At 47.5% G+C, this 72,089-nt stretch overlaps 2 protein-coding genes and 1 pseudogene across 12 annotated transcripts; all 3 read right to left on the bottom strand.

The window, feature by feature from the left end:
* Positions 1-6,491: 6,491 nt before the first annotated feature.
* On the bottom strand, positions 6,492-11,750 carry LOC125510662. The gene is made up of 4 exons (XM_048675905.1): positions 11,266-11,750; positions 10,213-10,431; positions 9,366-10,092; positions 6,492-8,632 (listed from the first exon to the last, which is right to left on the bottom strand). The coding sequence occupies exons 2-4, from the start codon at positions 10,417-10,419 to the stop codon at positions 6,735-6,737; spliced, it is 2,832 nt and encodes a 943-aa protein (XP_048531862.1). The 5' UTR covers positions 10,420-10,431; positions 11,266-11,750; the 3' UTR covers positions 6,492-6,734.
* Positions 11,751-30,035: 18,285 nt separating this feature from the next.
* On the bottom strand, positions 30,036-39,350 carry LOC125510659 (dual specificity protein kinase shkD-like). Of its 11 annotated transcripts, XR_007284687.1 has the most exons (15): positions 38,792-39,350; positions 37,499-37,928; positions 36,741-37,365; positions 35,075-35,115; positions 34,924-34,992; positions 34,461-34,561; positions 32,789-32,867; positions 31,930-32,028; positions 31,800-31,868; positions 31,617-31,666; positions 31,449-31,530; positions 31,280-31,354; positions 31,150-31,184; positions 30,786-30,880; positions 30,663-30,700 (listed from the first exon to the last, which is right to left on the bottom strand). XR_007284687.1 is itself a non-coding variant. In XM_048675901.1 (14 exons), the coding sequence occupies exons 1-13, from the start codon at positions 39,085-39,087 to the stop codon at positions 30,562-30,564; spliced, it is 2,175 nt and encodes a 724-aa protein (XP_048531858.1). In that variant the 5' UTR covers positions 39,088-39,349; the 3' UTR covers positions 30,036-30,454; positions 30,548-30,561. The 11 variants fall into 11 exon arrangements, 4 of the variants coding, with proteins under 4 accessions (XP_048531858.1, XP_048531859.1, XP_048531857.1 ...); XM_048675901.1 differs by lacking the exons at positions 31,150-31,184; positions 31,280-31,354 and adding an exon at positions 30,036-30,454 and having other exon boundaries at positions 30,548-30,700; positions 38,792-39,349; XM_048675902.1 differs by lacking the exons at positions 31,150-31,184; positions 31,280-31,354 and having other exon boundaries at positions 30,036-30,700; positions 37,499-37,657; positions 37,826-37,928; positions 38,792-39,349.
* A 3,193-nt stretch (positions 39,351-42,543) lies between these two features.
* On the bottom strand, positions 42,544-47,380 carry LOC125510658 (annotated as a pseudogene).
* Positions 47,381-72,089: the final 24,709 nt, after the last annotated feature.

Below are 72,089 nucleotides of genomic sequence, written 5' to 3'. Positions count from 1 at the left end.
CTCCTCTTGCCACTGCAGCTTCAGCAGCAGTGGCGGCCAGCCCTGCAGCGGGGGTGCAGAAGCAGCAGCAACGGCGAGGCAGCACAGTAGCAGCATCAGCAGGCGGCGGGAGAGTGCTCCAAATCCAGCGCTACCTCGAGTCGTTCGACCCAAAAACCGCGACTAGTCGTGACTAGTCGAGGCTAGTCGCTCGACTCATCCCAGGAGTCGAGTCGAGAGGCTGAGTCGGCCCTGGAACTGCGACTCGTCGACTAGTCGATGACTAGTCGCGACTAGTCGAGCGACTCGAAGTCCATGCTCCCTCCTCATCGTGGTGGTCGCCGGGATGATGAAGATGGCCACCGAAGATGATTCCCCCCTCCGGCAGGGTGCCGGAACAGGGTCTAGATTGGTTTTTGGTGGCTACAGAGGTCTGCGGCGGCGGAACTTCTGATCTAGGTTAACCCCGAGGGTTTCTGAAATTTTTGGGAATTTATAGGGTAAAGAGGGGGTGCGGGAGGCCACTGAGGTAGGCGCACCCTGGTGGGTTGTGCCCCCCTCGGGGCACCCCTCAGGTGCTGCTCTGGCCTATTGGTGGTCTTCTGGTCCATAAAAGATCCACAAAAAGTTTCGCGGTGTTTGGACTCCGTTTGATATTGATTTTCTGCGATGTAAAAAACATGCAAAAAACAGCAACTGGCACTTGGCACTATGCCAATAGGTTAGTCCCAAAAATGATATAAAATGACTATAAAATGATTATAAAACATCCAAGAATGATAATATAACAGCATGGAACAATCAAAAATTATAGATACGTTGGAGACGTATCACGGGTGAACTGCTTCCATCCGTTCTTCGCGCACGGATGGAAGCAGTTCACCCGCTCTCATGAACTTCAGCTCGGGGACGTCCTCGTTTTAAGCTACGACACCAGTCGTTCAGCACTCGGACCGGAAGATCCTCGACCATCGACCCCTCGACCCTTGACCCCTCGACTCCTTGGCGACCCTCGACCCCTCGGCGATGAGGATTTAAAGCCAAGTTTTGAAACTTCAAACAACTAAACTGACAAAAAATCAGGGCGTATAAAGAGAAACAAAAGACGAAATAGTACATAGTGAGAGGTTGTGCAACTAGGATGATTTTTCTGTACCAGCTTTTTTAATGAATTGGAGACGATGATGGCGAAGAAGTCGAAAGACAACAATGGCTTTCGAGTTCTTCACCATCATCCTCTCAAATTCGTTAAAAAAGCTGTTACAGAATGTCATCCTAGTTGCACAACCTCTCACTACGTATTATTTCGTCTTTGGTTTCTCTTTCTACGCTTTGATTTTTGTCATGAGTCGGTTTGGGTGTTTCAAGTTTCAACACTTGGCTTTTAATCCTCGGCGATCATCGACCCCTCGACTCCTCGGCAACCCTCGACCCCTTGCCCCTTGACCACTCGACCCCTCGGTGACCCTCGACCCTTGACCCCTCGGCGACCCTTGACCCCTGATCCCTCGGCGGCCCTCGACCCCTGACCCCTCGGCAATCCTCGACCATCGACCCTCGACCCCTCGGCGGTCCTGTCGAACACCTTCACTGTGAGCATGGTGCGGCTGTTGTCATAGCTTAAGATGCAGACGTGCCCGAGCTAAAGGTCATCAGCGTGGGCGAACTGCTTCCATCCGTTCTTCGACGGATGGAAGCAGTTCACCCACTCTCATGACCTTCAGCTCGGGGACGTCCTCGTCTTAAGCTACGACACCAATCGGTTAGCACTCGGACCAGAAGATCCTCGACCATCGACCCCTCGCCCCTCAATCCTCGACCCTCTGCCCCGACCCTCGACCCCTTGGCGACCGGCGATCCTCGACCCGGTTCTGTCAGCGCTGACGCACCCCTAACCTCCTCTTCTTCCTCTTCTTCTTCTTGTTCTTCTTGTTCTTCTTCCTCTTCTTCTTCTTATTTTCTTTTTTTCATCTTTCTTCTTAACTAAACCTAAACTAAACTAAACACAAACCTAAACCTAAAAAATAGAAGAAAAAACCTAATCTAAACCTAAGATGCACTAACTAAACCTAAAAAACAGAAAGAAAAAAACCTAATCTAAACCTAAACTACACTAACTACACTAAGTAAACCTAGAAAACAAAAAAACCTAAACTCCTCTTCTTGTTCTTGTTCTTCTTATTCTTCTTCTTCTTCTTTTGTTAAAACTAAACTAAAACTAAAATAAACTAAACTAAACATAAACATAAACTAAACATAAACCTAAACTAAACTTCTATTCCTCCCTCTTTTCTTCTTCTTCTTCTTCTTCTTCTTCTTCTTCTTTTTCTCATCTTCTTCTTTCTTTCTTTCTTCTTCTTCTTCTTCTTCTTCTTCTTCTTCTCCTCCTCCTCCTCCTCCTCTTCCTCCCTCCTCCACCTCTTTTTCTTCTTCTTCTACACTAAAACTAAAACTAAACTAAAATAAACTAAACTAAAACATAAATCTAAAAGTAAAATTAAGAAAACAGAAAAAAAAGGGCGAGGAGCTCATCGCAGGGGAGGGAGCGGCGCAGTGGAGTAGCTCCGCCGCAAGGGAGGGGGCGGCGTCGCGGCCTGCCGGGGCGGCGGGACGGCCACCGCATGGGAGGGGCGTGGTGGCCGCGGGAGGAGGGGCGGCCCGGTGGAGGGGGGTCGGGCAGTCGTAGGGGAGGGGGGCGGGGCGGCAGGGGCGCAGTGGGGGAGGGGCGGGGCAGCGGGATGACCGCGGGGTGGTGGGGCGACGTGGACCGGGAGGCGGAGGTGTGGTGGCCGGCGGTGGTTTGGGTTGGGTGCACGCGGGAGGTCGGGGAGGGAGAGCGAGAGGAGGAGGCGGGACAACCGTTACATACTCAATTCTTTGCCGTCCGCCAGCAAACGACAACTATTTTTTGTCGTCCGCTGGCAGAAGGCAAAGAGGTGGGGCTGGTGGGCCGCTAGGATTTGGGCCTCCACTGTACCCCACCCACCTCTTTGTCGTCTGCTAGCGAACGGCAAAAAATCTTTGTCGTCGGCCAGTTCTTTGTCGTCTGTTTTTTAGAAGCAGACGGCAAAGGCCTTTTTTGCCGTCCGCTAGCAGACGGCAAAGATCTGAGTGATGAAAAATTCTCTGTTTCTAGTAGTGTAACCAGAGAGTCCAATTCTTCCTACGACATCCTTCTTCTATAGGCCAGGCGCCATTATAGAAAAGATTGAACACATTTTTCCACATCCGAAAGCGCCGGCGAAAATTGTCCGCAAATGAGGTATCAGTGGAAAAGTAGTCGTCCATCAACATCAAATGCCCCGTGTGCCCTGTTCTGATAAAGCACTCAACGGCCCTTGATCGATCCCTTAAAATTGAGAACATGCTCTTTCGCACGCTTCGCGTCTGCAAGGGACGCCTGCATCATCCACATAATTCTCGTTGCCAGACGTCTCAACGTAGTTGTCATGCAGGTACTCCAGGACCGAATCCATTGCTTCAAAGAAGGGAGAAAAACATGACGAAAGATCAACATGAGCATTCCACCAAACACTTGCAGGGCGAGGTGACGCCAACAGATGGCATCCACAGGGGCGGATGGTACCTATGTGGCAGGAGGACATGAGGTGAAACGGTGGCATAGACAAAGCGGTGTGGGACGGGGTGAAACGATGGAGGTCGTGGAGGTTTGGCAAGGTCTTGACAGACGGCCGGGGTGGTACAACGTCAGTGTCGGCCAAGGAAAAAGCATATGGAAAGCAAGAAGGAAGGGACGGAGGCACGGCCTCGGGTGTGATTTTGGGTGGGTCAAGGATGTCGGAGTCCTACGTAACGGACGACTGAACTCCTGCAAAGGGCCTCTGATTTGTGCCAGGCTCGTGGGATTTTGGACAACCAAACGATTCCACAGACAATACGGCGTCGAATAGCAAACTATCGTCATATCAGCTGGGCCGCAATTGCAATTTGAACCCTGTTTGGATCCCTAAGTTAGGGTTAGTTTTAGTTAGTTGGGGCTCAAATAACCCAAACGTATCCAAACATGATGGGTTAGTTTGGATTAGTTGGATCTAACCCACCCAAAAAACTAGCCCACACTAGAGGAGCTTATTTGGGTTAGTTCTCCTGGACCCACTAAAAATTAGTAAAAAAAAGTTACCCCTCCCATTCAAACACGGTCCAAAGTAGTCAAATGATTGAGAAAGAATATTTATTATCAATCTAACCCTACCATCCAAACAGCTATTTGGTTAGAGTTAGTTTAGGGTTAGTCAAAGTTTAAAATCGCGGGCGAAATCTAAGCGTTCGCGCCCTATCGCGGATCTGGAACCACCCCGTGATTTGTTGCCTTCCCAAAATCGCGGGAGATCGCGTCGCTATCACGGGCGATTGCGCCGTTTCTTCCTTAACTGTCATGGCAAAAATTCTGGCCGTGATTCGCTCTCGCCCACGATCTTAAACTTTAGGGTAATAGTTAAAATCTAACTCTAACCTTTAACCTCTAACTGAGTTAGAGTATCCAAACAGGGCCGAAGGCTGGCGCGGCTAAACTAAGTGGGCAATCCACGTGAAAGGCACAGCTGCCCTAGAAAGAGATGCGACGTGGTCTTCCTCTTTGAATTTCAATTCAAAAGGAAGGATCCGGTTGTCCCTTCCACGCAGCCGCTGCGCGTTGATGTGAAGGCACTCGCAGTACTTGGGCACGCACCCACTGACACTGACGCTGGTTTATTGACATCTCAGGCATCCATTCATATAACCCCCCAAACGAAGCGAAGGACGGCCATTCTGCAAGGACGACGACACCGTTATACCGCTTACCACGGAGCTGCTCCTCATCACGTCTCCTTAACGCGATTCCGACAGTCAGATTTGAATCCGTGCACGCTACGAGTGCAGAGCTAGGCGAAATGTGGACACGCCTCACGTGCCCGTCATTCCCCACCCTGCAACAGCAGGACACCCCTCACGTGCATCTCATACCGGCGTCCACATTTTATAATAATATATAATAATACAGCTATACGAGACATACACGCGAATACGTATAGTACCAAAGTAGTCCAGTGTACAGTACCGTAGGAGTAGAGCATACAGTGCAGGAGGCCATGCCTGGCACTGTAGAAAGCAGACACGGGCACACGCGGATTTAAATGGCGGCACTGTGCAGGCTGGGCGAGGCCGAGCACAAGGCATTGGTGAGCGCAGTATCAGCAGCAGTGCTACTCATACATACGTGGGTATGGCCACCGCGGCGTCGCAGTCCAACAGAAGAGAGGGCAGGCAGGCAGGAAGGATCCCCCTGTTTATGGCGCGTCCCGATCCCCGGCGGGGCCCGCCCAGCAGTGTCTGAGTCAAGCGTCCGCGCGAGCGAGCGGGTATGTCTGCGGCTGTATTGATATCCACTCCTATAATCTGGCGCTGGCGGGGCAGGGTGGCACTCCACTGCCGCGCGCTGCCTGTGAACGATGAAAGCAACCCACGCTTTCGGTTCGGAACCCCGGCGGGGCCCGCCCCAGATGCTCTCCCTCGCTCCCCCCACGACCGTGGGATCCGGGTTTGTCCTCGTGCTTGGGGTTGGGCCATGGGACAGAGAGAGAACTGAGCACTAAAGATACTCTCCTTTTTTGCTCAAACTAAAGTGGCAATGTTTCATCGCAATAAATAGCGGCAATATCATCTGGCACTGCAATATCATGTGCCTAAGAACAAGTACAATAAAGTGACATGGCAGGCTATAAAAACTAAAATATTATATCTTTACTTAGTTGGAAGAGAGGAGGAAAGCGGGATGTATAATAAGAGCCGCTTGTAACACAAGACCTAAGACATTTTGTGAGATTGTAAATGTGGGCCAGCTGTCAGTAAATCTCCGCTCTTAAATACAAAATGTTTTGGCAGTTTAATTTAAACTATCAAAACATCTTATATTTAAGAACAGAGGGAGTAAGTACATATTTAAAGCTTACTATTGTACAAGCCGACTACTCCCTCCGTCTCAAAGGAGTATAAAAGCGTTTTTGGCACTATAAACACTCTAATATTATAGGACGGAGGGAGTATTATGTTGGCTCTAAATGACATGACAATTCCTTATAGTCGACTGTTGGTTGTATTATTAACCATGCTCTTATTGCGGTTTTCTTTTACAGACATGCTCTTATTGTGTTGGCAGATGCTAGCATACCACATGGTGGTGTTTAAAAGCGCAAAAATAAATAAATAGGCAGTGTTTGCACAGCAACCAGGTCCAGGTGCGCCCATAAAAACAAGCATCCAGGACTTTACTTCAGGCAGCAAGAGCCATGAAAATATTGATATCGGCCGTGTACTCAATGCAGGCAACCACATTATCGTGCAGGTGCAGCCCCACCACATCAGCTCCAGCCTCCGAACCCATCAAACCCATCAGCGCCACGGCGACAATTCGATCTCGCTGCCCACAACACATGAGCGAGCTAACACTAATCACATTTCAGGTAAAAAAAGAAAAACATCTCCTAGCATAACGTACTGAAGAAAAAAGGACAAACAAACCAGAATCCTCGTCTATACCCCTTCAAAGATGAACAAGTTTACGCACCAATGTCTCATCATCAACTACTTCGTCTAAGAATGTATCGATAAATTGTACCCCAACGAATTTCTACCCAAAAGAGCACGGGAGGCCGTCCAAATTGGCCAACCAAGTATGTACACTTTTACACCCAGTCCAGCTACAACACATTTCAGGGTGATCGCCGACTCACCGCAATTGCGCCACCAATGCTTGTTCAGGATGCGGCGGCGATGGTGATACCCGACGGGCATCTCGTCCTGCGACACCGCCTCGTCGTTCTTCCCCACCCGATCATGCCAATGTTGCTTTCACCTTCTATGCCCGCGTCGTCAGGTTTCGCGGGCGGGCTCACCTGGACCTCTTCTTCTTCTACGCTGACCTGGACCTCCTCTTCTACGGCGTCCAGCACCCTTTTCTTGGGTTTCTTGTTACCCCTCGTACGCCTTCGCCTAGTTAAGCTCGACTCCCAGGATCCACCAGTCGTCTGAACCAGCCCCTCCAGGAGCTGAATGTCTTCGATGATCTCAGGCCGGCACAGCGACGAGATGCTAGGCAGGATGTCTTTCTGGAAGTCACGCTTCTGCCGACGCTTCCTTTGCTGGCCTCTCTTCGGCTTCATCAGGAGGTTCACCGGTGAGACAGTATGCTCATCACTTGTTGTTATCGCAGGCGCCGGTGGCCTGCTGCACAACTCATCAGTCTTGATGTCTTCAAGCTTCAGTGTCAGCGATTCGAATGAATCTGGATCATCATCACTGGAATTATTGGCACAGCCTTGGACCTCCCCTTGCCCGGCATGGTAGTCGGTGCTTGATATGGCGACCTCTGCAAACCACTGCAACATATCATCAGGTGTCTCTGCAGTGGCTGGCACATCCCTCGACAACACAAGAATGCTCTCTGCTGCAGCTGTAGCAGCATCATCATCTTCGCAAGCTGGCACTTCTAAATCAATCAGAAACTTAGGCTTTGCATGGTTGTTCTGTAAGGATGTCACATGGCAATCACTTGACACTACAGATGACTCTGAGTTATCTTCATTTGGTGCATCTTCATTCAGATCAATAAAATTCCAGACGGCAGCACCACTCTTATTGGTGACACCCTCAGCAGCTTGCCCATCTCTAGGCATGGGTTTCTGGCATGAAAGGGGTAAACATGCAGCACTCTCTTGAGTTCTAGCGCCGATCTTGTCACAAGACCTATCCTTCTTAGTTCCACAACCTACAGACGTCGAAGCAGAATCTGGCAAATTGCATAGAGCCAGAGCTGCTCCCGTTATATCTTCATTAATGTTAATCAGCGCTGCAGTCCCATAAGAATGTTCAGACACCTTCCTTGGCTCCTCCAAACCTGTGGAATCAGCACATGAAGCTTTCTTACTGAGCCAAGAAATCCCAGATACTGATCCCTCAACTTTGATATGCTGTAAACCACCTACACACACCCCTTCTTGCTCTACAACGATATCTTCTTGACCATCAGACAATGCTTCATTCAAATTAAAGTTCTTTCTGCCCTTGCCATTTGCAAAATCAGGATCTTCATGACAGTGCCGTGTTGGGTGTCCAAACATCAGCTTGTTGTTTTGCTCCAAGTCACTTGGAATTCTTGTCTGATGCCGTGGTTGTGATGCAGACAATGAATCAAGTGGAACGTCAGAATAGCTGCCATCTGAGTTATTGATTTTTTTCAGATTACATGATGGGGTTCCAATGCTTTGGTTCGCAGCAGTGAAGCATGCATATGAATTGACAGTTGAAGATCCATTGAAACTTGGAAATGACTGGACATCAGCACTGATGTTATAGCTCCTTGGGTCTACTATGCAAGAACCAACACGAGAGGCAGCAGAAGGTTGGTCCATGTGCAGAGAAGTGACTGGAGCAACAAGTGTGCTACTTGTATAGCGTAGATGGTCATGTCCAGGAAGATTATTGATAGCATAGGCTTCCAAAGGACTTCCTGAAAACCATCCGGGTGAACTATTCGGACATTGGTAAATAAACTTGTTACTGCTTGCAGATCCCCTGTCAGCAGCACTGAACATTTTTTGTGGATCCATGCCACTGCATCTGGGTGCAAGAAAACCTGTGCTGCTGGCACGTTTCCCTGAAGAATTGGAACAAAATAGAATGATTATTACAATGGATCAAGTCAACTGTAAGTACCTAGCAATAAAATAGAATGCAGCACAATAATAAACAGTATGGTACACCCACCACCCAGAAAAGACATAAACTGCACTTAAACACATAACACACACATCAGTGCTTTACTTTAGATTATTACAGACCAACAGATTGATTCTGTACAATAGTTACAAAACTAATCTGCAACAAAACATAAACCAGGATTATAATGGTACGTCACGCCTTACAGGACACAACACTTATCCATTGGTAACCCCCCACCCACACACACACAAACTCAAAGGCTATGAAAGGGTTCGTGGCTTCACACCACAATTAAGTGCAGCACCAAAAAAAGAAAGAGAATTCAAAAGAATGCGCGGGAAACCTGATAGTCAAACATGCATAGTTAAGTAAATGTAGTTCTGCATGTAACAAATAAAATTAGCACGCACTATTGGGCTAGTTCAAATATATTATCAACTATAGTTAGTATGAATATTGTAAATTCACTTCACCCTACAGGCCTACATGTTATGTTACGTGGCAGCCCCATTTCTTTCAAATTTTCAGCGAACCCGTACCCATAGTGTTGAGTTGATTTGTGGTCCACTAATATGGTAAATATGCCAAGATATTCACAATGCAAATATAGAAAGAACTAGCATAACCAGAAAAAAGAATACTAAAGCACAATGGAGCTAACTGTTTACCTTTGTCGATCAGTGGTTTCTCCTCCTGTTTTATCCTGGAACTTGCATCAAAGAAATTAGAGCTTGTGGCTTCATTAATACGCTTGTCCTTGGAATATTCTTTATTGAAACTGCAGTTAGTTGTGCTTGATCTCCATGGAGACTGCTGCCAAGAGTTCTCCAGGGCATATGAAGGACCTCCCGATACTGTCCCATTTGTTCTGGCCATATATGGGCCCAGAGTTGGCTTATTCAGGTCAGCAACATTGTGATTGTGGCCTACAAGATTACCTGTACTCGGCGGAAAGGAGGTTGCACTATTATGACCGAACCTCCCCAAGCCTTCCGCCCTAGCTAATGCGACACCGGCATCTTTCGGATGTTTTGTATCCGATGATACACCAAGGAAATCTATAGGCTTACTGTCTGATGCATGGTCATCTTCAAAACAATGATCAGCTCGGAGCTCAAGGTCAAACCTGCCTTGTTTGGTGGGTAGAGCAGCATCACTTGAGGGAAATCCATTTGGCGAGGACTGGACACTGCCCTCCCTGGGGAACTTGGACGACTGGCTTTTCTCATTGTTCACAGCAGCAGCACCAATCATGTTTGCACCATGCAGTGGAATTTGTGACGGTGAATCTCTGTGCGATGCATCTTCCAGTGTTGAGCATTCATGCATTTCTCTGCTCTGATGCTGCTTCATCAGGTCTCTCTGTACTCTGTAAACCCGATGCAATTCGTACACCTGGAGACAGCAAGAGGGTTGTTGTCAAGCCAAGCCAAGAAATACAGAAGATATCAAGGGGGAACTGAAATCATCTCTAAGTGTTGCCGCATCGACGTTTACGTCATCGCGGACGCGCACCTGCTGTCTAAACACAGCTTCATGCGCCAGCATTGTGCGCCTGAACATTTCTTTATCATACTCCGAATAACCGACCGCCTCCGCCGTCACGAAGCCATTTGATGTCTCCTCCTCGTATGGAAACCTCCAGCCATTCGCGCTTGCGTGGAGATCCCCCATGGCGCAATGCCCAGGATTGTAGCCTTCAACCTCCACCTTTGCCCCCATTGCTGTTCCAACCTGCTCAACAGGACATTGAATCAAAGGTGAATTACATTACATTACACACATAAAGCAGCAGAAGAAGAAAGAAATGATAACGCCTTTGTCCAGAACCAGCGTCAGTTACGCGAAAAGACAAACACGCATTATTCATCGCTTTGACAAACAAAGAGCAGAAGAAAAGGCGATGACTGATGAGCGACCGGCCCTTTTTTCCTGGTATAAAGTGAGCAATGATGGTGGTCGAGCCTACACGCAGAGGATGACGAAAAGCTCAAGCGAACTGATCATGCAGATTTATTCGTTAGCAAGTGGTGATAATTCAGGGATAATTGGCAGATTTTAAGCGGGTATTATCCCAAGAAACAAGGGAAATAATAATAATAAAGAGAAATAAAGGAGATATTATTATCCCCTGGCTGTTTGGACGTCAACTTGTAGGGAAGGGGGGAAAGAATAAAGGAGACGAGACAAGTCAACCCTCCACAGTCCAGCCATGTCGATTCTAGTACCAAATCCTAGTAGTACTACCAAGAACCGATTCATTCACGAGAAGTACTGTACAAATCATCAGCGGCAGCAGCAGACGCGGATTACGAAGAAAAAGACTAACAATACTGGACAGATGCAATCATCGCTCAACCGCTCGCCGCCGGCGTGTCCGACCGAGGAAATTTCTTCGAGACAAGAAGCAAATCGAAGGGCGACTCAATTACGAGAAGGGAGACCTTTTCTCCACGAGATTTTTACCAAAACAGGCAACGGAGGAAGCCATTAAAGACCCGGGAAATGGACGGCAAAGATGGCATCTTTCCTGCAACAACCCAAGCCGAAATTAACTCGAGACTTTACCTCGGCCTCAGAGATTCTTCCTGGCACCGAACCGCGGCAGACAGGAACCGGCGGCCCGCCGAGCTGCGAGCATGGGCCGGAGACGCGGGGAGCACGGCGGGCTCTCCTCCCACTCCCCGGACTCCCACCGCGCAAGAACCCAGGAGGAGGAGGAGGAAGCGGCGAGCAATGAAGGAATTCTCCGGCGGATTCCACGGCGGAGACGCTCGGAATCGCGGCGTATCTGGGCGGGGCGGGACCCGGATTGGATGGGCCAGGGAGGGAGGGAGGAGGGGGAGAAGGGTCGGAACTGGTGGGTTCTTGTCTTGGGCGAACCCCCGGACGGACCGAATGGCTGCGCTCTGCACTCCTCTCCTCTTCTTCCCCTGATATGTTTGCTTTTGGATGGATCGGAATCGGATGGGCTTTGTTGTGTTCGGTCCGGTCATGTGCGCGCTGCCATGCGGGCCCGACCCCCCCTCTCTCTGGATGGATGGAAATATGGAATGGAACCACCTTCTTCTCCCCTCTAAACTAGTGCAAAGGACAGCAGATTTGTTGACATCTCGGTTGGTCTTTCTCTTTTATTCCCCCTCTCTCTCCTCGTGATGCTGCTTCCTTCATCCCACCTAATCTCTCTCCCTCCCTCTCTCTCCTATCAAAAATATACACTATCTTTCTCTCTCATCTCAGAAAAAGATCTCTCTGTCTCTGTCCCTCTCTCTCTCTCTCGCACTTGCAGTTGCAGTCGAGATGCTCCGGGCTTTTTTTCTCCCTTGCGGCAGAGGGGCGATGTCTCTTTCGGACAAGTGCTTGGGTGCGATCTCGGTTGTCAGGTTATGGAGTGCTTGTTACTCCATTAAGCATTAATTAACAATCTCGTCTCGTCTCGTCTCTCTAAGATAAGAAGATATGGATCGGGGCCGTGAGAGGGAGGGCGTCTGACAAGGTGGCCCACCGCACCCCGGCATGCTTCAAGTACTACTACTAGTGTCAAGTTGAATAAGTAGGACCAGCCAGGCAGTACTCCCAAAACTGCTTTGGTTTCCAGATTTATGGCACGAATCCTCGCAATTGGCCACACCACGGCGATTGATTTCTACTGTTATCTGAGTAACTATAGTGAATACTCCCACTCACTCACTCACTGCGGGCATCTACGAACAATCCCGGGATGCGACGGGACGAGTTGCTGTGGGCGCCCGCGGTGGTGGAGCACGGTACGGGCTACGGTATTCATTCATTGATTCGTGCACATACTTCTGGGGGTACGTACATTGGTTGTTGTGCGAGCCGAGCCGTTCCAACCGAATTGAATGTGGCCGTAGGTTGAATAAGACCATACAAGTGGCCAGTGCCAGATGACCGTCGCCGGCAACGCAGCGGAGCAGAGCAGACCGCTGCTGCTGCTACTGTTGTTGACACGGTGCTGCTGCTGGTACTAGTACTAGGGGGTACCACCGTAAAGCAGAGCACGGGGATCGTCGGCACAATTTTTCTACTCCTACCGTTACTAGTAGTAGTGGTCAGAGGTTTGGAGTTTGAACAAGTCGTCCTGGCGTGGAATCGGGCAGTTCCGATTTGCAGACCGTGCCTCCGTTGTTTTGTGCCCAAGCACAGGCTGGATTTGTTAATTTCGGACGAAGAAAAGTATGCGGTGCTGTGTACGTACTGTGTCGGGTGTGGACTGTGGAGAGAGTTAAGCATTGGCGGGGCGGATCCCCCGTTTGTCTATGGAGCTCCTGCTCCTGCTCCTGGTCCTGGTCCGAGGCGGGTGCCAGCCAGGGAGCGGCGTCATGTACGTACTTGTGTGTGTGTGTGTGGGCGTGACGGGGGAGGACGTCCCGCGATCTACTGCCGGAGTGGGGACCCTATTACTGTCAAAGCACTAGTATCCAACTGCTCGACTGGATCCGAGGTGACAATAAAGACGTATAGTACTAGATTGCCCCCACAAAGTGTTTATATACGTTAAACAAAATTGCACTTGCATTCACCTCCAAAACGATCACAAGGTTTCAACTTTATTTTTGGTTCAAGGCAGGAGTGTTGAATATATGGTTTGTGCATGTATAATGTATAGTCCGGCCCACCTCCTAGTCATTGTATAGTTGAGGTTGTGGCCCATCTTGTACTCCATATATACGTGCGCTATGCACCGATCAATACATCGAGTTGCGTTGCCAAAATATTCGTTTCAAACATGGTATCAGAGCTACGATCCTAACCCTAACTCCTGCCGACGCCGCCGCCGCCACTTCGTGCCGCCGCCGCCTCGCGCTTCCGCCCGCAACCCGCCATGGCCTCCCCCGATTTCACCGGTACCACCCGCAGCCGCCGCACCAACCCCTTCGACGGCCCCGATCCCGTCGTCATCCGTGATCTCAATATCCTCGCTCGGGTTCCCGTCGTCCTCGATCAACTCACCTCCACCTACTATGCCTGGAAGATGTACTTCTCCCTTGTGTTCCGTGAGTACAATCTCCGGGATCACATCGATGGTTCCGTGGACTCCCGCTTCATGGAGGACGATGAGGAGTGGACGTCCATCGACGCCACTCTTATCCGCTGGTTCTACACCACCATCTCGAAGGACCTCTTCCACACGGTGGTCTCCGCCGATGATGACGCTCACACCGTTTGGATTAAGCTCAACGGTCTCTTCACCGACAACGCGCTTCAACGCAAGGTTTTCTTGAGTACCAGCAGCTTGACTCGTCGGTCGACGATTATTGCATGCGCCTTAAGAAGCTTGTCGACGAGCTCCGTGACCTCGGCGAGAAGGTCTCCGACGAGCTCCTCCTCAGCACTCTCATCACCGGCCTGAACGAAGACTTCGGGAACGCCGCCTCCAACATCTCTCTCATCACCAACCCGACCTTCCCCAAGATCGTCGCATACCTGAAGCTGGAGGAGAAGAGGATGCGGATGTCGCGCGCCCGGGCCACCCATACGGCTCTCACCGCCGGAACCCACGGCGGTGCGCCGCCCACCGCTTCGGCTCCCCCGCCGCGGCCCGCCCAGGGGCCCCTCCACGTGCAGCCGCCGCCCGGGTTCCCATATCCCGCGCCGCCGCAGGCTCCTCCGCCGCCCCCCGCCGAGCAGCAGCAGCGCCGGGGCGGGCGTCGCGGCCGAGGTGGCCGCAAGCAGCAGCAGCAGCTGGCGGGGCCCCACGCCAGCCGCAGCACCCGCTCCCGCCGGCGCCCTCGCAGGCCGGCCAGAAACCCCTGGACGGGGGTTGTTCACGCATACTCCATGCCCATACCGCGCGTCCTCGTCCCCGGTGTTTTTGGCGCCCGCCAGGCCCCTCATCAGGCTCTGTACGCGGCCCCTCGGGGGTATCCGCCGGCGCCGCTCTACGGCCCCTCGGCGGCCTATGGGCTGCCTCCGGCCGGTGGGCTAGTGGCGCCGCTGCCACAGCCTCTGCCGTCGGTCTCGGCCCTCCCGCCGGCACCATGGGACCCCGCGCTGCTAGCGGCCCTCCACACCGCTCCCACGCCACAGAAGTACACCGGCGATGGCGACTAGTACATGGACACCGGAGCCACGACTCACATGGCCGCCAACCCCGGTGACCTTCTTACCACTCATCGTGTTCACACTGCTACTCGCATTACCGTGGGCGACGGTTCTTCCATGCCCATCACTCATGTCGGTCATACTGTTTTTCCTTCTAACTCCGTTCCATTACATCTTTCTAACGTACTCGTTTCACCTGACATCATTAAAAATCTTGTTTCTGTTCGTTCTCTTACACGTGAAAATACTGTCATCGTTGAATTTGACATGTTTGGCTTTTCTGTTAAGAATGCCCGTACCCGGATGGTGCTCCACCGATGTGACAACCCCGACGATCTCTACCCGGTCCACTCATCCACATCCTCCGTCGCTGCACCCATGGCGCTTTCCGCCGGAGTGGACCTTTGGCATGCTCATCTTGGTCATCCCAACCCTGCCACCCTTCGTCATATTCTTCGTAGTTTTTCATTCACGTGTAATAAGATCGACGATCACACTTGTCATGCTTGTCGTCTCGGCAAACATACTCGTTTACCCTTTAGCACTTTCTCGCATGTTGCTTCATACCCATTTGAGTTAATTCATAGTGATGTTTGGACCTCTCCTGTTGCAAGTAACACGGGCTATCTCTATTATCTTGTTATCCTTGATGATTTTTCGCACTATGTGTGGACCTTCCCGTTGCGGCGAAAGTCGGATTCTGTTGCCACTCTCACCGCATTCTACTTCTATGTCTCCATGCAGTTTGGTCGCCCCATTCATGCGTTGCAAACAGACAACGGGAAGGAGTTCGATAATCTTGCAATCCGCAACCTTCTCGCCACACACGGCACGATTTTTCGTCTCGCTTTCCCGTACACTTCGCAACAAAATGGCCGCGTTGAGCGCGTGCTTCGCACTCTTAATGACTGCGTTCGCACCCTGCTCTTTCACGCCAACGTGCCACCACGTTTTTGGCCTGACGCGCTCGCCACCGCATCACTACTCCTCAACATCCGTCCCTGTCGCACTCGCGGGAATTTTGCTCCTCATCATCTTTTGCTCGGCACACCACCTTCCTACACCGAGCTTTGCATTTTCGGTTGCTTGTGCTACCGTAGCATCACTTCCACTACTTCTCATAAGCTCGCACCACGGTCCATGGCCTGTATTTTTCTTGGCTATCCCCCCAACACCAAAGGCTACCGCTGCTATGATCCTATCTCACATCGGGTCATCACTTCTCGACATGTTTACTTTGATGAGATGGTTTTTCCGTTTCAGCAGGTACCTTCGGATGTTGCAGCCTTGCCCGCTCCTGGTGATGGCCGCTCGGGCGCTTCTCTCGGGCCGCCTCCTGGCTTTGAGGGTGCCCCCCGTGCCCCGGGTCGAGTTCCTCCCCGGTCGGTTTCCTTAGGGGCTGCATTTCTTAATGGATTTACTAAAGAAGAGTTGTATACGATGCAACTAGAAGGTTTTGTCGATCCTAAAGGTGTTAACTAAATATGCAAACTCCAGCGATCCATCTATGGACTGGTGCAAGAATCTCGGAGTTGGAATATACGCTTTGATAAGTTGATCAAAGCATATAGTTTTATACAGACTTGCGGTGAAGTCTGTATTTACAAGAAAGTGAGTGGGAGCACTACAACATTTCTGATAAGTATATGTGAATGACATATTGTTGATCGGAAATAATGTAGAATTATTCTGCAAAGCATAAATGAGTGTTTGAAAGGAGTTTTTCAAGGAAAGACCTCGGTGAAGCTGCTTACATATTGAGTATCAAGATCTATAGAGATAGATGAAGACACTTGATAAGTTTTTTCAATGAGTACATACCTTGACAAGATTTTGAAGTAGTTCAAAATGGAACAGTCAAAGAAAAGGTTTCTTGCCTGTGTTACAAGGTGTGAAGTTGAGTAAGACTCAAAGCCCGACCACGGCAGAAGATAGAAAGAGAATGAAAGTCATTCCCTATGCCTCAGTCATAGGTTCTATAAAGTATGCCATGGTGTATACCAGATCTATTGTATGCCCTACCACTGAGTTTGGCAAGGGAGTACGATAGTGATCTAGGAGTAGATCACTGGACAGCGGTCAAAATTATCCTTAGTGGAATAAGGATATGTTTCTCGATTATGGAAGTGAAAAAAGGTTCGTCGTAAAGGGTTACGCCGATGCAAGTTTTGACACTAATCTAGATGACTCTAAGTCTCGGTCTAGATACATATTGAAAGTGGGAGCAATTAGCTAGAGTAGCTCCATGCAGAGCATTGTTGACATAGAAATTTGCAAAATACATGCGGATCTGAATGTGGCAGACCCGTTGACTAAGATTCTCTCACAAGCAAAACATGATCACACCTTAGTACTCCTTGGGTGTTAATCACATAGCGATGTGAACTAGATTACTGAATCTAGTAAACCCTTTGGGTGTTGGTGGCGATGTGAACTATCGATGTTAATCACATGGTGATGTGATCTAGATTATTGACTCTAGTGCAAGTGGGAGACTGAAGGAAATATGCCCTAGAGGCAATAATAAAGTTATTATTTATTTCCTTATTTCATGATAAATGTTTATTATTCATGCTAGAATTGTATTAACCGGAAACATAATACATGTGTGAATACATAGACAAACAGAGTGTCACTAGTATGCCTCTACTTGACTAGCTTGTTAATCAAAGATGGTTATGTTTCCTAACCATGGACAAAGAGTTGTTATTTGATTAACGGGGTCACATCATTAGTTGAATGATCTGATTGACATGATCCATTCCATTAGCTTAGCACCCGATCGTTTAGTATGTTGCTATTGCTTTCTTCATGACTTATACATGTTCCTATAACTATGAGATTATGCAACTCCCGTTTGTCGGAGGAACACTTTGTGTGCTACCAAACGTCACAACGTAACTGGGTGATTATAAAGGTGCTCTACAGGTGTCTCCAAAGGTACATGTTGGGTTGGCGTATTTCGAGATTAGGATTTGTCACTCCGATTGTCGGAGAGGTATCTCTGGGCCCTCTCGGTAATGCACATCACTTAAGCCTTGCAAGCATTGCAACTAATGAGTTAGTTGCGAGATGATGTATTACGGAACGAGTAAAGAGACTTGCCAGTAACGAGATTGAACTAGGTATTGAGATACCGACGATCGAATCTCGGGCAAGTAACATACCGATGACAAAGGGAACAACGTATGTTGTTGTGCGGTCTAACCGATAAAGATCTTCGTAGAATATGTAGGAGCCAATATGGGCATCCAGGTCCCGCTATTGGTTATTGACCGGAGACGTGTCTCGGTCATGTCTACATTGTTCTCGAACCCGTAGGGTCCGCACGCTTAAGGTTACGATGATAGTTAAAATATGAGTTTATGCATTTTGATGTACCGAAGGTTGTTCGGAGTCCCGGATGTGATCATGGACATGACGAGGAGTCTCGAAATGGTCGAGACGTAAAGATTGATATATTGGAAGCCTATGTTTGGATATCGGAAGTGTTCCGGGTGAAATCGGGATTTTACCGGAGTACCGGGAGGTTACCGGAACCCCCCGGGAGCCATATGGGCCTTAATGGGCCTTAGTGGAAAGGAGAAAGGGGCAGCCCAAGGTGGCTGCGCACCTCCCCCCTCCCCTAGTCCTATTAGGACTAGGAGAAGGTGGCCGGCCCCCCTCTCCCTCTTTCTCCCTCGGGGAATCCTAGTCCAACTAGGATTGGGGGGGGGGGTCCTACTCCCGGAAGGAGTAGGACTCCTCCTGCGCCCTCCTCCTGGCCGGCGCCCCCTCCCCCTTGGCTCCTTTATATACTGAGGCAGAGGCACCCCAGAAACACACAAGTTGATCCACGTGATCTATTCCTTAGCCGTGTGCGGTGCCCCCAGCCACCATAGTCCTCGATAATACTGTAGCGGAGTTTAGGCGAAGCCCTGCTGCTGTAGTGCATCAAGATCGTCACCACGCCGTCGTGCTGACGGAACTCTTCCCCGACACTTTGCTGGATCGGAGTCCGGGATCGTCATCGAGCTGAACGTGTGCTCGAACTCGAAGGTGCCGTAGTTTCGGTGCTTGATCGTTTGGATCGTGAAGACGTACGACTACTTCCTCTATGTTGCGACATCGCTTCCGCAGTCGGTCTGCGTGGGTACGTAGACAACACTCTCCCCTATCGTTGCTATGCATCACATGATCTTGCGTGTGCGTAGGAATTTTTTTGAAATTACTACGAAACCCAACAGTGGCATCAGAGCCAGGTTATTTATGTTGATGTTATATGCACGAGTAGAACACAAGTGAGTTGTGGGCGATATAAGTCATACTGCCTACCAGCATGTCATACTTTGGTTCAGCGGTATTGTTGGACGAGACGACCCGGACCAACCTTACGCGTACGCTTACGCGAGACCGGTTCCCCCGACGTGCTTTGCACACAGGTGGCTTGCGGGCGACTGTCTCTCCAACATTAGTTGAACCAAGTATGGCTACGCCTGGTCCTTGCGAAGGTTAAAACGGAGTCTATTTGACAAACTATCGTTGTGGTTTTGATGCGTAGGTGAGATTTGTTCTTACTTAAGCCCGTAGCAGCCACGTAAAACTTGCAACAACAAAGTAGAGGACGTCTAACTTGTTTTTGCAGGGCATGTTGTGATGTGATATGGTCAAGGCATGATGCTGAATTTTATTGTATGAGATGATCATGTTTTGTAACCGAGTAATCGGCAACTGGCAGGAGCCATATGGTTGTCGCTTTATTGTATGCAATGAAATCGCGATGTAATGCTTTACTTTATTACTAAGCGGTAGTGATAGTCGTGGAAGCATAAGATTGGCGAGACGACAACGATGCTACGATGGAGATCAAGGTGTCGCGCCGGTGACGATGGTGATCATAACGGTGCTTCGAAGATGGAGATCACAAGCACAAGATGATGATGGCCATATCATATCACTTATATTGATTGCATGTGATGTTTATCCTTTTATGCATCTTATCTTGCTTTGATTGACGGTAGCATTATAAGATGATCTCTCACTAAATTATCAAGATGTGTTCTCCCTGAGTATGCACCGTTGCCAAAGTTCGTCGTGCCCAGACACCACGTGATGATCGGGTGTGATAAGCTCTACGTCCATCTGCAACGGGTGCAAGCCAGTTTTGCACACGCAGAATACTCAGGTTAAACTTGACGAGCCTAGCATATGCAGATATGGCCTCGGAACACGGAGACCGAAAGGTCGAGCGTGAATCATATAGTAGATATGATCAACATAACGATGTTCACCATTGAAAACTACTCCATCTCACGTGATGATCGGTTATGGTTTAGTTGATTTGGATCACGTGATCACTTAGAGGATTAGAGGGATGTCTATCTAAGTGGGAGTTCTTGAGTAATATGATTAATTGAACTTAAAATTTATCATGAACTTAGTCCTGGTAGTATTTTGCAAATTATGTTGTAGATCAATAGCTCGCGTTATTGCTTTCATATGTTTATTTTGATATGTTTCTAGAGAAAAATTGTGTTGAAAGATGTTAGTAGCAATGATGCGGATTGGATCCGTGACCTGAGGTTTATCCTCATTGCTGCGCAGAAGAATTATGTCCTTGATGCACCGCTAGGTGACGGGCCTATTGCAGGAGCAGATGCAGACGTTATGAACATTTGGCTAGCTCAATATGATGACTACTTGATAGTTTAGTGCACCATGCTTAACAGCTTAGAATCGAGACTTCAAAGACGTTTCGAACGTCATGGACCATAGGAGATGTTCCAGGAGTTGAAGTTTCAAGCAAATACCCGAGTTGAGAGATATGAAGTCTCCAACAAGTTCTATAGCTAAAAGATGGAGGAGAATCGCTCAACTAGTGAGCATGTGCTCAGATTGTCTGGGTACTACAATCACTTGAATCAAGTGGGAGTTAATCTTCCAGATAAGATAGTGATTGACAGAATTCTCTAGTCACCATCACCAAGTTAGTAGAACTTCGTGATGAACTATGATATGCAAGGGATAACGGAAACGAATCCCGAGCTTTTCATGATGATGAAACCGACAAAGGTAGAAATCAAGAAAGAGCATCAAGTGTTGATGGTTGACAAGATCACTAGTTTCAAGAAAAGGGCAAAGGGAAGAAGGGGAACTTCAAGAAGAACGGCAAGCAAGTTGCTGCTCAAGTGAAGAAGCCCAAGTCTGGTCCTAAGCCTGAGACTAAGTGCTTCTACTGCAAAGGGACTGGTCACTGGAAGCGGAACTGCCCCAAGTATTTGGCGGATAAGAAGGATGGCAAAGTGAACATAAGTATATTTGATATACATGTTATTGATGTGTACTTTACTAGTGTTTATAGCAACCCCTCAGTATTTGATACTAGTTCAGTTGCTAAGATTAGTAACTCGAAACGGGAGTTGCAGAATAAACAGAGACTAGTTAAAGGTGAAGTGACGATGTGTGTTGGAAGTGGTTCCAAGATTGATATGATCATCATCGCACATTCCCTATACTTTCGGGATTAGTGTTGAACCTGAATAAGTGTTATTTGGTGTTTGCGTTGAGCATGAATATGATTTGATCATGTTTATTGTAATACGGTTATTCATTTAAGTAAGAGAATAAATTGTTGTTCTGTTTACATGAATAAAACCTTATATGGTTACACACCCAATGAAAATAGTTCGTTGGATCTCGATCATAGTGATACACATAATTATAATATTGAAATCAAAAGATGCAAAGTTATAATGATAGTGCAACTTATTTGTGGCACTGCCGTTTAGGTCATATTGGTGTAAAGCGCATGAAGAAACTCCATGCTGATGGGATTTTGAAATCACTTGATTATGAATCACTTGGTGCTTGCGAACCATGCCTTATGGGCAAGATGACTAAAGACTCCGTTCTCCGGAACAATGGAGCGAGCAACTGACTTATTGAAAATAATACATACTGATGTATGCGATCCGATGAGTGTTGAAGCTCGCGGCGGGTATCGTTATTTTATGACCTTCACATATGGGTATATCTGCTTGATGAAACATAAGTCTGAAATATTTGAAAAGTTCAAAGAATTTCAGAGTGAAGTGGAAAATCATCGTGACAAGAAAATAAAAGTTTCTACGATATGATCGCAGAGGTAAAACATTTGAGTTACGAGTTTGGTCTTCAATTAAAACAATGTGAAATAGTTTCACTACTCACGCCACCTAAAACACCATAGTGTAATGGTGTGTCCGAACGTCATAACCGTACTTTATTAGATATAGTGCGATCTATGATGTCTCTTACCGATCTACCACTATCGTTTTGGGGTTATGCATTATTCACAGCCTCTGCCGTCGGCCCTGGCCCTCCCGCCGGCACCATGGGACCCCGCGCTGCTAGCGGCCCTCCACACCGCTCCCACGCCACAGCAGTACACCGGCGGTGGCGACTAGTACATGGACACCGGAGCCACGACTCACATGGCCGCCAACCCCGGTGACCTTCTTACCACTCATCGTGTTCACACTGCTACTCGCATTACCGTGGGCGACGGTTCTTCCATGCCCATCACTCATGTCGGTCATACTGTTTTTCCTTCTAACTCCGTTCCATTACATCTTTCTAACGCACTCGTTTCACCTGACATCATTAAAAATCTTGTTTCTGTTCGTTCTCTTACACGTGAAAATTATGTCATCGTTGAATTTGACATGTTTGGCTTTTCTGTTAAGAACGCCCGTACCCGGATGGTGCTCCACCGATGTGACAGCCCCGACGATCTCTACCCGGTCCACTCCTCCACATCCTCCGTCGCTGCACCCATGGCGCTTTCCGCTGGAGTGGACCTTTGGCATGCTCATCTTGGTCATCCCAACCCTGCCACCCTTCGTCATATTCTTCGCAGTTTTTCATTCACGTGTAATAAGATCGACGATCATACTTGTCATGCTTGTCGTCTCGGCAAACATACTCGTTTACTCTTTAGCACTTTCTCGCATGTTGCTTCATACCCATTTGAGTTAATTCATAGTGATGTTTGGACCTCTCCTGTTGCAAGTAACACGGGCTATCTCTATTATCTTGTTATCCTTGATGATTTTTCGCACTATGTGTGGACCTTCCTGTTGCGGCGAAAGTCGGATTCTGTTGCCACTCTCACCGCATTCTACTCCTATGTCTTCACGCAGTTTGGTCGTCCCATTCATGCGTTGCAAACAGACAACGGAAGGAGTTCGATAATCTTGCAATCCGCAACCTCCTCGCCACACACGGCACGATTTTTCATCTCGCTTTCCCGTACACTTCGCAACAAAATGGCCGCGCTGAGCGCGTGCTTCACACTCTTAATGACTGCGTTCGCACCCTGCTCTTTCACGCCAACGTGCCACCACGTTTTTGGCCTGACGCGCTCGCCACCGCATCACTACTCCTCAACATCCGTCCCTGTCGCACTTACGGGAATTTTGCTCCTCATCATCTTTTGTTCGGCAGGCCACCTTCCTACACCGAGCATCGCATTTTCGGTTGCTTGTGCTACCCTAGCATCACTTCCACTACTTCTCATAAGCTCGCACCACGGTCCGTGGCCTGTATTTTTCTTGGCTATCCCCCCAACACCAAAGGCTACCGCTGCTATGATCCTATCTCACATCGGGTCATCACTTCTCGACACGTTTACTTTGATGAGATGGTTTTTCCGTTTCAGCAGGTACCTTCGGATGTTGCAGCCTTGCCCGCTCCTGGTGATGGCCGCTCGGGCGCTTCTCTCGGGCCGCCTCCTGGCTTTGAGGGTGCCCCCCGTGCCCCGGGTCGAGTTCCTCCCCGGCCGGTTTCCTTAGGGGTTGCACCGCTCCCGGCACCTGCGACGCCCCCTGCGCCACCATCGGCGCAGGCCTCCTCGGCACCCCCCGCGCCCTCGCCGGCGGCCTCGCCCGCGGCGGCCTTCTCCGCGCCCTCGCCGGCGGCCTTGCCCGCGGTGGCCTCACCCGCGGTCTCACCCGCGGCATCAGTGGCGGTGGGCTCTTCCTCGTCCTCGCCCGTCGCCCCGGACTCGCTGCCCCGCCCGATGACTCGCTTTCGGGCCGGTAGCTTCCGCCCGAGTACACGGTACACCAGCGATGAGTATCTTGTCGCCGCTTCCGTCTCCGAGCCGTCCCCTCTCCCATTGTCAGCTCGAGCCGCCCTTCGGGACCCTCATTGGCTTGCTGCGATCCAGGAAGAGTTCGATGCGCTCCAACGGAACCGCACCTGGCAGCTTGTCCCTCGGCCACCTCGTGCCAACATCATCACGGGCAAGTGGGTCTTTCGGCATAAGACTCATCCCGACGGGATTCTCGAGCGCTAAAAAGCTCGCTGGGTGGTTCGAGGCTTTCGGCAACGTGCGGGCGTGGACTTCACCGACACTTTTGCTCCGGTTGTTAAACCGGGCACGATCTGCACCGTGCTTCAGCTGGCCGTCTCCCGAGCTTGGCCCGTGCATCAGTTGGATGTCTCCAACGCCTTCTTGCACGGCCACCTCGCCGAGCAGGTGTTCTGTGAGCAGCCCAGCGGTTTCGTCAACGCCACACATCCGGACCATGTGTGCTTGCTCTCCCGTTCTCTTTACGGGTTGAAGCAGGCGCCTCGGGCCTGGTACCAGCGCATCGCTGCCTTCCTGCAGACGTTCGGATTTACATCGACCCGCTCCGACGCGTCCCTCTTCGTGTACCATCACGGGGTTGACATGGCCTACTTGTTGCTCTACGTCGACGACATCATCCTGACGGCTTCCACTGTTGCGCTTCTACAGCGGCTTACTGCTCGTCTTCGCGATGAGTTTGCCCTGAAGGACTTGGGGCCCCTCCACTACTTCCTCGGCATTGAGGTGGTTCGACGGCCAGATGGGTTCTTTCTGCACCAGCAGCGTTACGCCCATGAGCTTCTCGATCGTGCCGGCATGCTTAACTGCAAGCCTGCTCCCACGCCTGTTGACACCAAGGCCAATGTTTTAGCTCTGGAGGGCTCTCTCGTATCCGACGCGGCCTTCTATCGCTCCATTGTGGGTGCCTTGCAGTACCTCACTCTGACGCGCCCCGACTTGCAGTATGTCGTTCAGCAGGTCTGTCTTCACATGCATGCTCCGCGTGACTCTCACTAGACATTGGTGAAGCGTATCCTCCGTTACATACGCGGCACTACGTCCATGGGACTTACACTGACGGCATCCGCCTCTACCGACCTCGTCGCCTACTCTGATGCGGACTGGGCTGGCTGCCCGGACACACGGCGCTCCACTTCGGGGTACTGTGTCTACCTTGGGCCGTCTCTGATCTCTTGGTCTTCCAAGCGACAGCCCACAGTCTCTCGCTCGAGTGCCGAGACAGAGTATCGGGCAGTGGCTAACGCCGTTGCCGAATGCTCTTGGCTTCGTCAGCTGTTCTAGGAGTTGCTTTGTGATGTTCATAAGGCCACACTCTTCTACTGTGACAACGTCTCCGCCATGTACCTCTCCGCCAACCCGGTCCATCATCGACGAACGAAGCACATTGAGCTTGACATACACTTTGTTCGTGAGCAGGTGGCCCTTGGGCGCATCCGTGTCCTCCACGTCCCGACAGCGCAACAGTTTGCCGATGTTATGACAAAAGGACTGCCTACTTCTGTTTTCGAGGAGTTCAGGTCCAGTCTTTGCGTCTCCGGCGATGCTTCGACTGCGGGGGTGTTGAATATATGGTTTGTGCATGTATATTTTATAGTCCGGCCCACCTCCTAGTCATTGTATAGTTGAGGTTGTGGCTCACCTTGTACTCCATATATACGTGCGCTATGCACCGATCAATACATCGAGTTGCATTGTCAAAATATTCGTTTCCAACAAGGAGCAAGCAAAACCATGGATGGAGCCATGGAGGCCCTGCCTGCCTCCGTTCCGTTCGACGATGCTACTTACTAGTGGTGTACATCTAGTACTGAGAAAGGAAAATCCACGGCAACACGCGCGATGCGATGCTGGTGCCGCCCCAATCCCCATCCATCGGTGAGTCAGTCACACAGGACAGGAGGCACGACTTTGGTCTCTGCCCCGATGGATGGAGAAAAGAATCTGCCGCTTCGGGGAAGAAAGAATTGACTCTCTTCTCTTCTCTCGTCTCTCTGGGTGCCGCGATTGTCCACACGCGCACGCGACGCAACCACCCAACTAGGACGAGTGCGGGAGTGCCGAACCAGCTCGGCTCGGGGCTGCGCCTGCCGTCCCGTCCCAAAGGTTTTACGCGACCGCAAAATATCACTCTGCGTACGTTGGGCGATTTTCAGTTTGACCTCTTCTGTACAGTACAGGCTGAGGCTGTGGCCTCTTCTGTTGGCTGTTGCTACGCCACCCTGGCCCCACACGACAGAGGACTGTTTTTCCCAATCTCTTCTTCTGGAAGAAGAAAAAAACATGCGTCTCTCAGCCTAAGGCAGTAGAGTACCTACTCTAGGCCTAGGGAGTAGTCTAGTGTACATACATGCTCTGAGATGGCGTGGACTGGAGGTTTCCGCTCGTGTCTGTGGGCGCGGCGCGGAGTCAAGAGCGCGGTAATCTGCCCCGGTTTCCACCAGCTCCCAATTACCAGGCGACGACTCTACCCTATCTTGGCACGGATATATATCCAAATCTGCTTACGCGGCATCAAAGTGTGTTTTGCATCACAAACCATGGGTAAAATTGCAACAAAACAGAAAACAACATGCCGGCCTACGTAAAGGCAGGATCGCTCTATTCGTCGGGGATCAAGGATCGGCCGTCGCCCTGCCCACGGGATATCGATGTGTGGATGGACGGACGGATGCAAGTGGAAACCTACAAGGTCAAAAACACCGAAAGCCGGTCACGAGGGGCGCACGCACCACAGTCCACAGCAACCAGCGAACCGGCTACTCTAGTTGTGGTGATCAATAAGTAGCCGCTTTCCCCTGCCGGACGCTTTATTCGGTGCCGAGCCGACCGACCGATCCATCCAATCAATCAATCACAGTGCGTGCATGTGTGTTGCATCGAAACAGCAGCGGCATTCTGCGCGCTGTGCAGTCGCACCACAGGGCAGGGAAGGGAAGGGAAGGAGCCAAGGAGGACGGGTGGCTTCGCAGCCTTTCTTCCTGCCGTGCCTCGTCCCGTAGCACTCCGTCTCATAGCCCTTTGCAACCTAGCTCCTGTTCGGCGCGTCTGGTCTTCCGTACCGGAGGACCGGTTCATGCCAGGGAATTCTCCATCATACTTTGGTTCCAACACTGAAAAAGGGTTGGCCAAATTTAGAGTCTAGCAAAGCTTACACGTCGTAAATCTTGATTGAATCTGATCTTTTTTTACTCAGTGGACGGATGCATCACGCTCGCAGGCACTACGTGAGAAAAATCAGCGGACGTGACAGTCCCCACCTGCCTGACACTGACAGCAACTGGCGATATTAGGTTACCTTCGTTCGTTAGTACGCGTACCGCCCTGTCGCTCTCGTCTGCTTGTCCCGGGCCGGCGGTGGCGCCTCCGTCGACCATCCATCCAGCCACGCGGGGACACCACAGCCACGCAGAGGATCTGGTCAACAGCGAGCGGCCTGATCGGTTCCAGGCTCTTCATCTCGTCAGACAGGCAGTCCATCCCTGCACCTGCACCTGCACTGCACACCGTCGTCCCGTCCCGGGCGGCCGGCCGGCCCCTCTGAAAAGCTGCCTAATTCTGAGCTACTACCCGATCGCGCCGCATCTCCCCGCAGTTTTGGCCCTGCTCTAGCCCCGTGCCCTCTCCCTGTTTAAGGCCAACTCCACCGCGCGACCCCAAACAGACGTCCGGTTTGACCGGATTTTGTCTCTTTGAGGCGGCGATGAGTTTGCCCGTGTCCGGTCTTGTTCGTTGGGTTGTGCGTGCCTCCACCGCGCGGCCACACCCCAAATCACGTCCGCGTTGAACATGATTTAAAAAAGTAAAAAAACGTAAATAAAATGACTAAAAAAATTAAATAAGCGCAGTTTAATAAACATAAAACTTAGTTAGGGTTGCCACGGCCACAAAACGGCCTAGTTTCACGTCCAACTTGACATAATTAAACATAAAAAAAAACGGCCGCCGCCAGCGCGCTCCTGCCCATGCCCGTCGATACCGTCGCCTTCGCCATCAGTGCCCGCCGGCGTCGTCGTCATCGCTGACGAGGTCCACGTAGGCCAGCGGCGTCCAGAGGTGGGCCGGCGGTGCATGTAGACGGGGGCGGGCTGGACCGCAGGAGGTGCCTGCACGACCTCCTCCCGTGGCGACGCCTCCCGTTCCGGTGACCGCGGCGGAGTGGCGCACCAGTCCACGCCCACGGCGGCGGCCATCTCCGGTGCAGTGCAGGACCAGCCCCACCCCTGGCCCAGCAGACCTGGGTGGAACGCGGCCACCGGCTCCTCCTCGGGGATGGCTACCTCGCCGGCGGCGGAGCGGGCCGTCATCTCCTCCAGGCCCTCCCATTGCCGCTCATCGTGCGTGTACATGGAGTCCTCCATGGCACGCGCCATGAGACGTGCCTCCTCCTCCGCTGTCATGTGAGGAGGTGGTGGAGGAGATGGTGAAGGCGACGGCGTGGGCGTGAGGCCGCGCACCAGCCTACGCCCGTGCTCCTGGGGAGCAGGCGCTGCGCGTTCCCGATGTGGCCGCCGCGGCCCAGACGCCGTGCCGGCAAAGAAAGAGGCACGCCACACGTCGTGCTCGTCCCTGAGCCAGGTATCTCAGAGGGAGGAGTCCGGGGCGTACCTGTCGTCGTAGTACAGGTCGTCGGGGAGGAGGCGGCGGCAGCGCTCAATCTCTTGACGGCGTGCACGGCCGGTCGCCGGGACCGGCGGGATCGGCACACGGTCGGCGCTGAGGTGCCATCCGTTGGGGAGGTGGGCGTCGCTCCAGGGGAGCGGCGTCCTCGTCTCCCAATAACGGCGGCACACCGACGCGCGGATGTAGTGCCGGTCGCGCTCGCCGGCGGACGTGGGGGCGATGGAGAAAGCCGTCGGCGCGGGGGCCCGGCGTGGTGGTGATGCGGCCTCCTTCTTCCCGGAGCCGGCGTAGCGCCCCGACGAGGAGCCGGCCTTGCGGTCGTGGGGGCGATGGAGAAAGCCGTCGGCGCGGGGGCCCGGCGTGGTGGTGATGCGGCCTCCTTCTTCCCGGAGCCGGCGCGGCGCCCCGACAAGGAGCCGGCCTTGCGGTCGTGCTTCCCCTTACGGTTGCAGAAGCCCATGGGTGGCCGGCCGGCGAGCTCGACAAGGGAGGGGGCTAGGGTTTAGCGCGGCCAGGTTTCGAGGAGGCCACTGGATGGAGTGGGGCAGTGTGGACGACGACCGGTCCACGGGTTCCCCATTTAAGAAAGACGGCGACCTTCCACTGGGCCGATGACAGGTGGGGTCGGCCACCCGTGCGCATTGATGTTGGCGGGAGGTAGGTGGCCGCCCCGCCATGCGGTCAGACGCGGACGAGTGGCGCGTCCGCTCGGTGTCCGCGGCGACCCAAACCCGATGCAAAGATGCGCTTGAAATGGGTCGGCCCGGACACAAAATGGACCAGATGGGTCCGGGCCGTCGCACGTTGGGCCGCCTCGTCTGTCCATTTTACCCCAAACAGACGGGGCCGGATAGGATGGGGTAGCGCGGTGGAGTTTGCCTGAAACCACTGTAGACCGACCAGTCACTGTCCGGATAAAACAAGAAGCTCTGAAATATGGCTTGATGATAGGGTGAAAATGAACAAATCCGACCTTTATCTGAAACTTCAATATAAAATGACCTTAATCTGAAAATATTTTATGAAATGGTCTCCTTTTGCATGACGCCTGGGGCTAGGGCGCCATATGCTAGAGAGCATGATGCCCCAGGCTAGGGCGCCATGGTAACGACATGTAACATGGCGCCTTAGCCCCGGACGTTATGCAAAAGGGGTGACGGGCGGTGGTGGGCGGCATCGCATCGCCAAAGATAAATCCCGCCCTGGCTATGGCTTGCACCTTAAGATAACAGCCTTTCTTTCTGCTTTGGAGAGAGAGAGAGAAACCATTGTTTGTTGTTGCCAAGAAAGATGATGGATAGATGGATCGAGCTTTTGATTACTGCTCCCAAACATTCTGAGCGATGGTGACGGCCCAGAAAGATGGATGGATGGATGCCGGAAAGTGGAACCGCCCAAAGTGGTGCGCATTGTTACCGGCTCTCATCCTCAGATTCGCCCGCTGCTTTGCCTTTTCCGGGTGTGTAAAGCAAGAGCTCCTGCTATATTTTACTCCCTCCGTCGTCTTTGACACTAGTGTGTGTAAAGCAAGAGCTCCTGCTATCGGTTAAAAAAAAACCATAATATAAGAGTATATACACAGCACAGGAAACGCATACAAGCCGATTTTTTAATCCATCGGCTCGGATGTTTTAGAAGAAACCGTCGGCTTTTCCAATCCTGCGGAACAAAGAGGCCCTACATACTCTCATGACTCATCTTCAGGCTGTTTTGATCCCCCCTTGGCCTGTGTGTCAGCTTCATGCGGCATTGAGTTTCAGTAAAATGCTCCCTACATAAGAAAAACGACAATTCCCATAGTACACAGCCCATTACGAGTTGACACAAACCATATGCGTTACTACATCTGGAAGTCTCATCTCACGTCACAACTCACAAACAAACTGCAACCCCAAAGCTTCAGCTAACGATTTGAGTGCTACACAAGTACATTCCTGCTTGGGCCGGCCATCGCTCCTCCTATGGGAAGTGACACGGAAAACATACCTCAACCTTCTCAGCTCACGCCCAACCAACCAACCATACTCAAAATGGCAGCTGCAGTTCACCCACCTCAGGAAACGAAGCTAGCAATCTTCAGCGTTCATCTTCCCAGCACCTTTCCCAGCCGCTTCACGCCGCGTCCGAGCCTGCACGGCGCACTGCTTTTGCAGGTCCTGGAGCCTCTCCAGGAGCTCTTGGAATGAGGGGCGACACTGCGGGTCACTGCTCATGGAAAAGGAAGGATAACCCTTTAGCGGCACCGGAAAAATGTTATGCCGGAGTGGTGCACAAGACAGTAATAATGTACCTGTCCCAGCAGCTCTCGATGATCGATGCCCACTGAGGGTCCGTGTTGCTCGGAATTTCCAGTCTACGATCCATGAAGCCCACAGCTGCGATAATCTGCCACATAGGGATCACAGAGTTAAGAGATTCTTGCCTTCTAGCATGCTTATATATAAACAAGCAAGTGGTTTTTTCTTAAACTGCAGCGGTGCTGATTCCAGTTTTTCGTAACGATACACCATTCACCAGTTAGCTAGTACGAGTACTTTTCAAGGGATTGTTGGCTCTAGGACATACAAAAAAGGGATATCTAAAGACTTTTTTCTAAGGGTGAAAAGGAGAATGGACGACACCCTAAGCTTCGGGAGTTAAAAACTTTTAAGAACCTTTTATGCAAATTCTTCAGCAGAAAAACCAAGCCCTGACAAAAGCATCTCAGTGTTAATCTTGCCGCTAGACTGAAAAGAGAATGGAGGAAATAATGGAGTAAAGAAATATCAAGTTTATTATTATTACTGGTTGTATCTTGGTAGATTTTTAATACAGATCAAGCTGGCACTCTTTCTCGACCTGCTGTAGGAAACAACACCACTGAAGTCCAAATCACACAGTTAGCACCAAATATTGATATAAAATCAGAATATTAACTACCCAACCAACATACATAACACATAGCAAAACACACCTGCATTGGATTGAGAGTATCCCATGGTATCTTCTGAGTAACAAGCTCCCACAGGACCACTCCATAGCTGTATACATCAGACCTATATTTCACAAAAAGGAAGAAATGAGTGATTATCTGTAGGTAACAAGAACATCTGTTGTTAAAGAGTGCTCATGTTGAGCTTACTTTTCATTTGAAGGTTCACTGCGTAACACTTCTGGAGCCATCCACTGCGGCTGGATATGGAAGCTAAGCTATCAGATGCTTATAGCATATTTGTATACATAGAAAATTGGTAGGAGGTTAAAGTTAAAGACACCCTAGATAGCTGGAGAATCGATGCCAAAAGTCAAGTTTTCTTGTACTTACTGTTCCTTTTCCACCTTTTGTTGTCAGAAATGTTTCAAGTTTGAGGCGCGAAAGACCAAAGTCTGCAACCTAATTGAGACAAGTGAGCACAGAATATATAAAAGTGTGGAGAACTAAGTTTCATAGTTACCTTTACAGTCCAATTCTTATCAACCAACAGGTTTGATGATTTTAAATCACGGTGCACAATAGTGGGGATGGAATTGTGAAGATAATTCATGCCCCTTGCCTGCAACAATATAATTATGTTTTTAAGAACCCACATGGCAATGAAAGATTCCATACGGGCAAAATATGTACTTGTCGAACAAAATACCAGGTACGTTTTTATCTCCATGGGTTAATAACATAGATCATGATTGGCTTTTGGTGACAGAATCTTCACTTACAATCATAGTGACATAATGTGTACGATAGCTCAAGATACCATGTAAGATGGCAGGTACAGCATGTCACCTCCATCTTTCTTTCATTCTTCCATACACTGAAGCTACAAATATGGCTTATTTTTTTAAGGGTGAGCTTCATTGATTAGGTAATAACGTTCATACAATCACGCACAATCAATGCTGACACGCAGGAAGCACTGACTCACGCATCACACCACTAGACTTAAGCTTACCTAGTTGCGCTAAGCTACGCCCACATCATTGGTCACCACCTTGGTGATAGATTATTCGCTCATGGTAACATAATGTGTGTCATAGCTCAAGGTACCACGTGAGATGGCAGGTACAGGAAATCACCTATTTTCTTCTTTCCTTCTTTTACAATGGAGCTACAGGTATGGCTTAATTTACATTCAATTCAACTTCGCTTTCACATTGGTGCTAATTTTTTTTATGAGTAGATTAAAATTGTCTCTTGAGATATGCAGGTGAAGCATGCTTATCCAGTTTTTCTGCTACAATATGTTCATTTCTTAACAGTTACACATAATGTATTTGGCTTGACTTTCTAAACCAGCTGTCAAGAGAAAATAGACTTACGATGTCTATGGCCATGCTAAGTTTCCGTCTTGGATCCAGCTTGGCAGTGTTCTTTTGAAGCAACTGAAACAAACTCCCTCTGCAACATGGAACTGTGTTATACAGAGTAAGTAAAAAAAATGACCTCTCAAGAGATTCTAAAGTCTAAACAATTACAGAAGAATGCCCAAACTAAATTTGCAATAACCAGAATAGTTCAAAATCCAGAGAAAATAGAGACTAGTCCACCTAGAGGTAAGTCAGCAATCACTGGAAAGTGGTTTCAGTGTCAAATGAAAAGAACAGAGGGTACTAGCAGCCCCAACTTTCTGGGTAAGAGGAAGGTGGATATAAAACCTGGGTATTTGGTCACACAGCTATGTGTGCCAGCCACTGAGCCACATGTTAACCTTTGGAAATTGTATAAAAAGTATGGTTAACAAAGGTAAGGGTTTCAGGTGAACTTGCAGCATCAGTACAACACCATGGAAAAAGACCAATGTGGTTAGCTCAGTCTTTTTGTTCTCAAACTGGATAAACTACTGAAAAATTACCTAGCATATTCCCCAGTTACTACTCACAGAGGCATATAACCAACCTGGGGCGACACGCTTGCACTTCACGTAAGTTAATGTGGAAAGACCAACATAATACGAGTGGCATATGTCCACATGATACTCCCTCCGCTTCAAATTACCTAGCATATTAGGTTTCGTTAGGATGAGCCTTTGACTTGCAATTATACTATTAATATATAATTTTTGTGATACAAAAGCATAACCACAAGTACATCTACTGACATCAACTTTATATCGCATAAAGTATATACTAATAGAGTAATTGTTTGTCAATGGCATGTCCTAACAAAATCTAATACACTAGCTAATTTGAAACGGCGGGAGTGTTTCTCTTTCATATTTATCTAAAACAGCCTCTTACAGAAATGTAGGGAAAGGCTGCGTACAATAGACCCAAAGTGGTCGGACCCTTCCCCAGACCCTGCGCAAGTGGGAGCTACATGCACCGGGCTGCCTTTTTTATTTATCTATGAAGTCTTCCAAGAAAGTGACTCTGAAAAGTACAGGTCCGAACACAAACTTCACATGGATTACATAAACACAACTCAAAACAAGGGCACTAGAATTATGGTGATGGAATATAAGGCCAAGAAGCTCGTGTAGCCCACTGGTTTATGATCAAGGTTTGGATGTGGACTTCTGGAGAGAATCGTTCCAAATATGCAAGAGAAGGGACAGAAGAAACTATGAGGCAGCCACATGGGGTTCAAGGAAGGCCAACAAAATCATTGGTTTCATCCTTAATTAGTTACATCTACTACCTCCACTTCTGAGCCCCCACAAGGACAAATCTGTAGTTCTGAATTTCCATTTTACATGAACCTTCTTGTCTGAAATTCCTCAACAAAACTCACACTTTTTGCGAAACATAACACATCTTTTCAACCCCAGTTTTGCTACGGATCAGTGACCATCAAGAACCACTAACATTTCAAACTGTGGCATAGATTGATGAGAACTCCTTGGTAAATGATATGAATGATACTATTGTTTCTATGGGCCCAGATCATAGGTATGGTAGAAAAAAAGGACTGTGATCATAGTGTTTGTCTTCCACCAAGTAAAGGAAAAAAAGTAACAAACACAGAAACAAACATGTGGGAGATATAGCCTACCGTGGGAGGAATTCTGTAACAATACAAAGTCGTTCCTGTGATGCAACTGCGCCCATGAAAAGTATTATACTGGGATGTCGTAGTTTCTTCATCAATGATACCTACAAATTTGGTGGACGCAAGTATGGTCATGACCACAATTATGGAAGGATCACAAGAACAGGATTAAGAAAGTTATCAACATACTGCTAATTGATATCCTACAAAAGAAATCAACATAGTGAAATTTTGTTAGCACTGTATCATTTTCTTTATATTTACCCACATGAACAACAAAGAATAGAAAAATGGAAATTATGGTTCAGCGAACATCACAGGGTCCAACCGTAATCTGGAATTAGTTTCTGCACTGGAGTATCTGATTCAAGAAGACAGTAGAAATCATGCAGTTCCATTGGCATAATACGAAATTTCATCAGCAATTGAGGGTCAGCAGAAATTGCAGTCATATATAGATGCCTACCTCTTGTCTGAAGGCATTTATCATTTCTTCCGAATATTCCTGCTTGGAGAACAGTTTAACTGCCACATCCTACGAAAACATGGATAAATATTGAGAATTGATCATTAAGATGTAATGCTTAATACATAACCACGCAACAGAACATACATACCGAGCCACACCACAAAGCATGATACACTGTTCCACAAGAACCTGCATGAACCAAACACCACAATAGTACAAAATGAGTGGTCTCGTTTACAGAAGCAGGCAATGCCCGCTTGGATACAGCAGTTCAACAATAGGCACTTTCTTACTATTCTATTTGATTATCTACATGAAATTTTAGTAGTAAACAAGTACATGTCTTATGTGCGTTAAAGAAACCTACCTTCATTTTGGACCATTTTGCGTGGAAAATGGTGAGACTCGGTCCTGTTCTGGAAGAAACCTGGCTAGGGGATACACCTTTTTCTACCTTGTTCCCCAGGTTGTTTACCATTGTACGTAACAGACATGCTACAGTGGCCTCTGTTCTTGGGGTGGCGAATCCAAATGTGGATTTTAGCCGGACTCTTATAGGTCAGCTGTTAGCTGATTGGAACACCATTGTTTCCAAGGTAGCCTCTGTTCTTGGATTTGCATTCCTCAGGTTTTTTTTTCTGATGAAATCCATGTATGTGGTCCTTATAGACACAAGGGTTCATTTTAGATCCAAACGGTTTTGAAGACTTAAATTGCCCCAAAATCAAGGTGTTCATTTGGTTCCTTTGTTGGAGGGTTATTCTCACAAGGATAATTTGATGATGCGCAAATGGCTTGTTTTGAGCAAGAAGCTATCCAACGTCTATTTTTTGAGTGTGGGTTAGCATGTATGCATGGTGTGCTGTATATTTTGGCTTTCAACATAACTCCACCCCGTAGTGTCTAGCATATTTTTGGGTCGTGCCTGCGGGTGTTTGATAGGTCTTTACAATCGCTTATTTTGGTCAGGGCTGCATCAGTTTTTTGGTCCGTTTGGCTATGCAGAAATTATGTTAATTTTGACAAGAAAGTTCAATCTTCTATGCAGATGTTACTCTCGTGTACCAGTTGGTTGCGGTCTTGGGAATTATAACAGAGGGTGCAGCACAAGAAGCCAAAGGAGCGTGGCGCAAAGAAGCTCGAGTGGTACCAGGAAGTTTATGTCCCGGTTTGGATGTCATGCAAGTGATAGAGGCTTCTTAGTCTCTAGTTGCTATGTGTGGCCTGTCACACTTTAGTTGCAGGCTGTGAGGAGTTGTGGTCTATCACCAATTTTATTAGGCTACATTTTGATGACTTGTAATAAACGTCGGAATAATTAAGGCCATATGCATCTACGATGCAGAGACCTGGGTAATAAGGCTTTCATTTTCTAAAAAAACGCTGCACAAGTAATAAGCATACACAAGAAAAATGCTATCGCAGTTGTGGCATGGAACTCATGACACCAGGACTACTGTAAAATCATGAAAAAAGTAAATAACTGAAGTATTTTGACATTAAAGACAAGAAGAGGTGGAACTGATTTGGATTATGACAAAAATGAACACACAAACTATTATTTAACAGGCATGCACAATGAGTAATTACTGAAAGATAACTGTTTTGGATTAGCCAAAGAGAACAGAGCATAACGAGGTATTACTAAGAGGCATGCACACTGAGGAATTATTGAGAACAAACTCCTTAAGCAGTTCTGAAGAGTACAAATTGTTGCTATGCCTACGCCTAAATCGTTTAAGAACATGCTAACAAGAGATGTGAGAGTGTACATGTCCAGAAAGATGGAGTAATTGCAAAGGGAGAATAACTACCTTGACCTACTTGTTCTCCAATTATTAGATCTTCCCACAGAATCTCATAATCTAAGCAGTCTGCTTCATAATCCACTCTCTCGATAGGACTCCCAATAGTACTTGTGCTGTTCATACTACTGGTGTTGTTAAAAGTCCACCAGGAACCTGAGAACTCATATTTGCTTGACTGGGCGTATTCAGTGTCTTGGCAGTCTGGAATCATGATAGGCTCTACAACTGGAACTCTCTGATGACTCTGGTCATTCTCTTGCTTATCATGCAAATGTGTTGAGGTTATGTTACTCTTCCCAGAACCCCCATCATTTTCACGCCCTTTCCGAGGCCAGGATATCCCCTTCTTGGCCAGCAATGCCTCGGCCTTTGAACTAATTTTTTTGTGAAACCCTACTTTTCCTTCTCCTGGATTATCAGTACTTGTTTTGCTCAACTCCCGAGGGGATTTCTCTTCAGCAGCAAAGACACCAAACCGTACATCCTCATTCGGGGTGCTTGCCTCACTTGTTGTCAGGTTCGCCCTGACATCATGTTCAGAATACTGTTCCTCACAGCCACTAGCACACTGTCTCTCGCAATTCTGGCCTGTCCTTATCCGAGAACGGACTCTACTTGTAAGCTTGGTAGCCTGTGTTGTTATTTAAAAATCAGAAAGAGAATACACTAGGAAATAAATTATGCATAAATATCAGAAAGAGAATCTTTCCATTAAAACTAAACATTCGAATTCCTTCTTCTGTTTGCTCAGAAATGCGACTTACAAAAGTTGTTATCTTGGAGGTGCTAGCAGATTGCAGAGGTTGCTGGGAGTCAGAAGAACCTTTGTTTTGTGAACCACTTTTAGGCCGGTTGTTATCATGAAAATGGGGCTTTGATGAACTTTGACAGGATTTCTCTGTGGTTGAAGGACTAAATATCTCCTGCAGTGTCCGTACATCAAGCGAGACACATATGAGGCCAATCAAGCTACCATCGTCATCATATAAAGGAGTGTTATGGACAACAATAAAGAACCTTTCTCCTGACTTGTTTTTAACAGGAAACTTTCCTCTAAAACACTTGCCCATAAATATATTCTGGATAACGACCTTTGCAGCATCAAAGTCTGTAGGATGAACAATTAACTCAATGGCATCCTGGCCAATTGCTTCTGATGCAGAATAGCCATACATATGCTCAGCATACCGGTTCCTAGGTTACAGTACAAAGGTAAGAGTTTGGTAGAAAGACGCTTCATATGATCGAACAGAATGGCAACATTTTCACAACATGTTCTTCTTGCCAGAAAAACAGCATAACTTCTCAAACAGTGTTGTAAGAAATTTCGAAACTGAAATCATATACTAAAGTGTATCAGAGGCTAAAAAATATATCCATTCACACGAAAAAATGCTTGATAGGTATGCATCATCATAACTAAGGTCCACCAAATATGTGGCATGGGCATAGTGTTGGCAAATTATTCCAACCAATCTGAGATAACGTAGATCTTTAAAGCAGACATGATGCTTCGACGTTTGTACAGTTTTTGTGGGTCAAGTTTGCGTATGAATACCAGAACAAAAAAAAAATTTGCTGAATAATCGGTGCAATCATGCAAAGAATTGCTATGATACATCCAGTGTCTTTTATGATGAGTTGATGCTAAGCAGGACAATGCCATAAAACATCCCCAGTGTGATCACCGGGGCAAGCTAGAGGCTGGACATCCATATTCTGAATTTAGCAACCGCTTTCCACCCAGTAAAGCCATAGATTCCTCTACCGCATAAGAAAGCTAATGCACACAGGACTATTTCAATACAGCCCCAAGGGAAAGGCCATTACATCCTTGTAACAGCACAAGAGATTTGTGCAGCCCAAACTAAGTTGAGAGCTAACCTTTGAGCCTCCATATAGGTCCCCGCAGCATATTTGCACTCGTGGGAAAGACTACACAACTAAACAACCAAAAGCCCTACACATTATGCCTGAACCTATGCATGACACTGGTTCAGCATTTCACCAAACACACGGTGAGCATCGAGAATGCGCAGCTAGGGCTGGAAGCTCACCAGTAGAGGAGCTTGCCGTCGGGCGCGATGATGTGCACGGCCTGGCCCAGCGACTGCAGTATCCAGTGGCAGTGCCTGTCGGAGAGCCTGGCGCGGTTGTCGCGGAGCTGCCGCGGACCCGGCGACGGGTCCGGGAGCGCGGCGACTCCGCGCCGCGACGAGGAGGGGTGCCGCGGCGGGAACGCGGGGCGGCGGCTGGGCCCCGGCCCCGGCGCGCGCCTGTCCATCTCCCGCACGAGCTGGGCCTGCCCCTCCTCCAGCTCCCGTATCTTCCTCAGCAGCTCGTCCGCCTCCATCGCCGCTCCCTACGGCTAGCCGGTTTCGTGACTCGTGAGAGAGGAGAGCGAGCCGCGGGGAGAAGACCCGGGCAGAGGCCAACAACGGATGAGCTCACGCCTGACATAATGGAGGGAGGGAGGGAGGCGGGCGGCGCGGCGTGGCGTGGCGCCATGCCTGACATCCCACCCGCGCTAGCTGCTGCGGTGCGGTGCGGCCTCATCCTCTTGGAAACTGAAAGAGATCACCTCTTGTGTTCTGTCTGTTCTGTTGTGTTCCATGTTCTGTCGTGACTCGTGTCTGCCCGCCTCCGTCGGGTATGCAAGTCTTTTTATTTTTTCATTTTTAGCCCTCTTTTGGTTCATAGGATAGGATTATTATAGGAATAGGAATCTTGTAAGAAATGAGATGACATGTATCTCAAATCCTATGAGTAGGAATATGAAACAAGATGTCATTTGGTTGACATCAAAGGAATTTTTTCATTGAGTCTAGCCTCTTTTTTATTTTTCTATGAAATGTGGAGGATAGGAACCAATCCTATGTAGGAATAGGAATCCATTCCTATGAACCAAAAGGCTCTAAAGGAAAAAATCTTATAAGAATCCTATCCTCTAGAATTCCTATGAAATTCCTCTAAACCAAAGGAGGCCTTAGGGGTCGGGTAGGCAAGTCAACTTGTGCAGCCAGCGGATGATCGCCGGTTTCCAACGAAATTTCCCTTTGTTCCTACTCAACCTCGTAGAGAGATAATGATTTGAAAAAGAATACTCATAGAATGCAGCTGATTCGAGACATGTCAATCAACATTTGTCCAGCGAACCAAACCAAACGTGGTTAGATGGCTAGGAGAACAGTGATATCATTCCTGGCCGATCAGGGTTCAAGTTCTATGCCTGACAGTGAGCGTACGAGCGTCTATACCGTGCTATGTTAAAGAATTATTTTATTTTCACATCAAAGAGTGTAAGGAAGTACCCCTAGAATGATTATGGTACTCCCTTCTTCTTCGATCTGAATTAATTGACACAACCTTTTTACAAATGTCTAGAGAGTAGTAGCAATGTCTATAGCGATTTTGAAAAGTGTTATTAAGCAGTTTGTTGCCTCGCAACAGGAATTTAATAGAGACATTTAGTAAGAATTGAAAGTACTATTCTGATCCTGAGCTAAAATGAACCCTCATGAACAGTAAACTCAGGAAAAAGTAGTTAATTTTTTTAAAAAAAAATTTGGTAAACTTTGACAAATATATTTTATGCTTGCAAAATTTCAGCATGAAGAGACATTCATGGAAGTCGTGAAAAAAAAATCAATACTCCAAAATGTTTTCAACATTAATTAAGAAAACGGTCTTCCAAGAACAATGGAAAGCTGTTCATCTTTCAAACACGTCAAGTGTAAATACCATCAGTGGGCATTATCTAATCTCATCCCAATGAAGCATCTTCAATCATTCCCACCGCTTCTTCTTCATGGGCTCGTCAGCCATCCATCGCAGCTGCAGTCAGTATCAGTAGGCAACAAACCTTGCAGGGTTGTCCCATAGGACCCACAAATCTTCTTGTGCTAATATCACCCCAAGGATTTGTTGCAAATGCACACATCTCATGCACCTGCTTTCAACATTTTATACACCAACAAGAACACAATGATGGCTGTCCAATGGGCAGCCTGTGAAAAATAGCAAGTCTGCATACTTCAGGAATCCAACACCAAAACAACAGGGCAAGAAGCAGGAAAATAGGAATGGTAACACGATCGGCGATTGTCAACCCGTCATCAAATTAATTACCTGCGACTTCTTTACGGTACCACGGAAAATCAAGCATTTTACTCTATTTTGATCCATCTGCTATTCTCTTCTGAGAGCAGCAAGCACTTATTACCTTCCAAATTCTCAAAAAGCAGCTGTTGTAGCCCTTCTCATAGTCAAGCAAAGAACAAAAATCATTATCAAGTTTCACATCACACCATGCAACTAAGAACAAAATCACTATCACCATTCCGCGCCACACTATGGCACTACCTCACGAGCAAATGCCACATTCTCCCAAGTGAAAGAAGCTACTTTTTCTTCAGATCCAAGGGCTCAGCTTGTATTTTCATTATCAAGAACCACACCGTACACAAAGCTCATACGGACAAGGCGACACATGAAGCACAAGAAGTTATCCATACAGACTCCTAACAGAAACTGATGAAGGTCAACAGAGGACGGGAGCAGTCATGTAATCGGAAGTGCACCCCTATCCACCACCAGCAGGCATGGTTCACTCAGTTGTAGTTCCTTGCTGAGCACGCATCTATAGACACCGATGAGAAACAAAATTTTGTGCAGCCAGCGGATGATCGCCGGTTCCCAACGAAATTTCCCTTTGTTCCTACTCGACCTCGTAGAGAGATAATGGTTTGAAAAAGAATACTCATAGAATGCGGCTGATTCGAGACATGTTGATCAACATTTGTCCAAGTTCGCTGCTAAGTCAAAGATGGAATGATTATGGTACCTCCTTTGATGTCCTTCAGAGAGCAGTAACAATGCCTACATGATTTTGGAAAGTGTTATTAAGCAGTTTGTTGCCTCGCGACAAGGATTTGATAGAGAAACTCGATGAGAATCTCTTTATAGTGATATATTGTTACTGCTCCATTAAGCATGTTATTGGAAAAGCAAAAGAAAGTCCAATTATGGAGTCTCTTAAATACTGCCGCATGCAAGTCGCTCGCTTGCTTGCTTGGGGAAGTATTTGATGATTCATCCATCATAGTAGATCCTAAAAGTTACCCTCCCCTCTTGGCACATGCAGTAAACGTTAATTAAGAAAACAGCCTTCTAAGAACAATGGAATTGTGGAAAGCTGTTCATCTTTCAAACATGTAAGTGTAATGCCATCAGCGGGCACTATCTAATCTTGATCACCAGGTGCCGGACACTGAAAGCATTGAGTTGTTCATCGATTTCTGTCCTGCATAACTGCGTGTGTCAAGCTGAAGCCAGCCAAGTACCTCTTCCGCTGCCATCGTCTTTCCACTCTCCAGTACTAACAACACTTCCACAAACCAAAAAGGACTAACGAGCAGCATGAGCAAGCTGCGATAAAAACTGAGAAACTACCATGATGCACTGCAAATCCTACCGTGGCACGGGTAAAACTGAAACGAGCCGATCAGCTTGTATGCAACAAAGAACAAACCCCGCAGGGTGTCACCATAGGAACCGCAAACCTTCTTATACTGATATATCATCCCAAGGATTTGTTGTGAATGCACACATCTCATGCACGTCCTTTCAACATAGTATTACAGGATACACCAACAACAATAGCACAACGATGGTTGTCGTCCAGTCCAATGGGCAACCTGTGAACAATAGCAAGTCTGCAGACTTCAAGAATCCAACACTCCAAAACAACAGTGCAAAGAAGCAGGAAAACAGGAACAGTGACACAATCGGCGATTGTCACACCACAACATCTAAGAACAGCAAGCATTTATTACCTTCAGAATTCTCAAAAAGCAGCTGTTGTATCCCTTCTCATAGTCAAGCAAAGAACAAAAACCATTATCAAGTTTCACATCACACCATGCAACTAAGAACAAAATCTGTATCACCATTCGCCACCACACTATGGCACTACCTCATCAGCAAACGCCACATTCTCCTCCTAAGTAAAAGAAGTTACTTCTTCAAATCCACGGGCTCAGCCTGTATTTTCATTATAAAGAACCGCACGATACACAAAAGCTCATACGGACAAGGCAAGAAGCATTGGCTTCACATGAAGCACAAGAAGTTATCCACAAAAAATCCTAACAGAAACTGATGTAGAGATTAACAGAGGACGGAAGCAGTCATGTAATCGGAAGTGCAGCCCTATCCACCACCACCAGGCATGGTTCACTCAATTGTAGTTCGTCGCTGAGCCGCATCCATAGGCACTGATGAGAAACAAAATTTTGTCAACATGATGTTCACCCATATAGCTAGACAGAAGCATATGAAGAACAGAAGTTAAGATGATATGAAAACTGAATTTTGCCTACCTAATGGTACCGATCGACGATCAACTTTGGTCCATTCTCACATTGCCGTGCTTCATTTGAAATCTGTTGTATTATCTTTTTGGTACCCTGACTTCCATTGTTATGTAAACTTAAGTGCAACTCGTTCAGAACCTTAAGGTGTTCTATACCATCAACTCCCTCAAAAGCAAAGAACCGCAGATCAAGCCTTTCGAGGTTAGGTGTAGCCTTCTCCAGAAACACCAATTTTGGCACGTAAGGAGCAGAAAAACGAAGAAGCTTCAGACTCTCGAATCCACCAGGGTGAACTATGATCATCATGGTAATGTTAGGATGCTCCAAGTGAAGCTGGATCTGTCTGCAAGTGGCTTCCGATTCTAGACCCTGTTCTGCGTCATCAAGAGAAAATGTGAGAGAGAACAGCTTCCTCAGCTGGCTAAGCATCCCGACTGAGAGCGTTAGCTTTGTCAGTGCGTCCAGCTCAATGATCCATTTTGGGAGATTAACCACTTTCGCCTGCAGTTTGCAAGACAGCTCAAGGGCATTCAGAAACTTGGGCGGGGAGGAGAGACAACCCCATGAGCTGAGAAAACCAGCAGACTCATCATCAATTACAAGGGTTTGGAGCGAGTAGCCACAAAGATCTTCAATAGAGAACCTCAATTCATCGAAAAGTTTACCCTCATTCTTGATGTTCAACTTGTAGATTACAAGCTTCCTCAGCTTGGTCAGCTGACGGAAATCTGCTACTGAAGATGGTCCTTCGACAATTTCGATGCCTGACAGTACACAGAGGGATCTTATTGGCTTCTTCTTCATATCCTCAGGAAGCTTCAAAGCCTTCCGTGTCTTTTTGTTCCCACCAAGTATATTCTTCACTTTTTGCAGCTGGCAAATAGTTTTGGGTAACTTTGTAATACCAGTTTCCCTGATGTCAAGGGTCTCTAAATACTGAAGCTTCCCTATCTCTTTAGGAAGCTTTCTGGTGTCTGTTCTACGGAGGCTGAGGTGCTTGAGAAGAAAAAGTTCGCAAACAACTTTTGTGTGTTCTTGTTTGAAATCTGTACAGCCTTCAAGATCCAAATGCTGCACAATTCTCAACTTTTGTGGCTTGGAAAGCAAACCATTCAAAGTACCAAATACGCTCAACGATCGCACATGGGATAGGTTCATGTTATTTTTTGCACTCTCAGTCTTCAAACCATCACTCTGAAGTGACAAACGCCGAACCATATTACTGGGCGGTGCAACGAACCACTGGCCACCAACCACAGTGACAAAATTTTCTTCACCCGCCTTGCACACAAGATACTCATGTATCATGTGATGAACTTCATAGGTCTTCACCTTTCCATTGCTACTGTGCTTCACAGCTCGAATTATCTGTCTCTTTATCAAATGATTGAAGCATGTTTCTGCAACCTCTTCTACGCTCAATCCTTGTTTCTCACTGACAAGAGCTTCTGAGATCCATTTTCTTAAGAGGCGTTTCCTGCTATTTTGCAAACCGCTTGGAAATATACTGAGATATAGAGAGCATCTTTTGATCTCAAGTGGCATATCAAAATAGCAGTTATCAATAATGCACATTAATCCATCATGGGAAAGAGGTTTCAGATAGTCTGGTACCAGATCTTTAAAAACTTGTTTCCAGTCAGAAATATGTGGGTTGCAGGCAACATATCCAGCCATGATAACTATCGCCAATGGCAGCCTCATGCACATTTCCCAGTGTTCAGGTATAATTTTGCTCTTATCTTGCTGTTCCTGGCAACCTTTAGCTTCAGCCATGATGTCCATAAATAATACTTTAGATTTGTCCCCGCTGAGGATTACAGCCTCGTAAAGATAATCTCCTTTATTCCTTACTGAAGCACTGGCAACAGCCTGGAATCTTGACGTAACAATCACTCTGCTACCTTTCTCACTTTTAGGCAGTGACTTCTTTATCAGCTCCAACATATCAGTAGACCAAACATCATCCAGCACAAGCAGGTAACTGCCATGAGAAGAAAAGATAACAAGATGAGTCACTTTTAAACAATGTAAATGAAGTGTTGGAATAACAAAGAGTGAAATGAAAGTACATATCTAGCAAAAAATTATCTTGTTGAACTTGAATTCAAATAACATAAGAAAAACTGATGTAAATCATGTGAAGACTAGTTTATGCAATTCGATGATGCTTTCATGTAATATGCATATATAGAAAGCATAGTGATGAGCTACACAAAGGACCACTTGATGGATGTTATACCTGTATTTCTCTAAGTGCTCCTTAAGCTCTTCCTTGAGTTTTTGAAGTTTCAATGTTTGTAGTCTATCACGTGCTTTCTTCAAGGTGCTGCCCCCAATACTGCCATGAGATGTGTCCCACCACCGCTGCTGCCTGGTACCTTCTCTGACCTGTGGCATGATCTGGTAGAGTATACTCCTTAGTACTGCCTCTACATCAGATTTCTGTGACACTGTGACCATCGCCCTGCGGTCAAACTGATCACTGAAGTTTTGATATAATGATCTGGCTATTGTGGTCTTGCCAACCCCTGCTAATCCGACTATGCATAGCACACCATGGTTTGTTGGATCTGCATTAGGTTCTTCCACACGGACAACAGTGCTATTGCTTGGAAGTTGCTGTGCAATGGTCTCTGCCGGCCCCTCAGCTGTCAGCATCCATTTCCCAAGCATCTCCATGTCCCTTTCAACTCCCACGGGTGTCTGGTTCTAACAAGCGCAAGCCTTGTCTGCTGATTCTCTGCGGCATTGAACCCAATGTCAGCTCCACCGGGCTTGTCGCTGCTGGTCTTTGGGTTGTCAAGGCCGTATCTGATGCGCCGTTCCCCAATTTGCTGTGCCCGCATCTTGAGTTCAGATAGGGTAGAAGCTATTTCGTGGCGAGGCCACCACGTCCAGACCTCATAGATTTTGAAGGCAACAAACGAGCAGCAGCAAAGGTCGGCTGTGGGGTCGTGATGCAGCCGGTGGGCGAAGTCGTCAACGCAGTCCTCGACGTCGTAGGTGACCTCACGGATCTGCTTGAGCCAATCCCTCGTCCGGAGGTCGTGGTAGTGGGGATCCGTGCGGCAGAGGTCGCCAATGAACGCCTGCAGAGTGCCGAGCTCGTCTGTGATGAACTGTACGTCACCACGGACGCCTTGAATCAGAGTGTAGTCCTCGGCAAGCAGCGCCCCGAGTTTGGTCAGGAGCCATTTGATGGCCTCGCCGCGCCCTGCCACCACCAGATCCATTGCTGACTTGCGATTTTGCTGTGCACAGGAGCAATTGGGTGAGACTGGAAGCAAGATACCAGAGGATCCTCGCTAACCAGCGGAGAAAATAAACTGACAAAAATGTGCAGAAACAGAGAAGCATACTAGAGACACCCATTTCATGCAGAAACAGAGAACTACATGCTAGAGACTACATACAGTATGTGCAGAATTGCGGCGTTTTTAACACAGAATTGCCTAATGATGCACTACTCTATTGCCTGAGGGGATCCTCTCCTATTGTCAGTATTGCCTGATCTCTCGTCTAAACAAATGTCCTCTTACGCTTGCATCTGTTCAAACTTGCCCCCTGCACTTGCATCTGTTCAAACTTGCCTGTTCATGAGGGAACAAAAAGAGCTGCTTAAGGGCCAGCATCTGTGAATTGGGAAAAAAACGCCGCATCTACCTGAACAAACTTGCCTGAAAAAACGTTCCCCGTGAGATCATCGATGTGTGATGAGCGGGGTGTGGGATTTGCACGCAGGGCTCCGCGCGCGACTATTCCCACCGGCGACCTCGACTCTGGATCCCCCCTCCCCCGACTCCGGCCACCCCTAGCGTCCCCACCAAGCCTCCTCCCCTAGCCTCGATGAAAGATGACGACGTGGCGTGGGCGAAACGCCCCTGCCCCCACTCTCCCCACTCTCCCTGCCGTTCGCGAGACGAATTGGAGACCAGGGCGAGCGAATTACCTTCTCTCTCCCGGAGATGTAGCAGTTCGCCGCACCCGCCTCGCGTCACCGACGGGACCTCCTTCCTTCCCCTCTCCCCTTCTCTCGTCGCGCGCGGGCTGCTTGGTCAGCTGGTACTGCTCGTCTCCGCGTGGTGGTCGTTGTCGCCGGTACACACTCCCCCCACCTTGTTCCTCGCCGGCCGCGCCCGCCGACGAGCCTAGGGTTTCTCTCCCTGCGTTTCGCGCAGGGTGGTGGATGGAAGGGGAAAGGGGAGGGCGAATGGGGTGGGGCGCGTTTCCCCAAAATTTCGAAACCCCCCGCTCTCTGTCACGCCTCCGCCTTTGACGGAGTCTGTGGTGTTTTTCTTTTTGAAATTCGGAGTCCAACTCTGTGGTGTTGCCGTGACAGCGTGTAGATCGGGCGGGACCCGATCGTACCTGGGTGTGAGTGGTCTGTCATCAGGTGGGCCAGGTGATACGCAGAGAAACGTCTCAATCTCACCTTTCTCTCTCGTTCTCTCTCTTCTCTCTTTTGTTTTCGGGTTTTTTTATTTTTTGCCATCAATTACTTTGCATTTTGATAATTTGCCACTCTTTAGAGCAATTTCAATGGGACGACCCATTTCGCCCGCGGCCGTCCCTTTGGATCAGCGCGGACAAAAAGGCCGGTCCAACGCGCCGACCCAAATGGACGCGCGTCCGCTTTCGTCCGCCTGCTGACCCATTCCCGGCCCATTTTTAAGCCTGATTTGCGTCGGCGCGGACACAAGACGGACGCGCGCACGCTCACTCTCTTTCCTCATCGGGCATGCTTGTCGGTGGCACTGTGGATTCACACCCCTCGCCCGCCTGCTACGTCGCCGAGCAGCCGGCCATTTTTTCAGTACATAGATAGTTCTAACGTACACACATAAAAGAAAAAGACCACTACTCGTCGCTTTCTGACTCCAACTCGATAATGTCCTCCTCCGACGTCTGAAGGTAGGCGTCAGCAAGCTGCTCGTCTTCAAAGTCCCAACCCGACGTTTCTCGTAGCTTCAGTTTCAATTGAGCTGCCTGCTTCCGTGAACGCTTGTCCTCCTGATAGGCGGCTCACTCCCTCCTCCTCGCGTCCCTCCCCGATCTCAATTGCTTGTAGAACTGGCGCTCGTCGACGATGTCCTGCGGAAAGCCTCCGCGCCACACCACCAAGGCTTCCACGTCCTTCTCTGCGATGGCGAGGCAACGCTGCCGCCTCCGGTGGACACGACGATCCTCGTCGGTGAAAAGCCGCGGGAGAGGCGCCAGATCCTGCGCCCGCTGGCTCGATACGTTGGAAAAATTCATATCCCGACGAGGCCTCAGGAGGCGCCACGCCGCTGCGTCGTGCGCGCGGGCCGCCTCCTCTGCGGTGTCGAAGGTGCCGAGGACGAGACGTTTCTCGCGAAACCAGATCTCGGAGGAGAAGGCGCCGGAGCGGCGCTCGCGGACTCCGCGAAAATCCGAAGCGCCCAGGCGGCGGATCGACATGGTGGCGCAGAGGCGGCGAGAGTGGGCCGCGGACAGAGTGTGGAGGGAGCGCCTTTTTTATAACGAGATCCTCCTCACCTTCTTTATAACGAGCGCCGGCCGCGGCGCGCGCGCGAAACTTTCCCACGCGCTGGAGCGCCAAAACCAACGCGCGCTAGGCCGCTTCCGCCCCCCCCCCCCCCCCCCCCCCGCGCGCGAACCTTTCCCGCGCTCCAGACGACATGATCTTAAACGCGCGCGGTCATGAAATGGGTCGGGCGGCGGGCGGGCGGCTGAAAGTGCAACTATCCCTAGGTGGTTTTGGTAATTCCTAACAACATATAACTCATTGAGCTAATGTTATTCCAAGATTAATATTTCAGGAAAAGCTCAATGAATGGCATGGTATGGATGAGGAATGTGGACCCCTCAAAATATTAAGGATAAAAAGATTGGCTCAAGTTCAAAGCTCAAGACTCTATATTTTATATTTTAGTGATCCAAGATCACATTGAGTCTATAGGAAAAGCCAATACTATCAAGGAGGGATGAGGTGTTGTTTAATGAGGTTCTTGTTTCATAGTGCTTAGTGATATGCTCCAAAACCCTCAACTACCTTCCCACATCCACATATGACCTAAACCAAAAGTCAAACTCGGCCCTACCGATTCTTTCTATCCGGCGCCACCGAGTTTCAAATGTCATAGCCACTGCCACAAACCCTAGGCAAATCGGACTCACTGATAGGGATTTCGGTCACACCGAGATGGGGTTGTAATCTCTCTGTTTCCCTTCGTAACGTTTCGGTCCTACCGAGATGAGCGATCGGTCCCACCGAGATTGCAATGTAAACTCTCTGTTTCTCTTTCGTAACATTTCGGTCCCACCGAAATGAGCGATCGGTCCCACCGAGTTTACCTGACCAACTCTCTGGTTAGCTTATTACCAAAATCGGTCCCACCGAGTTTGTGTAATCGGTCACACCGAGATTACATTATGCCCTAACCCTAACCATATCGGTCCTACCGAGTTGCATCTCAGTCCCACCGAATATCCTAACGGTCACTAGGTTTGCTAAATCGGTCCGACCGAGTTTTTCACTTCGGTCTCACCGAGATTGGTAAATTGTGTGTAACGGTTAGTTTTTGTGCGGAGGCTATATATACCCCTCCACCCACTCTTCATTTGTGAGGAGAGCCATCAGAACATACCTACACTTTCAATACACATTTTCTGAGAAAGAACCACCTACTCATGTGTTGAGGCCAAGATATTCCATTCCTACCATATGAATCTTGATCTCTAGCCTTTCCCAAGTTGCTTTCCACTCAAATCTTCTTTCCACCAAATCCATATCCCGTGAGAGAGAGTTGAGTGTTGGGGAGACTATCATTTGAAGCACAAGAGTAAGGAGTTCATCATCAACACACCATTTGTTACTTCTTGGAGAGTGGTGTCTCCTAGATTGGCTAGGTGTCACTTGGGAGCCTCCGACAAAAATTGTGGAGTTGAACCAAGGAGTTTGTAAGGGCAAGGAGATCGCCTACTTCGTGAAGATCTACCGCTAGTGAGGCAAGTCCTTCATGGGCGATGGCCATGATGGGATACACAAGGTTGCTTCTTCGTAGACCCTTCGTGGGTGGAGCGCTCCGTGGACTCGCGCAACCGTTACCCTCCATGGGTTGAAGTCTCCATCAACGTGGATGTACGATAGCACCACCTATCGGAACCACGACAAAAACATCTGTGTCTCCAATTGCGTTTGAATTCTCCAAACCCTTCCCTTTACATTCTTACAAGTTGCATGCTTTACTTTCTGCTGCTCATAGACTCTTTGCATGCTTGCTTGAATTGTGTTAGGATTGCTTGACTTGTGCTAAGATAGCTAAAATCTGCTAAAGACTAAAATTGGGAAAAGGATAGATTTTTATTTGGTCAAGTAGTCTAATGACCCCCCTCTAGACATACTTTCAATCCTACAGCGGCCGACCCAAATGGACAAAAAGCGGACAAAAATGCCGTCCGTTTGGGTCGGCCTGTTGGAGTTGCTCTTACATTGTAAGAGCAACTCCAATGGGGTGACCCATTTTGTCCGTTTGGGTCATCCGCACAGAAAACTTGGCCCAACGGGGCGACCCAAATGGACGTCTGTGTCCGCCTGCTGTCCGTTTATCCTCCCTCCCGACCCAACTTGAACGCAAAAGTGGGCCACGAATGGGTCCGCGGCGGACAAAACGAGCGCTCTCGTCGTCCGCTCTCGTCCGCTGCTGCCCCCTCAGGTGTCTGCCCTGGCCCTACTAGTCAGCGACACCGCACGGTTCGCTCGACAGAAACTGCAGGCGAGATCCGACCATGGGCGCTGTGCAGCGCCTGCGCCTCCACGGCACCGGCCTGGCGGGCACCCTCGCCCCGTCGCTGGCGCGCCTCCCCGCGCCCGAGTCCGTCTCGCTCTTCGGGAACGCGCTCCCTGGCGCTGATACGTCTCCAATGTATCTATAATTTTTGATTGTTTCATGCTATATTATATTCTGTGTTGGACATTATTAGGCTTTATTATACAATTTTATATTATTTTTGGGACTAACCTATTAACCGGAGGCCCAGCCCAGAATTGTTGTTTTTTTTGCCTATTTTAGGGTTTCACAGACAAAGAATATCAAACGGAGTCCAAACGGAATGAAACCTTCGGGAACGTGATTTTCGGAACGAACATGATCCAGAGGACTTGGACCCTACGTCAAGACATCAATCAGGAGGCCACGAGGTAGGGGGCGCGCCTACCCCCTGGGCGCACCCTCCACCCTCGTGGGCCCCATGTTGCTCCACCGACGTACTCCTTCCTCCTATATATACCTACGTACCCCCAAACTGCCAAATACGGAGCCAAAACCCTAATTCCACTGCAGTAACTTTCTGTATCCACGAGATCCTATCTTGGGGCCTGTTCCGGAGCTCCGCCGGAGGGGGCATCGATCACGGAGGGCTTCTACATCAACACCATAGCCCTTTCGATGAAGTGTGAGTAGTTTACCTCAGACCTTCGGGTCCATAGTTATTAGCTAGATGGCTTCTTCTCTCTTTTTGGATCTCAATACAAAGTTCTCCCCCTCTTTTGTGGAGATCTATTCGATGTAATCTTCTTTTACGGTGTGTTTGTTGAGACCGATGAATTGTGGGTTTATGATCAAGTTTATCTATGAACAATATTTGAATCTTCTCTGAATTCTTTTATGTATGATTGGTTATCTTTACAAGTCTCTTCAAATTATCAGTTTGGTTTGGCCTACTAGATTGATCTTTCTTGCAATGGGAGAAGTGCTTAGCTTTGGGTTCAATCTTGCGGTGTCCTTTCCCAGTGACAGTAGTGTTGGGGAACGTAGTAATTTCAAAAAAATTCCTACGCACACGCAAGATCATGGTGATGCATAGCAACGAGAGGGGAGAGTGTTGTCCACGTACCCTCGTAGACCGAAAGCGAAAGCATTAGCATGATTCGGATAGACTTAAGCATAGATACGAGTGAGAAACTCCCATCGTAGTCAACACCTTGAACTTGTCGAAAACCTTCTTTGCGACAATTCTAGTTTTGTAGATAGTGATACTACTATGAGCGTCCGTCTTCCTCTCGAAGATCCATTTAATATCAATGGCTCTCCGATCAATGGGCAAGTCAATCAAAGTCCATACTTTGTTCTCATACATGGATCTCATCTCAGATTTCATGGCCTCAAGCCATTTCACGGAATTTGGGCTCATCATCGCTTCCTCATAGTTCGTAGGCTCGTCATGGTCAAGTAACATGACCTCTAGAACAGGATTACCGTACCACTCTGGTGCGGATATCACTCTGGTTTACCTACGAGGTTCGGTAGTAACTTGATCTGAAGTTACATGATCATCATCATTAGCTTCTTCACTAATTGGTGTAGTAGTCATAGGAACAGATTTCTGTGATGAACTACTTTCCAATAAGGGAGCAGGTACAGTTACCTCATCAAGTTCTACTTTCCTCCCACTCACTTCTTTCGAGAGAAACTCCTTCTCTAGAAAGGATCCATTCTCAGCAACGAATATGTTGCCTTCGGATCTGTGATAGAAGGTGTACCCAACATTTTCTTTTCGGTATCCTATGAAGACGCACTTATCTGATTTGGGTTTGAGCTTATCAGGTTGAAACTTTTTCACATAAGCATTGCAACCTCAAACTTTAAGAAACGACAGCTTAGGTTTCTTGCCAAACCATAGTTCATACGGTGTCGTCTCAACGGATTTAGATGGTGCCCTATTTAACGTGAATGTAGCTGTCTCTAATGCATAACCCCAAAACGATAGCGGTAAATCAATAAGAGACTTCATAGATCGCACCATATCTAATAAAGCACGGTTACGACGTTCAGACACACCATTAAACTGTGGTGTTCCAGGTGGCGTGAGTAGTGAAACTATTTCACATTGTTTTAACTGAAGACCAAACTCGTAACTCAAATATTTTACTTCTGCGATCATATCGTAGAAACTTTTATTTTGTTACGATGATTCTCCACTTCACTCTGAAATTCTTTGAACTTTTCAAATGTTTCAGACTTATGTTTCATCAAGTAGATATACTCATATCTGCTCAAATCATCTGTGAAGATCAGAAAATAATGATACCTGCCGCGAGCTTCAATATTCATCGGACCACATACATCAGTATGCATGATTTCCAATAAATCTGTTGCTTGTTGCATTGTTCCGGAGAACGGAGTCTTAGTCATCTTGCCCATGAGGCATGATTCGCAAGCATCAACTGATTCATAATCAAGTGATTCCAAAAGTCCATCAGCATGGAGTTTCTGTTGGGGAACGTTGCAGAAAAACAAAAAATTTCCTACGGTTTCACCAAGATCCATCTATGAGTTCATCTAGCAACGAGTATTCAGATTGCATCTACATACCTTTGTAGATCGCGAGCGGAAGCGTTCACTAGAACGTGGATGATGGAGTCGTACTCGTCGTGATCCAAATCACCGATGACCAAGCGCCGAACGAACGGCACCTCCGCGTTCAACACACGTATGGAGCGGATGACGTCTCCTTCTTCTTGATCCAGCAAGGGGGAAGGAGAGGTTGATGAAGATCCAGCAGCACGACGGTGTGGTGGTGGATGCAGTTGTCACCGCAGCAGGGCTTCGCCGAGCGTCTGCGCGAGAGGGAGAGGTGTAGCAGGGGAGAGGGAGGCGCCAAGATGCAAGGGTGCGGCTGCCCCCTCCCTCCCCCCCTTTATATAGGCCCCTGGGGGGGGCGCCGGCCCCTTGGAGATTGGATCTCCCAAGGGGGGCGGCGGCCAAGGGGGGTGGAGTGCCCCCCAAGGCAAGTGGGCGCCCCCCACCCTAGGGTTTCAACCCTAGGCGCAAGGGGTGGGCCAAGGGGGGCGCACCAGCCCACTATGGGCTGGTTGAAGGAAATATGTCCTAGAGGCAAGAATAAAGTTATTATTTATTTCCTTATATCATGATAAATGTTTATTATTCATGCTAGAATTGTATTAACCGGAAACATAATACATGTGTGAATACATAGACAAACTGAGTGTCACTAGTATGCCTCTATTTGACTAGCTCGTTAATCAAAGATGGTTATATTTCCTAACCATGAACAAAGTGTTGTTATTTGATTAACAAGGTCACATAATTAGTTGAATGATCTGATTGACATGACCCATTCCATTAGCTTAGCACCCGATCGTTTAGTATGTTGCTATTGCTTTCTTCATGACTTATACATGTTCCTATGACTATGAGATTATGTGCAACTCCCGTTTGCGAGGAACACTTTGTTGCTAACCAAACGTCACAACGTAACTGGGGGTGATTATAAAGGCTCTACAGGTGTCCTCCAATGGTAGCATGTTGGGTTTGGCGTATTTCGAAGAATAGGATTTGTCACTCCGATTGTCCGGAGAGGTTATCTCTGGGCCCTCTCGGTAATGCACATCATAAGGCCTTGCAAGCATTGCAACTAATAATTAGTTGCGGGATGATGTATTTACGGAACGAGTAAAGAGACTTGCCGGTAACGAGATTGTGAACTAGGTTGGATACCGACGATCGAATCTCGGGCAAGTAAACATACCGATGACAAAAGGGAACAACGTATGTTGTTATGCGGTCTGACCGATAAAGATCTTCGTAGAATATGTAGGAGCCAATATGGGCATCCAGGTCCCGCTATTGGTTATTGACCGGAGATGTGTCTCAGTCATGTCTGCATTGTTCTCGAACCGTAGGGTCCGCACGCTTAACGTTACGATGACAGTTATTATGAGTTTATGCATTTTGATGTACCGAAGTTAGTTCGGAGTCCCGGATGTGATCATGGACATGACGAGGAGTCTCGAAATCGTCGAGACATAAAGATCGATATATTGGAAGCCTATATTTGGACATCGGAATCGTTCCGGGTGAAATCAGCATTTTACCGGAGTACCGGGGGGTTATCGGAACCCCCCCGGGGGATTAATGGGCCTTCATGGGCCATAAGGGAGAAGAGAGGGGCCGGCCAGGGCAGGCCGCGCGCCCCCTCCCCCCTAGTCCGAATAGGACAAGAAAGGGGGGGGCGGCGCCCCCCTTTCCTCTTCTCCTTCTCCCTTTCCTATTCCAACAAGGCAAAAGAGGGGGGAGTCCTACTCCCAATAGGAGTAGGACTCCTCCAGGCGCACCCCTTGGGGCCGGCCGCACCTCCCCCTCCCTCCTTTATATACGGGGGCAGGGGGGCACCCTAGGACACATAAGTTGATCCACGTGATCGTTCCTTAGCCGTGTGCGGTGCCCCCTGCCACCATATTCCACCTCGGTCATATTGTAGCGGTGCTTAGGCGAAGCCCTACGATAGTAGAACATCAAGATCGTCACCACGCCGTCATGCTGACGGAACTCCTCCCCGAAGCTTTGCTGGATCGGAGCCCGGGGATCGTCATCGAGCTGTACGTGTGCTAAGAACTCGGAGGTACCAGAGTAACGGTGCTTGGATCGGTCGGATCGGGAAGACATACGACTACTTCCTCTACGTTGCGTCAACGCTTTCGCAGTCGGTCTGCGTGGGTACGTAGACAACACTCTCCCCTCTCGTTGCTATGCATCACCATGATCTTGAGTGCGCGTAGGAATTTTTTTGAAATTACTACGAAACCCAACAGTGGCATCCGAGCCTAGGTTTTATGGTTTGATATTATATGCACGAGTAGAACACAAGTGAGTTGTGGGCGATATAAGTCATACTGCCTACCAGCATGTCATACTTTGGTTCGGCGGTATTGTTGGATGAAGCGGCCCGGACCGACATTACGCGTACGCTTACGCGAGACCGCTTCTCCCGACGTGCTTTGCACATAGGTGGCTTGTGGGTGACTGTTTCTCCAACTTTAGTTGAACCGAGTGTGGCTACGCCCGGTCCTTGCGAAGGTTAAAACGGAGTCAAATTGACGAACTATCGTTGTGGTTTTGATGCGTAGGTGAGATTGGTTCTTGCTTAAGCCCGTAGTAGCCACGTAAAACTTGCAACAACAAAGTAGAGGACGTCTAACTTGTTTTTGCAGGGCATGTTGTGATGTGATATGGCCAAGACATGATGCTAAATTTTATTGTATGAGATGATCATGTTTTGTAACCGAGTTATCGGCAACTGGCTGGAGCCATATGGTTGTCGCTTTATTGTATGCAATGCAATCGCGATGTAATGCTTTACTTTATCACTAAGCGGTAGCGATAGTCGTGGAAGCATAAGATTGGTGAGACGACAACGATGCTAGGATGGAGATCAAGGTGTCGCGCCGGTGACGATGGTGATCATGACGGTGCTTCGGAGATGGAGATCACAGGCACAAGATGATGATGGCCATATCATATCACTTATATTGATTGCATGTGATGTTTATCTTTTATGCATCTTATCTTGCTTTGATTGACGGTAGCATTATAAGATGATCTCTCACTAAATTATCAAGAAGCGTTCTCCCTGAGTATGCACCGTTGCGAAAGTTCTTCGTGCTAAGACACCACGTGATGATCGGGTGTGATAGGCTCTACGTTCAAATACAACGGGTGCAAAACAGTTGCACACGCGGAATACTCAGGTTATACTTGACGAGCCAAGCATATACAGATATGGCCTCGGAACACGGAGACCGAAAGGTCGAGCGTGAATCATATAGTAGATATGATCAACATAATGATGTTCACCAATGAAACTACTCCATCTCACGTGATGATCGGACATGGTTTAGTTGATTTGGATCACGTGATCACTTAGAGGATTAGAGGGATGTCTATCTAAGTGGGAGTTCTTAAGTAATTTGATTAATTGAACTTAAACTTATCATGAACTTAGTACCTAATAGTATCTTGCTTGTTTATGTTTGATTGTAGATAAATGGCTCGTGCTGTTGTTCCGTTGAATTTTAATGCGTTCCTTGAGAAAGCAAAGTTGAAAGATGATGGTAGCAATTACACGGACTGGGTCCGTAACTTGAGGATTATCCTCATTGCTGCACAGAAGAATTACGTCCTGGAAGCACCGCTGGGTGCCAGGCCTGCTGCTGGAGCAACACCAGATGTTATGAACGTCTGGCAGAGCAAAGCTGATGACTACTCGATAGTTCAGTGTGCCATGCTTTACGGCTTAGAATCGGGACTTCAACGACGTTTTGAACGTCATGGAGCATATGAGATGTTCCAGGATTTGAAGTTAATATTTCAAGCAAATGCCCGGATTGAGAGATATGAAGTCTCCAATAAGTTCTATAGCTGCAAGATGGAGGAGAACAGTTCTGTCAGTGAGCATATACTCAAAATGTCTGGGTATAATAATCACTTGATTCAGATGGGAGTTAATCTTCCAGATGATTGAGTCATTGATAGAATTCTCCAATCACTGCCACCAAGCTACAAGAGCTTCGTGATGAACTATAATATGCAAGGGATGAACAAGACTATTCCCGAGCTCTTTGCGATGCTGAAAGCTGCGGAGGTAGAAATCAAGAAGGAGCATCAAGTGTTGATGGTCAACAAGACCACTAGTTTCAAGAAAAAGGGCAAAGGGAAGAAGAAGGGGAACTTCAAGAAGAACGGCAAGCAAGTTGCTGCTCAAGAGAAGAAACCCAAGTCTGGACCTAAGCCTGAAACTGGGTGCTTCTACTGCAAGCAGACTGGTCACTGGAAGCGGAACTGCCCCAAGTATTTGGCGGATAAGAAGGATGGCAAGGTGAACAAAGGTATATGTGATATACATGTTATTGATGTGTACCTTACTATTGCTCGCAGTAGCACCTGGGTACTTGATACTGGTTCTGTTGCTAATATTTGCAACTCGAAACAGGGACTACGAATTAAGCGAAGATTGGCTAAGGATGAGGTGACGATGCGCGTGGGAAACGGTTCCAAAGTCGATGTGATCGCGGTCGGCACGCTACCTCTACATCTACCTTCGGGATTAGTATTAGACCTAAATAATTGTTATTTGGTGCCAGCGTTGAGCATGAACATTATATCTGGATCTTGTTTAATGCGAGACGGTTATTCATTTAAATCGAAGAATAATGGTTGTTCTATTTATATGAGTAATATCTTTTATGGTCATGCACCCTTAAAGAGTGGTCTATTCTTGTTGAATCTTGATAGTAGTGATACACATATTCATAATGTTGAAGCCAAAAGATGCAGAGTTGATAATGATAGTGCAACTTATTTGTGGCACTGCCGTTTAGGTCATATCGGTGTAAAACACATGAAGAAACTCCATACTGATGGACTTTTGGAGCCACTTGATTATGAATCACTTGGTACTTGCGAACCGTGCCTCATGGGCAAGATGACTAAAACACCGTTCTCCGGTACTATGGAGAGAGCAACAGATTTGTTGGAAATCATACATACCGATGTATGTGGTCCGATGAATATTGAGGCTCGTGGCGGATATCGTTATTTTCTCACCTTCACAGATGACTTAAGAAGATATGGGTATATCTACTTAATGAAACATAAGTCTGAAACATTTGAAAAGTTCAAAGAATTTCAGAGTGAAGTTGAAAATCATCGTAACAAGAAAATAAAGTTTCTACGATCTGATCTATTTGAGTTACGAGTTTGGTGTACATTTGAAAAAATTGTGAAATAGTTTCGCAACTCACGCCACCTGGAACACCACAGCGTAATGGTGTGTCCGAACGTCGTAATCGTACTTTACTAGATATGGTGCGATCTATGATGTCTCTTACTGATTTACCGCTATTGTTTTGGGGATACGCTCTAGAGACAGCCGCATTCACGTTAAATAGGGCACCATCAAAATCCGTTGAGACGACGCCTTATGAACTATGGTTTGGCAAGAAACCGAAGTTGTCGTTTCTGAAAGTTTGGGGCTGCGATGCTTATGTGAAAAAGCTTCAACCTGATAAGCTCGAACCCAAATCGGAGAAATGTGTCTTCATAGGATATCCAAAGGAAACTGTTGGATACACCTTCTATCACAGATCCGAAGGCAAGACTTTTGTTGCTAAATTCGGAAACTTTCTGGAGAAGGAGTTTCTCTCGAAAGAAGTGAGTGGGAGGAAAGTGGAACTTGACGAGGTAACTGTACCTGCTACCTTATTGGAAAGTAGTACATCACAGAAAACTGTTTCTGCGACACCTACACCAATAAGTGAGGAAGTTAATGATAATGATCATGAAACTTCAGAACAAGATACTACTGAACCTCGTAGATCAACCAGAGTGAGATCCGCGCCAGAGTGGTACGGTAATCCAGTTCTGGAAGTCATGCTACTAGATCAGGATGAACCTACGAACTATGAAGAAGCGATGGTGAGCCCAGATTCCGCAAAGTGGCTTGAAGCCATGAAATCTGAGATGGGATCCATGTATGAGAACAAAGTATGGACTTTGGTTGACTTGCCCGATGATCGGCAAGCAATTGAGAATAAATGGATCTTCAAGAAGAAGACTGATGCTGACGGTAATATTACTGTCTACAAAGCTCGACTTGTCGCAAAAGGTTTTCGACAAGTTCAAGGGGTTGACTACGATGAGACCTTCTCACCCGTAGCGATGCTTAAGTCTGTCCGAATCATGTTAGCAATTGCCGCATTTTATGATTATGAAATTTGGCAGATGGATGTCAAAACTGCATTCCTGAATGGATTTCTGGAAGAAGAGTTGTATATGATGCAACCAGAAGGTTTTGTCGATCCAAAGGGAGCTAACAAAGTGTGCAAACTCCAGCGATCAATTTATGGACTGGTGCAAGCATCTCGGAGTTGGAATAAACGTTTTGATAGTGTGATCAAAGCATTTGGTTTTATACAGACTTTCGGAGAAGCCTGTATTTACAAGAAAGTGAGTGGGAGCTCTGTAGCATTTCTGATATTATATGTGGATGACATATTACTGATCGGAAATAATATAGAATTTCTGGATAGCATAAAGGGATACTTGAATAAGAGTTTTTCAATGAAAGACCTCGGTGAAGCTGCTTACATATTAGGCATAAAGATCTATAGAGATAGATCAAAACGCTTAATTGGACTTTCACAAAGCACATACCTTGACAAGATTTTGAAAAAGTTCAAAATGGATCAGGCGAAGAAAGGGTTCTTGCCTGTGTTACAAGGTATGAAGTTGAGTCAGACTCAATGCCCGACCACTGCAGAAGATAGAGAGAAAATGAAAGATGTTCCCTATGCTTCAGCCATAGGCTCTATCATGTATGCAATGCTGTGTACCAGACCTGATGTGTGCCTTGCTATAAGCTTAGCAGGGAGGTACCAAAGTAATCCAGGAGTGGATCACTGGACAGCAGTCAAGAACATCCTGAAATACCTGAAAAGGACTAAGGATATGTTTCTCATATATGGAGGTGACAAAGAGCTCACCGTAAAAGGTTACATTGATGCAAGCTTTGACACTAATCCGGACGATTCTAAATCGCAAACCGGATACGTGTTTACATTAAACGGTGGAGCTGTCAGTTGGTGCAGTTCTAAACAAAGCATCGTAGCGGGATCTACATGTGAAGCGGAGTACATAGCTGCTTCAGAAGCAGCAAACGAAGGAGTCTGGATGAAGGAGTTCATATCCGATCTAGGTGGTATACCTAGTGCATCGGGTCCAATGAAAATCTTTTGTGACAATACTGGTGCAATTGCCTTGGCAAAGGAATCCAGATTTCACAAGAGAACCAAGCACATCAAGAGATGCTTCAATTCCATCCGGGATCTAGTCCAGGTGGGAGACATAGAGATTTGCAAGATACATACGGATCTGAATGTTGCAGACCCGTTGACTAAGCCTCTTCCACGAGCAAAACATGATCAGCACCAAGGCTCCATGGGTGTTAGAATCATTACTCTGTAATCTAGATTATTGACTCTAGTGCAAGTGGGAGACTGAAGGAAATATGCCCTAGAGGCAATAATAAAGTTATTATTTATTTCCTTATATCATGATAAATGTTTATTATTCATGCTAGAATTGTATTAACCGGAAACATAATACATGTGTGAATACATAGACAAACTGAGTGTCACTAGTATGCCTCTACTTGACTAGCTCGTTAATCAAAGATGATTATATTTCCTAACCATGAACAAAGTGTTGTTATTTGATTAACAAGGTCACATCATTAGTTGAATGATCTGATTGACATGACCCATTCCATTAGCTTAGCACCCGATAGTTTAGTATGTTGCTATTGCTTTCTTCATGACTTATACATGTTCCTATGACTATGAGATTATGCAACTCCCGTTTGCCGGAGGAACACTTTGTGTGCTACCAAACGTCACAACGTAACTGGGTGATTATAAAGGAGCTCTACAGGTGTCTCCAATGGTAGATGTTGGGTTGGCGTATTTCGAGAATAGGATTTGTCACTCCGATTGTCGGAGAGGTATCTCTGGGCCCTCTCGGTAATGCACATCACATAAGCCTTGCAAGCATTGCAACTAATGAATTAGTTGCGGGATGATGTATTACGGAACGAGTAAAGAGACTTGCCGGTAACGAGATTGAACTAGGTATTGGATACCGACGATCGAATCTCGGGCAAGTAACATACCGATGACAAAGGGAACAACGTATGTTGTTATGCGGTCTGACCGATAAAGATCTTCGTAGAATATGTAGGAGCCAATATGGGCATCCAGGTCCCGCTATTGGTTATTGACCGGAGATGTGTCTCAGTCATGTATGCATTGTTCTCGAACCGTAGGGTCCGCACGCTTAACGTTACGATGACAGTTATTATGAGTTTATGCATTTTGATGTACCGAAGTTAGTTCGGAGTCCCGGATGTGATCATGGACATGACGAGGAGTCTCGAAATGGTCGAGACATAAAGATCGATATATTGGAAGCCTATATTTGGACATCGGAATCGTTCCGGGTGAAATCGGCATTTTACCGGAGTACCGGGGGGTTACCGGAACCGCCCCGGGGGATTAATGGGCCTTCATGGGCCATAAGGGAGAAGAGAGGGGCCAGCCAGGGCAGGCCCCGCGCCGCCTCCCCCCTAGTCCGAATAGGACAAGAAAGGGGGGGGGGGCGGCGCCCCCCTTTCCTCTTCTCCTTCTCCCTTTCCTATTCCAACAAGGCAAAAGAGGGGGGAGTCCTACTCCCAGTAGGAGTAGGACTCCTCCAGGCGCACCCCTTGGGGCCGGCCGCACCTCCCCCTCCCTCCTTTATATACGGGGGCAGGGGGCACCCTAGGACACACAAGTTGATCCACGTGACTGTTCCTTAGCCGTGTGCGGTGCCCCCTGCCACCATATTCCACCTCGGTCATATTGTAGCGGTGCTTAGGCGAAGCCCTGCGACAGTAGAACATCAAAATCGTCACCACGCCGTCGTGCTGACGGAACTCCTCCCCGAAGCTTTGCTGGATCGGAGCCCGGGGATCGTCATCGAGCTGTACGTGTGCTAAGAACTCGGAGGTACCGGAGTAACGGTGCTTGGATCGGTCGGATCGGGAAGGCGTACGACTACTTCCTCTACGTTGCGTCAACGCTTCCTATGTCGGTCTGCGTGGGTACATGGACAACACTCTCCCCTCTCGTTGCTATGCATCACCATGATCTTGAGTGCGCGTAGGAAAATTTTGAAATTACTACGAAACCCAACACTGGTTCCCCTCCCACTTCAGCCCATGGGACCCTCCGGGATGGGTGGCCCCACCCGGTGGACCCCCGGGACCCATCCGGTGGTCCCGGTACAATACCGGTGACCCCGAAACTTTCCCGTTGGCCGAAACAGCACTTCCTATATATAATTCTTTACCTCCGGACCATTCCGGAACTCCTCGTGACATCCGGGATCTTATCCGGGACTCCGAACAACTTTCAGATTATTGCATATTCATATCTTTACAACCCTAGCGTCACCGAACCTTAAGTGTGTAGACCCTACGGGTTCGGGAGACATGTAGACATGACCGAGATCGCTCTCCGGTCAATAACCAACAGCGGGATCTAGATACCCATGTTGGCTCCCACATGCTCCTCGATGATCTCATCGGATGAACCACGATGTCGAGGATTCAAGCAACCCTGTATACAATTCCCTTCGTCAATCGGTATGTTACTTGCCCGAGATTCGATCGTCGGTATCCCAATACCTCGTTCAATCTCGTTACCGGCAAGCCACTTTACTCGTACCGTAATGCATGATCCCGTGACCAGACACTTGGTCACTTTGAGCTCATAATGATGATGCATTGCCGAGTGGGCCCAGTGATACCTCTCCGTCATACGGAGTGACATCCCAGTCTTGATCCGTGTCAACCCAACAGACACTTTCGGAGATGCCCGTAGTATACCTTTATAGTCACCCAGTTACGTTGTGACGTTTGGTATACCCAAAACACTCCTACGGTATCCGGGAGTTACACGATCTCATGGTCTAAGGAAAAGATACTTGACATTGGAATAACTCTAGCAAACAACTATACGATCTTGTGCTATGTTTAGGATTGGGTCTTGTCCATCACATCATTCTCCTAATGATGTGATCTCGTTATCAACGACATCCAATGTCCATAGTCAGGAAACCATGACTATCTGTTGATCAACGAGCTAGTCAACTAGAGGCTTACTAGGGACATGTTGGTGTCTATTTATTCACACATGTATTACGATTTCCGGATAACACAATTATAGCATGAATAAAAGACAATTATCATGAACAAGGAAATATAATAATAATGCTTTTATTATTGCCTCTAGGGCATATTTCCAACAGTCTCCCACTTGCACTAGAGTCAATAATCTAGTTACATTGTGATGAATCGAACACCCATGGAATTCTGGTGTTGATCATATTTTGCTCTAGGGAGAGGTTTAGTCAACGGATCTGCTACATTCAGGTCCGTATGTACTTTACAAATATCTATGTCTCCATCTTGAACATTTTCACGAATGGAGTTGAAGCGACGCTTGATGTGCCTTGTCTTCTTGTGAAACCTGGGCTCCTTGGCAAGTGCAATAGCTCCAGTGTTGTCACAGAAGAGCTTGATCGGCCCCGACGCATTGGGTATGACTCCTAGGTCGGTGATGAACTCCTTCACCCAAATTGCTTCATGTGCTGCCTCCGAGGCTGCCATGTACTCCGCTTCACATGTAGATCCCGCCACGACGCTCTGCTTGCAACTGCACCAGCTTACTGCCCCACCATTCAAAATATACACATATCCGGTTTGTGACTTAGAGTCATCCAGATGTGTGTCGAAGCTAGCGTCGACGTAACCCTTTACGACGAGCTCTTTGTCACCTCCATAAACGATAAACATTTCCTTAGTCATTTTCAGGTACTTCAGGATATTCTTGACCGCTGTCCAGTGTTCCTTGCCGGGATTACTTTGGTACCTTCCTACCAAACTTACGGCAAGCTTTACATCAGGTCTGGTACACAGCATGGCATACATAATAGAACCTATGGCTGAGGCATAGGGGATGACGCTCATCTCTTCTATATCTTCTGCCGTGGTCGGACATTGAGCTGAGCTCAATTTCACACCTTGTAACACAGGTAAGAACCCCTTCTTAGCCTGATCCATATTGAACTTCTTCTATATCTTATCAAGGTATGTGCTTTGTGAAAGACCTACGAGGCATCTCGATCTATCTCTATAGATCTTGATGCCTAATATATAAGCAGCTTCTCCAAGGTCCTTCATTGAAAAACTCTTATTCAAGTAGGCCTTAATGCTGTCCAAGAGTTCTATATCATTTCCCATCAAAAGTATGTCATCTACGTATAATATGAGAAATGCTACAGAGCTCCCACTCACTTTCTTGTAAACACAAGCTTCTCCATAAGTCTGTGTAAACCCAAACGCTTTGATCATCTCATCAAAGCGAATGTTCCAACTCCGAGATGCTTGCACCAGCCCATAAATCGAGCGTTGGAGCTTGCACACCTTGTCAGCATTCTTAGGATCGACAAAACCTTCCGGTTGCATAATATACAATTCTTCCTTAAGGAAACCATTAAGGAATGCCGTTTTGACGTCCATTTGCCATATCTCATAATCATAGAATGCGACAATTGCTAACATGATTCGAACGGACTTTAGCTTCGCTACCGGTGAGAAAGTCTCATCATAGTCAACCCCTTGAACTTGTCGATAACCCTTAGCGACAAGCCGAGCTTTATAGATGGTCACATTACCATCCGCGTCTGTCTTCTTCTTCTTAAAGATCCATTTATTTTCTATGGCTCGCCGCTCAACGGGCAAGTCAGTCAAAGTCCATACTTTGTTTTCATACATGGATCCTATCTCGGATTTCATGGCTTCTAGCCATTTGTCGGAATTCGGGCCCGCCATCGCTTCTTCATAGTTCAAAGGTTCACCGTTGTCTAACAACATGATTTCCAAGACAGGGTTGTCGTACCACTCTGGTGCGGAACGTGTCCTTGTGGACCTACGAATTTCAGTAGGAGCTTGATCAGAAGTATCTTGATCATCATCATTAACTTCCTCTCTAGTCGGTGCAGGCACCTCAGGAACATTTTCTTGAGTTGTGCCTTTTTCCGGTTCAAGAGGTAATACTTCATCAAGTTCTACTTTCCTCCCACTCACTTCTTTTGAGAGAAACTCTTTCTCTAGAAAGGATCCATTCTTGGCAACAAAGATCTTGCCTTCGGATCTGAGGTAGAAGGTATACCCAATAGTTTCTTTAGGGTATCCTATGAAGATGCATTTTTCCGACTTGGGTTCGAGCTTTTCAGGTTGAAGTTTCTTGACATAAGCATCGCATCCCCAAACTTTTAGAAACGACAACTTAGGTTTCTTCCCAAACCATAATTCATACGGTGTCATCTCAACGGATTTCGACGGAGCCATATTTAAAGTGAATGCGGCAGTCTCTAAAGCATAGCCCCAAAAAGATAGCGGTAAATCGGTAAGAGACATCATAGATCGCACCATATCTAATAGAGTGCGATTACGACGTTCGGACACACCATTACGCTGAGGTGTTCCAGGCGGCGTGAGTTGTGAAACTATTCCACATTTTCTTAAGTGTGTGCCAAATTCGTGACTCAAGTATTCTCCTCCACGATCTGATCGTAGGAACTTGATTTTCCTATCACGTTGATTTTCAACCTCACTCTGAAATTCCTTGAACTTTTCAAAGGTCTCAGACTTGTGTTTCATCAAATAGATATACCCATATCTACTCAAGTCATCAGTGAGGGTGAGAACATAACGATAGCCACCGCGAGCCTCAACACTCATTGGACCGCACACATCAGTATGTATGATTTCCAGTAAGTTGGTTGCTCGCTTCATTGTTCCTGAGAACGGAGTCTTGGTCATTTTACCCATGAGGCATGGTTCGCACATGTCAAATGATTCGTAATCAAGAGACTCTAAAAGTCCATCTGCATGGAGCTTCTTCATGCGTTTGACACCTATGTGACCAAGGCGGCAGTGCCACAAGTATGTGGGACTATCATTATCAACCTTACATCTTTTGGTACTCACACTATGAATATGTGTAGCATTATGCACGAGATTCATTAAGAATAAACCATTCACCATCGGAGCATGACCATAAAACATATCTCTCATATAAATAGAACAACCATTATTCTCGGACTTAAATGAGTAGCCATCTCGTATTAAACGAGATCCCGATACAATGTTCATGCTCAAAGCTGGCACTAAATAACAATTATTGAGGTTTAAAACTAATCCCGTAGGTAAATGAAGAGGTAGCGTGCCGACGGCAATCACATCGACCTTGGAACCATTCCCGACGCGCATCGTCACCTCGTCCTTCGCCAGTCTCCGCTTATTCCGCAACTCCTGCTTTGAGTTACAAATGTGAGCAACTGCACCGGTATCAAATACCCAAGAGCTACTACGAGTACTGGTAAGGTACACATCAATTACATGTATATCACATATACCTTTTGTGATGCCGGCCTTCTTGTCCGCTAAGTATTTGGGGCAGTTCCGCTTCCAGTGACCACTTCCCTTACAATAAAAACACTCAGTCTCGGGCTTGGGTCCATTCTTTGGCTTCTTCCCGGCAGCTTGCTTGCCGGGCGCGGCAACTCCCTTGCCGTCCTTCTTAAAGGTCTTCTTACCCTTGCCTTTCTTGAACTTAGTGGTTTTATTCACCATCAACACTTGATGTTCCTTTTTGACTTCTACCTCTGCTGATTTCAGCATAGCAAATACTTCAGGAATGGTCTTTTCCATCCCCTGCATATTGAAGTTCATCACAAAGCTATTGTAGCTCGGTGGAAGCGACTGAAGGATTCTGTCAATGACCACGTCATCCGGGAGATTAACTCCCAGCTGAGTCAAGCGGTTATGCAACCCAGACATAGTGAGTATGTGCAAACTGACAGAACTGTTTTCCTCCATCTTACAACTGAAGAACTTGTCGAAGACTTGATATCTCTCGACCCGGGCATGAGCTTGGAAAACCATTTTCAGCTCTTCGAACATCTCATATGCTCCGTGTCTCTCAAAACATTTTTGAAGCCCCGGCTCTAAGCTGTAAAGCATGCCGCACTGAACGAGGGAGTAGTCATCGGTATGTGCCTGCCAAGTGTTCATAACATCTTGTTCTGCAGGGAGAACAGGTGCGTCACCCAGCGGTGCTTGTAGGACATAATCTTTCTTGGCAGTTATGAGGATGATCCTCAGGTTCCGGACCCAGTCCGTGTAGTTGCTGCCATCGTCTTTCAGCTTGGTTTTCTCTAGGAATGCGTTGAAGTTGAGGACTACGTTGGCCATTTGATCTACAAGACATATTGTAAATATTTTAGACTAAGTTCATGATAATTAAGTTCATCTAATCAAATTATTCAATGAACTCCCACTTAGATAGACATCCCTCCTGTCATCTAAGTATAACATGATCCGAGTTAACTAGGCCGTGTCCGATCATCACGTGAGACGGACTAGTCAACATCGGTGAACATCTTCATGTTGATCGTATCTTTTATACGACTCATGCTCGACCTTTCAGTCTTCTGTGTTCCGAGGCCATGTCTGTACATGCTAGGCTCGTCAAGTCAACCTAAGTGTTTGCATGTGTAAATCTGTCTTACACCCGTTGTATGTGAACGTTAGAATCTATCACACCCGATCATCACGTGGTGCTTCGAAACAATGAACTGTCGCAACGGTGCACAGTTAGGGGGAACACTTTCTTGAAATTATTATGAGGGATCATCTTATTTACTACCGTCGTTCTAAGTAAACAAGATGCAAAAACATGATAAACATCACATGCAATCAAATAATAAAAGTGACATGATATGGCCAATATCACATAGCTCCTTTGATCTCCATCTTGGGGCTCCATGATCATCTTGTCACCGGCATGACACCATGATCTCCATCATCATGATCTCCATCATCGTGTCTCCATGAAGTTGCTCGCCAACTATTACTTCTACTACTATGGCTAACACGTTTAGCAATAAAGTAAAGTAATTTACATGGCGTTTCTCAATGACACGCAGGTCATACAAAAAATAAAGACAACTCCTATGGCTCCTGCCGGTTGTCATACTCATCGACATGCAAGTCGTGATTCCTATTACAATAGCATGAACATCTCATACATCACATATATATCATTCATCATTCATCACAACTTTGGCCATATCACATCACAAAACACTTGCTGCAAAAACAAGTTAGACGTCCTCTAATTGTTGTTGCAAGTTTTATGTGGCTGCAATAGGGTTCTAGCAAGAACGTTTTCTTACCTACGTGAAAGCCACAACGTGACTTGTCAACTTCTATTTACCCTTCATAAGGACCCTTTTCATCGAATCCGCTCCAACTAAAGTGGGAGAGACAGACACCCGCCAGCCACCTTATGCAACTAGTGCATGTTAGTCGGTGGAACCGGTCTCACGTAAGCGTACGTGTAAGGTTGGTCCGGGTCGCTTCATCCCACAATACCGTTGAAGCAAGATAAGACTAGTAGCGGCAAGAAAGTCGACAACATCAACGCCCACAACAAATTGTGTTCTACTCGTGCAAAGAGAACTACGCATAGACCTAGCTCTGATACCACTGTTGGGGAACGTTGCAGAAAAACAAAAAATTTCCTACGGTTTCACCAAGATCCATCTATGAGTTCATCTAGCAACGAGTATTCAGATTGCATCTACATACCTTTGTAGATCGCGAGCGGAAGCGTTCACTAGAACGTGGATGATGGAGTCGTACTCGTCGTGATCCAAATCACCGATGACCAAGCGCCGAACGGACGGCACCTCCGCGTTCAACACACGTACGGAGCGGATAACGTCTCCTTCTTCTTGATCCAGCAAGGGGGAAGGAGAGGTTGATGAAGATCCAGCAGCACGACGGTGTGGTGGTGGATGCAGTTGTCACCGCAGCAGGGCTTCGCCGAGCGTCTGCGCGAGAGGGAGAGGTGTAGCAGGGGAGAGGGAGGCGCCAAGATGCAAGGGTGCGGCTGCCCCCTCCTGAAAGTGCAACTATCCCTAGGTGGTTTTGGTAATTCATAACAACATATAGCTCATTGAGCTAATGCTATTCCAAGATGATTATTTTAGGAAAGCTCAATAATTGGCATGGCATGGATGTGAAAGTGGAACCCTCAAAATGCTAAGGACAAAGGATTGGCTCAAGCTCAAAAGCTCAAGACTCTTCATTTTATATTTTAGTGATCCAAGATCACATTGAGTCTTTAGGAAAAGCCAATACTATCAAGGAGGGATGAGGTGTTTCTTAATGAGCCTCTTGCTTTATGTGCTTAGTGATATGCTCCAAAAACCCTCAACTACTTTCCCATATCCACATATGACCTAAACCCTAAGCCAAACTCGGTCCTACCGATTCTATCTATCCGGCGCCACCGAGTTTCATATGTCATAAGCCACTGCCAAACCCTAGCAATTCGGTCCTACCGATAGGGATCTCGGTCTCACCGAGATGGGGTTGCAAACTCTCTGTTTCCCTTTCGTAACTTTTCGGTCTCACTGAAAGAGCGAATCGGTCCCACCGAGATTGCAATGTAAACTCTCTGTTTCCTTTTTGTAACATTTCGGTCTCACCGAAAGAGCAAATCGGTCCCACCGAGTTTACCTGACCAACTCTCTGGTTAGCTTATTACCAAACTCAGTCTCACCAAGTTTGTGTAATCGGTCTCACCGAGATTACGTTATGCCCAAACCCTAACAGAATCGGTCCTACCGAGTTGCATGTCAGTCCCACCGAAAATCTCTAACGGTCACTAGGTTTACCTTTTCGGTTGACCGAGTTTGTTGATTCGGTCTCACCGAGATTGGTAGATTGTGTGTAACGGTTGGATTTTGTGTGGAGGCTATATATACCCCTCCACCTCCTCTTCATTCAAGGAGAGAGCCATCAGAACACATACACAATTCCAACTCATATGTTCTGAGAGAGAACCACCTACTCATGTGTTGAGACCAAGACATTCCATTCCTACCATATGAATCTTGATCTCTAGCCTTCCCCAAGTTGCTTTCCACTCAAACCTTCTTTCCACCAGATCCAAATCCTATGAGAGAGAGTTGAGTGTTGGGGAGACTATCATTTGAAGCACAAGAGCAAGGAGTTCATCATCAACACACCATTTGTTACTTCTTGGAGAGTGGTGTCTCCTAGATTGGCTAGGTGTCACTTGGGAGCCTCCGACAAGATTGTGGAGTTGAACCAAGGAGTTTGTAAGGGCAAGGAGATCGCCTACTTCGTGAAGATCTACCGCTAGTGAGGCAAGTCCTTCGTGGGCGATGGCCATGGTGGAATAGACAAGGTTGCTACTTCGTGGACCCTTCGTGGGTGGAGCCCTCCGTGGACTCGCGCAACCGTTACCCTTCGTGGGTTGAAGTCTCCATCAACGTGGATGTAGGATAGCACCACCTATCCGAACCACGGGAAAAACATTCGTGTCTCCCAATTGCGTTTGAATTCTCCAAACCCTTCCCTTTACATTCTTGCAAGTTGCATGCTTTACTTTCCGCTGCCAATATACTCTTTGCATGCTTGCTTGAATTGTGTGATGATTGCTTGACTTGTCCTATAATAGCTAAAATCTGCCAAGAACTAAAATTGGGAAAAGGTTAAGTTTTTATTTGGTCAAGTAGTCTAATCACCCCCCTCTAGACATACTTTCGATCCTACAAGTGGTATCAGAGCTTTGGTCTCCATTTTCTTTGATTTCCATAGCTTTTGGTGGTCATAGCCTTGGTTTCACAACCTAGGAGAGTATGGCGTCTAGCGAGGGAAATTATCACCGTAGAGGTCCTTACTTTGATGGTACTAATTTTGCTAGTTGGAAGCATAAAATGAAAATGCATATTCTTGGACATAACCCCGCCGTTTGGGTAATTGTGTGTGTTGGTTTGCAAGGTGACTTCTTTGATGGGAGAGAACCAAACCGTGAAGCTACCGCGGATGAGTTGAAGATGTTGCAATACAATGCTCAAGCTTGTGATATTCTCTTCAACGGATTATGCCCCGAAGAATTCAACAAAATCAGCCGTCTTGAGAATGCAAAGGAAATTTGGGACACTTTGATTGATATGCACGAAGGTACCGACTCCGTCAAGGAATCCAAGTTGGATGTTCTTTAAAGTCAACTTGACAAGTTCAAAATGAAGGATGGTGAAGGCGTCGCTGAAATGTACTCTAGGCTTGCTCTCATCACAAATGAGATTGCCGGCTTAGGAAGTGAAGAGATGACCGATAGATTCATCATCAAGAAGATTCTAAGAGCCTTGGATGGAAAATATGATACCGTGTGCACATTGATCCAAATGATGCCCAATTACAAAGATCTCAAGCCAACGGAGGTGATTGGAAGAATTATTGCTCATGAGATGTCACTTAAGGATAAAGAGGAACTTCACAACAAATCAAGTGGTGCCTACAAAGCGTCATGTGAAGCCCCTACATCATCAAGTGAGAAACAAAACTTCAATGAAGAATTGAGCTTAATGGTGAAGAACTTCAACAAGTTCTACAAGAGTAGAAGCAAAGATAGAAGCTTCAAGTCAAGGTCCTACAA

Source organism: Triticum urartu, chromosome 5 (genome assembly GCF_003073215.2).
Source record: "Triticum urartu cultivar G1812 chromosome 5, Tu2.1, whole genome shotgun sequence".
In the NCBI taxonomy this organism is placed as follows: domain Eukaryota; kingdom Viridiplantae; phylum Streptophyta; class Magnoliopsida; order Poales; family Poaceae; genus Triticum; species Triticum urartu.
Note: the sequence above shows the minus strand (reverse complement) of the source record. Positions and strands in the feature narration are given on the sequence as shown.

Coding starts and splice junctions, on each gene's coding strand:
- LOC125510662 (XM_048675905.1), bottom strand. CDS start 10,419: ATGGGGGCAAAGGTGGAGGTTGAAGGCTACAATCCTGGGCATTGCGCC. Junction 10,093..10,212: donor AAGCTGTGTTTAGACAGCAG/GTGCGCGTCCGC, acceptor TGCTGTCTCCAG/GTGTACGAATTGCATCGGGT. Junction 8,633..9,365: donor GAAACCACTGATCGACAAAG/GTAAACAGTTAG, acceptor CCAATTCTTCAG/GGAAACGTGCCAGCAGCACA.
- LOC125510659 (XM_048675900.1), bottom strand. CDS start 39,087: ATGGAGGCGGACGAGCTGCTGAGGAAGATACGGGAGCTGGAGGAGGGG. Junction 32,868..34,460: donor GTTACAGAATTCCTCCCACG/GTAGGCTATATC, acceptor TCCATGTTGCAG/AGGGAGTTTGTTTCAGTTGC. Junction 30,881..31,448: donor ATACTCTCAATCCAATGCAG/GTGTGTTTTGCT, acceptor CCTATGTGGCAG/ATTATCGCAGCTGTGGGCTT.